Source organism: Myotis yumanensis, unplaced genomic scaffold (assembly GCF_028538775.1).
Source record: "Myotis yumanensis isolate MYYU_CA2020_CCGP unplaced genomic scaffold, mMyoYum1.0.hap1 SCAF_3, whole genome shotgun sequence".
NCBI classification, from domain to species: Eukaryota; Metazoa; Chordata; class Mammalia; order Chiroptera; family Vespertilionidae; genus Myotis; species Myotis yumanensis.
Genome location: NW_027223754.1, coordinates 136,189,467 through 136,257,007, shown reverse-complemented (window position 1 = coordinate 136,257,007; position 67,541 = coordinate 136,189,467). Strand labels below are relative to the sequence as shown.

General features: G+C 40.6%; 1 pseudogene; it reads right to left on the bottom strand.

Annotated features, from left to right (window-relative positions):
- Positions 1 to 39,064: 39,064 nt before the first annotated feature.
- Positions 39,065 to 61,675, bottom strand: LOC139006338 (ribosomal L1 domain-containing protein 1-like; annotated as a pseudogene).
- Positions 61,676 to 67,541: the final 5,866 nt, after the last annotated feature.

Sequence of the window (67,541 nt, the reverse complement as noted above, 5' to 3'; positions counted from 1 at the left end):
TGCCTTGCCTGGGCTCACGCACATTGCTGGGTGGTCCAAGCCCAATAACAAAACAAAGTAGGGGGTAGACCACCCAGCCATTTAGACCCACCCAGGAAACTCTAAATAGCAATTCTTATTCCAAAACTTTCCATGAGGTTGGCCACATATACTATATCACAGCTAGGCTTCTTCTGTCCCATCCTATTCCCCCCTGCTATCTTTTGAAGATATTAAACCCCTAACATACACCTTGCACCCCAAACTCTGTCTTGGCATCTACTTCTGAAGAACCTCACTTGTAAAAGATCTTACATCAGTTTAATATGCCTACTGTACACTCTTCTGCTGAGGTATCTGATACAATTTTCCCAGTTCTATTTTCCCACACCATGGTTATCAGTGCAATGTGTCATTCTGCTACCAGGCAACCAGGTGGTAGGTGACTCACAAGTTCACTCTAATTTCACATCCCCAAACCTAGAGGGTGTTTTTTTTACCGCCTACCTTGGAACTAACCCTAGAAGGGGAGGCATGAGTGTCCTTCTCAGTGGCCCATTATTCTCCTATATTATTCCTTCTCCAGCTCTTCTCTCACCTCTGAACTGCAACTATAAAAACTGATTTAGCAAGTTTCTCCCACACATGTAGTCTGATCATGGCTTCTAAGTTTAAAAGTAAAATGTCATACCGTTTTTCTCTGTTCAAGGGACAACTTACCCCCACTCGCTCACCCCCACTAATTATCCCCAACCATCTGGAAACTGCTAGATGTCATTTACACACCACCACCACCCCCTCTCAACAAAGAAAGCTCATATGCAGGCAAAATGCAAAGAAAGGCCAAGATGATAGATTTAAGTGATCAAACAAAACCATTTTGCTGGCATTCAAGCCACTGAATCAGTAACTGTGGACCCCAGTATTGTCCTTAATCCCACCTTCCTGAAGTTGATAATTTTGCACTCTGAAAACTATCCCAGGATCCTTGCAATGTTTTGTGTGTGTTTTTTATAAGTTGGTATAACTTGGGGTCCATTTTATGCAACCAAAATAGTACACTTTACAAAAATACATTGGAACAATACCTATTGATGATCTTTTATCTATAAAAAGACTCACAATTTTCCAAGGGCTGTCCCTATTCCAACACACACACACACACACACACACACACACACACACACACACACACTTCTAGACCACGGAATTATCCTATCTCTGAATAATAAGTTAATCTACTTAACATACTCACATACTCCCAACTCACAAAGCCATTTCAGCCTTTTTATCCTGGGACATTTGTGTCATATTATTTGTGTATACAATTTGAACAAGATGTGCTCTATTGTCCTAGTGTTGAATGTCATATCTACTTCCTTAAGGAAGTCCAAACATTCCTGAAATAGGTAATTAATGGTAAGTGATAGAGTAATTAATGATGAGTGATAAAGTAATTCATTTATCAATGAGAACATCCAACAATTAAAAAAACCTCTGGTTCTTATTGGTTTTATTTCCCAATCCTTGACATCAGCCAATCCTTTTAACAGACCTTCTAAAAAAGAATCCCTCATTTCACAACATAATATAGTCTCCAGAGTCTGCAACTCAAATTTCACTTTAAAAACTTTCTCAGCTGCTTATGATTGAAACTGATGGACCTAAATTATTATACTACAACAGAAGCCAAGAAGAACCCCACATTTTGGCTCTTCTTCCTGTGTGTGAAATTCTTAAAGGAGCTCAGTTCAGCAGAACACAACGATGTACTCTATGTGGATAATGAAACCACAAGAACCACATTTAAAGTGGGATGTCTTTACTAGAAGCGTGGGGATACGTCACAATGTAATACATGCAACCAACTGCCACAGCTTAAAATAACTCTGTATAATTATCTGCTACCAGGTGACAAAGATAGTAATTGCTGTTCTGTGTGTATCTTGAGATCATAAACAAGCCTACAAATCTAACCTAAAACCTTGTCCTAGATATCTAAACCACAGGTGTTCAGCCCGCCGGTTCCCGGTCTTGCTCATTGAGGGTGGGGCCAGCCGCGTCTGGGTCTCAAGTGATTTTGAGGCCTGCACAGGTGTGCAGGGACTTGACTCTGGGTCCCGAGGCATGACCCAGAGTCTGACAAGAGGGAGGAGGGAGCCTGATACTCACACCCAGGACCCACACAGCACGGCACCCGCACCCAGGACCCACACAGCAGGGTGGCAGGAGCCCCATCCTTCACAGAATCGGCTATTGGTCAGCTTGCTGTCAGCACCCTGACAGCCAGGAATCCATTCACCCGCTCCATAGACCCTGACAGCAGGGAGGCGGGGATATGTCTAAAGGCCAACTATTGGCACAAAGTACCTCTGAAGCCAAAAGAAGCCATTGTTGGCGACACAATGTATCATTTTGTTATTGTTTATTTATTAATAAATTTACACATTATTTTAATATACATTTTACTACATCCTTTCATCTCTGACACTTCTATTATAGAGAAAGGGCAAACAGCAATAATAAAATATTTCCTCTACTTAATTCCCTTTTAATGTGCATGAATTTCATGCACCTGACCACTATTCCAATATAATACATAAGGAAAATGTGAGCATAAAAAATAACAAAAGATAAAATGGTGAAAATAAATAAAAATTAATAATAATTACCATAAATATAATTTTTAAGTACTGTACCTAAAATATATGAACCCCAAATAATTACAAGTGAAAAATAGAAAAAAGTCATCAAATACTGAGAGCAAATATTAATCAAAAGAAAGCTGGCAGAAGACAAAATAGACTTTGTGGATTACATATATATGGAGAAATATATATATATATATATATATATATATATGGCATAAAGAGTGATTCAACAATAAAACAAAATATTCACCAGGAAGATGTTAGGGGTATAAACTAATATGTACATAATAACATAACATTTAATTATTCTAATTGTCACAACAAACTTATAAACTAGCTACTGTTATTATGTACATTTTACAAATGAAAAAACTTGGACACTAGCTTGCCCAGAATCACACATGTAGTACATGATAGAGCTGAGACATACCTATTCATACCACAGTCACTTAAAATTCAAAAGATCATAAAAATATAAATTGAATTATAGAGTTGAAAGCAACTCCTGCAATTTATGACAAAAGCAGCAAACTCTCTGTTCCTATATTAAAGGAAAAATAAAAAATGAATATGTGCTTCTGGGGTATCAAGCTGCAAGCTGACCTGAGAGAATTAGTGAAGTCCTTCCTATCAGCTCTTACAGCAATTATCTCCACTTCTCGGACATTTTAATGTTGTCTCTTACAATTAATCTCCTTAAATACATTACAAGGATTTTTGAGTTCAGAAGTCATGGAATAGAATTAGTTGTTGCGTCCAGAAAACCTTATAGAGTATATTACACATGAAATTTATATAAATCTTTTATCCAGTATCTGACAATAGTAGGTAGTCAATAGATATTGGCTCCCTGAACATCAGAATGGGGTGGTAGGAATGAGTTTTAGAGTCAGTTTGGTTTGAATAACACCTATTCGGCTTCTAAGCTATGTAACATAGGTCAATTTTCTTGATTTCTTTGATATATGGTTATCTCATCAGTTAACAGTCATACAGTAATATCCACCTTATTGTTGTATGCATTGGCAGTAGTGTATAATAGACAATGAAACGTAGTAGGTGCTCAATAAATATGTTTTCCCTCCATTAGAGTATTGATCTTTACATGATCTTGATCCCTGAGTTTAATATTTTTCAGAGTTCTCCAGAAAAACAGAACCAATGGAGACTGAGAAGTGCCACAATCTGCCATATGGAAGCTGGAAACCCAGGAAAGCCAGCAGTGTGGTTCAAAGGCCTGAGAGCCTGCCAGTCGGAAGGCCTGAAAACCAGGAGCACCAAGGGTGGGAGAAGATTGATGTTCCAGTTCAAGCAGTCATGCAGAGAAAGATTGAATTAAACTTCCTCTGCCTTTTTATTTGATGCTGGCCCTCAATGGATTGGTTGAGGCCCATCCACATTGGGAAAGGCGATCCGTTTTACTCAGTTCACCAATTCAAATGCTAATCTCTTCCAGAAACACCCACGCAGAAATAATGTTTGTCCAGCTATCTGTGTATTCCACGGCCCAGTCCTGCTCTCACATAAAATTAACCATCACAAGTTTATTACAGACATCAGATCCAGAGTCAATAAAGTATTGGTCTTGAATCTTTCTGAGCACAAAGTGTCAAACACAGGTCACATCCATAGCGCAGTCTCAGGCATTAATAGTGAAGCTGCCCAGACAGACAGAAATAAACAGCTCAGACAGAAACAGGTGCTCTAAAAATATTAGATGAATGAGACACTAGAGAATAACTCTAAAATGTGTAGAATAATGCAACCAGAGGAAAAGTATGCACCAGAAAATGCTCACTGGCATGCTACAGTCAGGAGTAAGGAGCTGTCTGCATGTACATACACTTTAATTGGGTACATTAGCAGATGGTGGGTGGCAAAGTTGGATAGCACAAATTACAAATTCTACAAATAGCAACCTGCTCAACAAAAAGGAAAAAGAAATGTGCATCTTTTCAACCTGGATTCCTCCAGGTTAGACCTTCCACAACAAAACCACAGATTCTATTCTGAAAGATGAAACTGTCCTTGTAATGAAAGAGTAGGGTCCTCGGGCACTGGTCCTTCTGACTTCTGTAGCTTTAGTCAGATCCAAAGCCTAAACTGAAATCCAGGAAAGATTATCAACTGCCATGAAAAAATAGAACTTAATCTATTTTATGAAATTTCTTAGCACTTGTGTTTGTGTCTGATACATCTTTACCTCCAGCACCTGGGATCTCAGGACTATTATTTCAATGAAACTCATGTTTCAACAAAGGACAGAAATCTGAGTCTGTCACACCAGCTGATCTGTCAACCTGTATAAACATTTCTCTTTGATTAATCATTCTATTTTTCTCTAATTGATCATTCTATTTTTCTCTGATTAATCACAGATTCCAATCATCCCTCTATAAATATATTTCCACCAAAGTATAAGAGAAAATATTTACTTATCGAACTCAATGATACTTGAAAAGCTCTTTCCTGGCACCCAATAAGTCATTTTGTTGTTCACAACTTGCAGAGGTTGCTATGCAACCATAGTGGGAGAAAGGGGGTTTTCAAGCCAGAGAATATGGGCACATGAATTAGGATGTTCGAATAAAATTTGTTGAATGTGTATGTGTAGGCAAATACTATATAACTTATCAGACGGTAATAAGCTGAAAGTATAAAGCAGTTTTCTGCAAGGAAAAAAGAAGCAGATTTTCCAGTTAGAAGCTGACATAATTCTTACAGTTAATTAGGCCTATCATTTAATTTGATCACTCAAATTGCAGCAGAGGCATAAGGTGCAAAGAAAAGAACAGTGGGTGGACAGTTAGCAACTAAATTGGGTAGGCAGCAAACACCAGTATAGCAATCTTTTTTCTTTTTCCATTGTGCGTAGGAAGAACATAGAATATATAAAACTAGAGCTTTATACTAAACCAAGTGTGACAGTCATTGTAACAAGATGGAATACATGATATTCAAAACTTCACAGTTTTATGCAAGCAAAAATTAAAGATACACTAGAAATATATGTGAACAGAGCCTATGTGATCTGTAAAGGCAAAAGTAAAACAGAGGTGTTCAAATGGAAGAAATGTTTTCTCTCCTACAGAAATAGTCTCAACTTCAGATGGTCTTTCTCCCTAAAAACTCCCAAAGCTTTATGTACTAAAAAGATGTTTTTAAGTCTTTCTCACTTAGGAAAAAAGTAGCATAAACACGATTGTTTTTCTAAATTCTGTTTGGGCAGTTACCTTTATCAATGCCTACTCCTGTAGTTGAACAAGTTGTGTTTATTACTCACTGAAGTAAAGGGAAAGATGCATGGGGAATTGTGGGCCATCTCTGTAGAACAAGCATGTCAAACTTGCGGCCTATGGGCTGCATGTGTCGTTTATTTGGCCTGTATTAGCCTTTGAGTTTGACATGCTTGCTGTAGAGGGTGTTAGAAAGTATATTAGAGGATTTTGGCTTTGGTTTGGTGCTTTTGAGGAGAAACTAAGAAAGCAGGGGTTCACTCTAGATGCTGTTAGAAAGCAGGGACAATTCTGGGTTGGGTCTCTCAACAAACCTTATCTATATAGATCAGCGATTTTCAACCAGTGTGCCAAGGCAAATGGGTGTGCTGCAGGAGGTACACTGGTGTGCCCCAAGAATTTTTAAAACATGCAATACCTGACTATTTAGTCATGGGCACTGACCTCTTTTTCCTTATATTATCAAATATAAAAATTACAATAGCCAACGCAACAATAGCATCTGGTGTGAATAAGTCAAAATTATACCTTTTTTTGTCAGATCTGCAAAAAATATATTTTTTTGGTGTGCTGCAGAATTTAAGTAATTAGTTTATGTGTGCCATGAGATGAAAAAGGTTGAAAATCTCTGATAGTAGATAGCTGACAAGAGTAATGCTGAAGCTGTAATTGATAATGAAGTAGCAGTTGTTTATGTCAGCCAGAAGAGGGCCCTTATTATTTTTGTAGCAGGCACAGTGACCTTGTTTTTCTGCAGAGGGAAGGCTGGGGAGGGTGGGTGGGTGGGAAGAGATCAAGCAAAAAACTTGTATGCCTATATGCATTATCCATGGACACAGACAATAGTGTGGTAAAGGCTGAGGGCAGGGGTGAGGGGTGGGCTAGAAGAAGTCAATGGGGGGGGGGGGGGAGGAAAAATAATACTTTCAACAATAAAGACTTTAAATAAATAAATAAATAGATAGATAGATAAATAAATCCAAGTGGGGGAAAAATAAAAAAAGCTATGAAGGCCCAGGCCAGGTAGTTCAGTTAATTAGAGCATTATCTCCTTCACTAAGATTGTGGGTTCAATCTGGTCAGAGCACATACACAAATCAACCAATGAATACATAAGTAGAACAACAAATTGATGTCTCTGTCTCTCTGTCTCTCTCTCTCTCTCTCCCCCTCTCTCTCTCCATCTATCTCTATATTTCTCTTCCTTCCTCTATCTAAAATCAATAAATAAAAAATTTAAAAATAAATTAAGCCCTGACCTGTTTGGCTCAGTGGATAGAGTGTTGGCCTGCAGACTGAAGTGTCCCTGGTTCGATTCCGGTCAAGGGCATGTACCTTGGTTGCGGGCCCATCCCCATTTGGGGGTGTGCAGGAGGCAGCTGATCAATGTTTCTCTCTCATCAATGTTTCTAACTATCTCCCTTCTCTCTCTAAAAAATCAATAAAATATATTAAAAATAATAAATTAATACAAAAGCTATGAAGTATGGGCTCTGGTTAAGATGGTGGGCTTAGATAAATGAGATAAATACAGTACTCACATCCCCCCATAACCACATCAAAATTACAACTAAACTACACACAACCATCATTAGAACTCTCTGAACTCTAGCTGAACAAAAGTCTACAACTAAGGATATATATATACTAGAGGCCTGGTGCACAAAAATTTGTGCACTCGAGGGGGGGGGATCCCCCCCAGCCCAGCCTGTGCCCTCTCGCAGTCTGGGACCCCTCAGGAGATAACGACCTGCTGGCTTAGGCCTGCTTCTGGGTGGCAGAGGGCAGGCCCAATCCCTAGGTGCAGCCCCTGGTCAGGCTCAGAGCAGGGCCGATTGGGGAGTTGGGGGGCCGCCCCGTCATGAACAGAGCAGGGTGGATCAGGAGGTTGCGATGCCACCCTCAGTCACGCTCAGGGTAGGGCCGATTGGGGGGTTGGGGCACCGCCCCCTGTCACACTCAAGGCAGGGTCAATGGGGAGGTTGCGGCGCCACCCCCTGTCATGCACAGAGCAGGGCCGATCAGGGGGTTGGGGCACTGCCCCCTGTCAGTCACAGAGCAGGGCCGATCAGGGGGTTGAGGAGCTCCCCCCTGTCACTCACAGAGTAGGGCCGATAGGGGAGTTGGGGCACCGCCCCCTGTCACACACAGAGCAGAGCGGATCAGGGGGTTGGGGCGCTGCCACTGTCACACTCGGGGCAGGGCTGATGGAGAGGTTATGGCTCTACCCTGTCACACACAGAGCAGGGCCCATGGGGGGAGGGGGGGTGGTTGGGGCGCTGCACCCTGTCACACACAGAGCAGGGCCGATCATGGGGTTGGTGCACTGCACCCTGTCAAACACAGAGCCGCAGGGCAATCAGGGGATTGGGGAGCTCCACCAATCAGGCACAGAGCAGGGCAGATAGGGAGGTTGTGGCCCTGCCCCCTATCACACACAGAGCTGCAGGGTGATCAGGGGATTGGGGAGCTCCCCCCTGTCACACACAGAGCCGCAGGGCGATCAGAGGGTTTGGGCGCTGCCCCCTGTCACACTGATCCTGGTGCCTGGAGCCTCGCTGCTCCGCTGATCCTGGTGCTGGGAGGCATATTACCCTTTTACTATATAGGATAGAGGCCTGGTGCATGGGTGGGGGCCAGCTGTTTTGCCCTGAAGGATGTCCTGGATCAGGGTGGGCGTCCCCACTGGGGTGCCTGGCCAGCCTGGATGAGGGGCTGAGGGCTGTTTTCCGGTTGGCAAGTGACTGAAGCTTCCAACCGCTCCTTGTTTTCTTTTTTTATTTTTTTATTCTGGGCCAGCTTTAGCTCTGAGGCCTCGCTGCTGAAAACATCGATACAAAGTTTTGGTCGGCCTGGCTTTCAGTCCAGCTGGTTTCTGGAATTTTGTTTATCTTCTTGTTTGCAACATAGTACATAGTTGCTTAGAGTTGCAACTGAGAGGCCGGCAGCGGCAGGCAGTGAACGTTGGAGTCCGCAGCAAGCAAACCTCCCTGCTCGCTTCAGTGCCTGGCTGCCGGCCGCCATCTTGGCTGACAGTTAATTTGCATATACTCACTGATTAGCCAATGAAAAGGGTAGCGGTCGTACGCTAATTACCATGTTTCTCTTTTATTTGTGTAGATATGCCACATCAAGACTGGTGGATGAAAATTGGGAGAAAAATCTTGGCTGCAAACCACCTTTCCTGAGGAACAAGGGATCCAAGCCCCGTACCAGATCCCCCAGTTCAGGTTTCCAGTGTCAGGAAGAAATGTTCCCAGAACTTCTGACTATAAAAATCAGTGGGGATTGAGGCTTAGTAAGACAGAGGCTGCTGGAGTCCCAGACAGTCCCTCTTAAAGGGCCAGTGCATGGACTTACTCAGACTCACTCCCTTTGAGTTCCTGCAGTGGAACAGCAGCTCAAAGACACCAGGGACATATAAGGAGGAAGTGAATTGTATGGCATCAGGACAAGAGCTGGAGGGGTAGCTTTCTCACAGACAATAGTGCTAGCAAAGGCTATGTTTCTTTTCTAAGGCCTATCTTCACAGAGTCAGCAAGTTGGCAACATATCTGAGACTTCATGGCTATCACTGTTCACCCTGTCCTGGTGATACCCTGAGAACGCACCCCACTCTGTTTTCTGTCCCACCCAAGCTGTTTTCAATAGTTTTTTCATACAAACTGCCTATCTTGATTCATGCTTCAACTTTTCTAAAATCTCACAAACAAGCAGCACCTGGCCTGAGCATGCCCTATACCTCTCACTAAGTGGCCCCAGACCAAACACTAACATGGACAGCCTGAGTTCACAGCTTGAGTTCTCCTGGGCACCTCCGAGCCCAGTAAGTGTAGCAGTCATCTACAGATCACTCTGTAGCTTATATCAGGTGGCTTCAGGCAGAACACAGGCAGTTGCTGACCTTGGGCTGCACCTCCTGGGAGGGTCCAGAGCCAGCACACCCAGTGGAAAGCTTCATACCATGTCAAAGCATCACTCAACCACCTTCACAAGCAACAGGCACCAGAACTTAAGTAAATCCTGCTCCATGCAGTAAGACCCTGCACAGATGATCCTCCATGGTGGTCTCAGCCAGTCCTTGCAGCCCATTGGCCTGGGGGTAAATCCCTCCCATTTACATGCCAATAGCAGTCAAGCTCAACTACAACAGGACAGTGCACACAGCCCACACAGTGGACACACCTGGAATGTCCAACTTGGGTGACCAGGGAGGCTGTAGACTGGTCCCTACAGGACACCCACTACATTAGGCTACTCTACCAAGCCTGGAGATATAAAAGGTCTTCCTAATACATAGAAGCTCCCAAAATGAGGAGACAAAAACATGTCCCAAATGAAAGAACAGAACAAAACTCCAGAAAATAAAATATGGAGACAAGCGATCTACTAAATGCAGAATTCAAAACACTAGTTATAAGAATCTAAAATGATAAAAGCACAATATGCTAATTAGACTGGACAGCGAAACGACCTTCCAGACATCCTTCCAGATGACCTCTGGATGAAGCCATGGCTTCGAGGGCCGAGGCAAGCCACCACAACTGTGAGTGCTGAGCCCCTTGCATGAATTTCATGCATTGGGCCTCTAGTGTTCAATAAATTTAAGGGAAGAATAGATGAACTTAGTGAGAACTTCAATAGCATTAAAAAGGAGATGGAGCCCTGGCCAGTATAGCTCAGTTGGTTGGAGCATCATCCTGTACATGGGAAGTTGGTGGGTTTGATTCCCAGTCAGGACACATACCCAGGTTGTGAGTTCAATCCTCAGTCGGGTCATGTATGGGAGGCAACCAATCGATGTTTCTCTCTTACATCAATGTCTTACTCTTTTCCTCCCTTTCTCCCTCCCTCTCTGTAAAAATCAATGGAAAAAATATCCCCAGGTGATGATTTTTTAAAAAATGGTGATAAGTACAGATCTATCAATAATTTAATCTAAAAAATAAATGAACAAGCAGAGCAGAAATGAACTCATAGATACAGAGAACATTTTGATGGTTTCCAGATGGTAGGAGACTTAGGTAGATGGGTAAAAAGGGTAAATAAATTAAGAAGTACAAATTGGTAGTTATGGAATAGTCAAGGTAATGTAAAGTATAGCAGAGGGACTATAGTCAATAACTATGTATGGTGTCAGATGGGTACAAGATCACAGCATAAGTTATATAGTGTCTAATCACTGGGGTGTCCGCCTGAAACTAATATAATATTTATGTCAGTTATAATTGAAAAATTAAAAAATAATTAAAAAAAACTATGAAGTAGCCTTAATTTTTCTCACTCAGTCATGGTCAAAGAGTAGATTTGTCTGATGTTGATACTTAATGAGACTATTTATGTCCCAGGACAGAACCACTAGCTGTAAGTACCAGGCCAGCTTCAAATAACTCTGAAGCCTAGAGCTGCATCAAACCAGTTTCCCATTGTCAAGAGTTTATTTCTGTTTCTTTCTCACCTCTGAATGTTTTAGGAATAGCAAATCTTTCACTTAATTGTGAAGTTAGACTGTACACACAGACTAGGTGTGGGGTATTTGGTACCATTTTGGATTTACTACAGGAGCCAAAAGGTTTACTGACCCATACTTCATGATCTTCTCTCATTCACACTGTCATGAACCTGTTTTCCCTGGAAATTAACGCAGTCTTACCTCACCTCAGTAGCCAGTCTGCCCATAAATATATGTGACAAACACACCCCCACAGGTTATATTACTACAATAGTTGACATTTATGTAGTCCTTCTGATTTGCAGAAGAGCTTTACATCATCTTGTCAGGTATCGCTCACAAAAAGGAGACTGGATGACCTAAAGAGATCAAACGGCTTTCTGAAAGGCATGGAGTAGTGGAGCCAAAACATGAAGTCTTGGCCAGCCAGTGTTGCTCAGTGGTTGAGGGTCTACCTGTGAATCAGGAAGTCATGATTCAATTCTTGGTCAGGGCACATGCCTGGGTTATGTGCTTGATCCCCACCCCAGTAGGGGGTGTGCAAGAGGCAGCCAATTGATGATTTTCTCTCATTGATGCTCCTATCTTTTTTTCTCCCTCTTCCTTCCTCTCTGAAATCAATAAAAATACATTTTTTTAAAAACCATGAAATCTTCTTCTGAATGGAGAATTCGTTCTTAATGTGTTCAGCCTTAAATTTATATACACTAGCATTAAATGGCATTAAATGGCATGGTGGCTGAGAGAGCGCCTCTGAGACCAGGCTACCTCCATTTGCTCACTACTCAGCCACTTACTACCTTTGTGACTTTGAGAAAGTTATTTTACTCTTTGTACTTCAGTTTTCACATCTTTAAAATTGATTTTTTATATGTTTTATTGATTTTAGAGAAAGGAAAAGGGGGGGAGAGAGAGAGAAACATGAATTAGCTGCCTCCTGCACACCCCCTACTGGGGATCAAGCCTGCAACCCAGGCATGTGCCCTGACGAGGAAGCAAACTTGCAACCTCCTGGTGCACAGGATGATGCCCAACTGAGCCACCCTGGCCAGAGCTAAAATGGAATTTTTCATTGTATTTAGCTCATAGGTTTGTTTCATAGATTAAACAAGCCAGAACATGAAAAGAGTTTAGAATAGTGCAAATTCATCATTAGCATTTATTAAATGTTAGCTACTATTATGAGCTGATTTGCTCTAATCTCCATTTCTACAGAATCCAACAGTTCTGGAGATAGGGCCATTAATGAATTAATTAATTTAAAATGAGGCTACTAGGTTGGGCCCTAATTTAATCTGAATGGGTTCTTATAAGACGAGGGCATTTGGACACACAGAGAAACATCAGAGATGCATATGCCCCAAAAAAAGCCATGTGAGGAGATGGCCATCTGCAAGGTAAGGAAAAAGGCCTCAGAAGAAAACAAACCTGCTAACAACTTGATCTTGGACTTTTAGCCTCTAAAACTTGAGAAAATAAATTTCTTGTTTAAGCTGCCCAGTCTGTGGTATTTCATTATGGCAGTTCCAGCAAACTAATGCAGATACATTTGTAAATGGTAGCCATTACTAGCAGCAGAACAACCCAACAAATTTCAGTTGACATTTCTTGAAATATATACATAAAGGTATTAAGATATTAAAAGAGAATGCAAAATAAATTTTTCCATTTTTAAAAAATATTTGACTTCTCAGATTTAACTGTTGATATTGTTAAAGCTTCTCATACAGATGTCTTTCTTTCTATCCTCACTAATACCACCTTATCTATCACTGTATATAAAAGTAAACATTTATTACTTCATGCATTCTAACTAGTTTGTGATAAATTTTACCTAGAGAGAATACAGGGAGATCAGTCGAAGAGGAACAAAAAGATGATAAAGCCATAAGTAAGTCTGTAACTAAGCTGGAAATGAGAGCCAGATGATGGTCAGTCATCATGAAAAAATTCCTTATGCTAATGCTTTCATTTTTGGAAATGGACAAAACACAGTAAAGAGATTCTTACTAATGTCAAAAGAGTTTGTGCTAGAGTAGAGCCTTCAGGTACACACTGCCATATACCTTAAAACACTGCCAGCCTTGACCAGGACCCTTATGTCTACTCTGGACATAGATCTTGTCCACATAGATCATTAGGAATTCTCAACCTGTCTAACAACAAAAGTGTTCTTCCAATAATGGGATACCTGAAAACAGTCACTTTCAATGAAGTCTCTCAACCATGCAACCATAAATTACCTAAAACAAGGCCAGCTTCCCCACAGGCCTGCGAATCTCTCTCCATCCCTTACTTGTCTTTGCTATTCTTCTATGCCCCTACTTTCCCCAAGCTCTTGACTGTATTTATATTTCCACTGTACATTCTGGCACCTCCTCCATTATTATTTAGAAAACAGAAACAAAAATGAACTTGGAGTCAGAGAAACTATGTTTGAGAACTGTTTCCTCTAGCTAAAAGCTGTGTGAAATCCCTTATATCTTTCAGCTTATTCCTCTGTAAAGCAAAAAAGCATTGGCTAGGAAATAAATTAAAAAGAGAAGTATACTGCATGAAAAAAATATAAAATAATAAATATTGTATAGAAAACATATAAAATATATTGTATACAAAAATGATATATGGTACAAAATATCCTATCTAATAAAAGAGAAACATGGTAATTAGCCATACCTCCGCTACCCTTCCCATTGGATAATCAGGGAGATATGCAAATTAACTGCCAACGAAGATGGCGGCCGGCAGCCATGCAGCTGATGTGAACAGGGAGGCTTGCTTGCTCCAGTGACGGAAGAAGCCAAGCTTCCCTGCCTGCTTTGCCGGCCTCTGAGCTGCAACTCTAAGAAACATTGTAACAAATATAGAAGCTAAACAAAACCCCAAAAACCTGCTTTAGTCAGCCAGTCTTCAGCCAGCAGGACCGCAACATTGTTTCAAATACAGAAGGTAAACAAAGGCTAGAAACCTGCTTTCAGCAGCCGAGGCCTCAGAGCTGGAGTCAAGCCTCAGAGCTAAAGCTGGCCCAGAATAAAAAAAAAAGAAAAAAAGGACAGGTTGGGAGCTTCAGTCACCCTCCAGCCTGAAAACGGCCCTCATCCCCTCACCCAGGCTGGCCAGGCACCCCAGTGGGGACCCAACCCTGATCCAGGACACCCTTCAGGGAAAACCAGCCAGCCCCCACCCGTGCACCAGGCCTCTATCCTATATAGTAAAAGGGTAATATGCCTCCCAGCCCCGGGATCAGCGGAGCCGCGAGGCCTCCCGGCACCGGGAACAGCATGACATGGGGCAGCTCCCCAACCCCCTGATCCGCCCTGCTCTGTGTGTGACAGGGGGGAGCTCCTCAACCCCCTGATGGGCCCTGCTCTGTGCATGAGAGGGGGCAGCGCCCCAACCCCCTGATTGGCCCTGCTCTGTGCGTGACAGGGGGTGACGCCGCAACCTCCCTATCGACCCTGCCTTGGGTGTGACAGGGGGCGGCACCCCAACCCCCCAATCGGCCCAACCCTGAGCATGACTAGGGGTGGCATCTCAACCTCCTGATCCTCCCTGCTCTGTGCATGATAGGGGGCAGTGCCCCAACTCCCCAATCGGCCCTGCTCTGAGCCTGACCAGGGGCTGCACCTAGGGATTGGGCCTGCCCTCTGCCACCTGGGAGCAGGCCTAAGCCAGCAGGTCGTTATCTCCCGAGGGGTCCCGGACTGCGAGAGGGCACAGGCAGGGCTGAGGAGACCCCCCCGCCCCCCCGAGTGCACAAATTTTTGTGTACTAGGCCTCTAGTCCTATCTAATAAAAGAGAAACATGGTAACTAGCCGTACCTCCGCTACCCTTCCCATTGGCTAATCAGGGCGATATGCAAATTAACTGCGAGCCAAGATGGCAGCCGGCAGCCAGGCAGCTTAAAGCTAACAGGAGGCTTGCTTGCTTCAGTGACGGAGGACTCCAATGTTCCCCGCCTACTGCTGCAGGCCTCTGAGCTTGCAGTTTGAAACATTGTAACAAATATAGAAGCTAAACAAAACCCCAGTAACCTGTTTTCAGTCAGCCGGGATCTCAGAGCTGGAGTCACAACAAAGTTTCAAATACAGAAGGTAAACAAAAGCCAGAAACCAGCTTTCAGCAGCCGAGCCTCAGAGAGAAAGCCGGCTCTCAGCTCCAGTGACAGCCATAGAAGGTAAATAAATGCCAGAATAACAAAAAAAGAAAAAAAGGAGAGGTTTGGAGCTTCAGTCACCCGCCAACCTGAAAACAGCCCTCAGCCCCTCACCCAGACTAGCCAGGCACCTCAGTGGGGACCCCCACCCTGAAGCAACAAGATGGCGGCTAATTTGCATACTGAAGGCAGGCGGCAGCAGGCAAGGGTGTCTGTGGTCTGGGACCCGGATCTGTGACCCTGCCAGGCGGGGGGCAGTGCTTGAGGCTGTCTGAGGTCTGGGACCTGGATCCATGTCCTCTCGAGTGGGGTGGCAGTGCTTGAGGCTGTCCGCGGTCCCAGGACCTGGATCTGTGACCCTGCCAGGCGGGGGGCAGTGCTTGAGGCTGTCTGAGGTCTGGGACCTGGATCCATGTCCTCTCGAGTGGGGTGGCAGTGCTTGAGGCTGTCCGCGGTCCCAGGACCTGGATCTGTGACCCTGCCGGGCGGGGGGCACTGCGGGAGACTGTCTCCAGTCCAGGACTCAGATCTGTGACTCTGCCAGGCGGGGGGCACCGCGGGAGGCTGTTTGCAGTCCAGGACCCGGATCTGTGACCCTGCCAGGTGGGGGGCAGTGCTTGAGGCTGTCCGTGGTCCCGGGACCCGGATCCATGACCTGGTGGGCAGGGGGGCAGCACGGGAGGCTGTCTACAGTTCGGGACCCGAATCTGTGACCCTGCCGGGTGGGGGTCAGTGCTTGAGGCTGTCCACGGGACCAAAACACGGATCTGTGACCCTGCCAGGAGGGTGGCAGCACTTGAGGCTGTGCACGGTCCCAGGACTCGGATCCGTGACCCTTCATGGTGGGGAGGCAGCCATCAGCGCCCACGAGTGACTGCGCAAGATCCGCCTTCTGGCCCAGAAGGTGCAGGATCACAGGGACAGCCGCTGTGGCGGGCCAGACTGACGTCCTCCTGACCGCACCACGGGGGTTTGCAGATCTACAAAGCCAGAGGCTTCTGGTGTACACATACCCCCCTGGCGTGCGAACATCCCCCAGCACACTGTCACCCTCCCATGCCTGCAACAGTTGCAAACCAAGGCATGCACAAGTTCCCCCCGCCTCTCCACTGCACTTCCATCAACCTGGCATGCCTAACACCCCCACAGGATGTGCACACATCCCCTCTTATGCGCTCACGTCCTTTGGAGAGTGTCTGGGTGTTCTGGGTGCTGAGAGTGGGCGCCTGTGAGATGAGTGAGAGGGCGGAGTGGTGATGTCCTGTTCCCACTGAGGCCAGTGCAGCTACGAGATCACCTCTGGGGAGTTAATGCAGGTGCTGAGGCAGGAGCAGGTGCAGACAGACACACCTGGTGGGCACGGGCGGCCCTCTCTGAGGTGCCTTCGGTCAGCATTCAAGATCAAGAGCCCAGAGGCAGAGAGGAATTCCGTCCTCTCAGTGAAACAGTGGGATAGTCGGGGCGACTGTAGAGGAGGAATGTGTACTTTGGGTGCCAGCACCCATGAGTGAAGGCTGCCCTGACTGAGCCTTGCTTGCTTGGGGCCTAGCGCACTCCTGCTGGGCAACGGGTGACAGGACGTGCTTTTCCGAATTAATGAGAGAAAACATTGATTCTCCTGCTGCCCACGAAGGTGGAAAGTGAAGTGGGGAGACATGTGGGGAATGAGCAAGGTTCCCTTTCTGGGGGTTCCAAATCTGCTGTTGGTTTCTTTCACCACTGACTAGAGATATACAGGGTGTTCCCCCAAAATGTATACACACTTTGAATACCTACTAATTCCAATGGTTTTAAGCATAAGAAAGAAGCAACAATGGAGCTGTTATCTGTTAAAAGTATGGGCACAAACAGGTAGTTGGACATTCCCTGAGGGGTCTCAGATTGGAGAGGGTGAAGGCCAGACTGAGAGGCGCCTTCTCCCCCCCTACCCCAGTGCACGAATTTCGTGCACCGGGCTACTAGTATATATATAAAGAGCCAGGGGCCATCGCAACCAAACAGATGATCGAACGGACGACCAAACAGGCTGAGTGGGGCGACAAGGCCGGCAGGGAGGTTAGTGAGGGATGACCAAATGCCTGAACAAGCAGGCTGCATGGGGCAACCAGGCCGGCAGGGGGGGGCAGTGAGGGGTGACCAGTCTGGCAGAGAGGGGCAGTGAGGGGCGACCAGTCTGGCAGAGGGGGGCAGTGAGGGGCGACCAAACAACTGAATAGCAGGCTGTTTGGGGCGACCAGGCCGGCAGGGGGGGGGGGCAGTGATGGGCGACCAGGCCAGCAGGGGGCGCAGTTGGCAGCAACCAGGCCAGCAGTGGGGGCAGTTGGGGGTGACCAGGACAGGAGGGGCTGTTGAGGGTGACCAGGCCAGCAGAGGGGTGCAGTGAGGGGCGACCAGGCCAGAAGGGGGGGGAGCAGTTGGAGGCAACCAGGTTGGCAGGGGGGTGCAGTTAAGGACAACCAGGCTGGCAGAGGGGGGCAGTTGGGGGCGACCAGGCCAGCAGGCAGAGGCGATTAGGGGTGATCAGGCTGACAGGGGGGCCAGTAGGCACGATCAGGCAGGCAGGCAGGTGAGCAGTTAGGAGCCAGTGGTCCCGGATTGTGAGAGGGATGTCTGACTGCTGGTTTAGAATCGGGCCTAAACCGGCAGTTGGACATCCCCCGAGGGTTCCCGGATTGGAGAGGGTGCAGGCCGGGCTGAGGGGACTCCCCCCCATACACAAATTTTGTGCACTGGGCCTCTAGTATATTTAGAAAAAAATAAATTACGCTCATTGCATTTAAAAAACTTATTAATTTGCCCTAACTGGTTTGACTCAGTGGACAGAGCGTCGGCCTGCAGACTGAAAGGTCCCAGGTTCTATTCCAGTCAAGGGCATGTACCTGGGTTGCAGGCACATCCCCAGTAGGAGGTGTGCAGGAGGCAGCTGATCGATGTTTCTCTCTCATCAATGTTTCTAACTATCTATCCCTCTCTCTTCCTCTCTGTAAAAAATCAATAAAATATATTTTTTGAAAAAACATTAATTTTATATTTTCATCAGAATGTATGTAAATCATCAGAGGTACAAAAATTTAAAAGGAGAGAAAAACAGGTGAACTATGGAATACTTTGTATTATTTCAATCAAAAAAGTAAGGGTAATAAGGATAAGGGTAGCCAAAAACACACAAGGAAACCAATCAAGTTGAGTTAAATCTCTCTAACAAAATTGCAATGTATATATGCCTCTTCTGGTTGTCTTGGCAAGACACCAACCCTCTCCTATTTATGTTAATAACATTATAATAAGAAAAATCACAAGTAAATAGAGCAAGCATTAATAAGAGTTAGAGCCACATATGGTCTAAATGATAAAATAACTGGGGAGGAGTATGAGAAAGATTGTATCACCAGAGCTGATGTCATTAAGGGAAAAATATGGCCTAGGTAGAAATTAATTAATTTGAACCTGTGAATTTGAGAAAGCATCAGGGAAAATTCCTACTCTCACTTAATCTAGTCAAATCAGTTTTATGTATTATTTAGGCAAGGTTGCTATAAGAACTGGGTGGCTTACTAAAGACCAAGATGTATTGTCATCTGATAGTCTAAAGTAAGCAGTCCAGGTCAAAAGACTGTGTTGTTCCATGCAGTCATTAAAAAACCCAGGCTCCTTTGTTCATGTCCTTCCATCACTCCTTAGTGCTTTGAATTGATCATATGATTAAAGTTGGGTCACTACCCCATTAAGAGTGCATCTGGCTAACAGGCAGAAGAAAGTATGGTGGTGCATTCCCAAGACTAGGTCCATACGTGGTACACATCACTTCCATTCACATATTTTCAGAGAAAATCTAGTCCCCTAACTTGGAAATAGAACTAGCTGGGAGGTGGAGAATGGAGTCTGCCTCGATATCAAGGCAACAGAATCATGCTAAAATAACTAAAAAGAAAGATAAATGGAAATTAAAGATGTATATCTATGTACAGTACATTGAATTTTTTAAAGTTCTGTCAGTGCCTCTTTTCTTACTGAATAAAAGTAGGTATAATATAAAAATGTCTACCAATAGGCAATTCATACAAAAATTATCAGAATTCCCTAAAAACAGTATAGAACATATGTAATTTTCTAGGGGAAAATGTGTAATAAATGATTAGCACATATTGCTTGGTATATTTAGTTGAAACAAATTTTTCAATTAGTTTATCTTCTCTAATCATATAAAAATGTAATTTAAAAATTTGTTTTACACAATTCCAAATTACTTTAAATTATGTGCTTATTTTACATATTGCAATAGCAGTAATTCAAAAGAAAACTTTTAATAAATTCAACTCAAGATTATATAATTTTTGTGGTTACCTAGGTAATAGTTGCCATAGTTCTGGAATACATAATCAGTTTAACATTATATTCATAATTGGTGCTACACTAAAGCTTCAGAGCACTATTTTAAATACAGTCATAAATAAATGTGTTCATCTTTGCATTGTTTAGCTATCAACACCAAATATGCCTATTTACTCCTTTTATTTATAATATATTCAAGGTCAAGAATTTTTTTAAATTTCATAATTCTGTATATGTATGTATATTGGTCTTAAAGATGTTAAAAGCTATACAATTTAATTTCTATACAAAAGAAGTATCAAGTATGGTCTCAGATGGGTATTAGATTTTTTGGGATGATCTCTTCATAAAGTATGTAAACATATAATAACTATGTTGCACACCTGAAACTAATATAATATTGTATGTCAACTGTAATTGAAAAATAATTTTAAAAATAAATTTCATGTACATTTCTATACTATGAACATATACAAAACCTAAAAACTTAAAAAAAAGTATTTTTAATACGATATTCACTTCTACTCATTAGGTCAACTGTCATAATTATTTAACCAAGTACTCTCTCTAGGAAAACAAACAACAAAATAATTGATGTTAATTTACATGTATAATTCCTAGATCTTTAATTATTGAGATGTAATTCATTCTGAAGTATTTAAAAGTTTTGATTGGTGTCATACAGGGCCTAAATGATTGCCTCTTCTAAGTTGTTTGGTAATTTTAAATCAAGAAGTAGCATTGCACAACAGAATAAGCAAGAACCTAATGGCAGACTCCCAATCAAATTCCATGTCTGAAACTAGCTATGTGATTTTAAGAAAATTACCTGTATCTCAGAGCCTCAGTTTTCTCATCTATAAAGAACATCCACAGGATCATTTTCAATACTAAATGAGATAATGTATGTGGAAACCATATCTATATATATAAAAGCCTAAGCAACCAGCCAACCATTCAACCTGCTGACTGGTAGCTATGATGCGCATTGGCCACCAGGGGGCAGACACTCAATGCAGGAGCGGAAACCACAGGCATGGAAACATGGAACAGACTGATGAATCTCAGAGGGAAGGGAGCAAGGGGGAGGGCAGGAAGAGATTAACCAAAGATTTATATGCAATCCAGATCTTATAAATGCACCCTCTCGCAATCCAGGATTCCTCAGGGGATGTCAGAGAGCCCGTTTAAGGGATCCCACCAATGCACGAATCCATGCACAGGTCCTCTAGTAATAATAATAGTATGTATGAGCCCACAATTATTATAACTACCAATTAATTTTTTCTCTACTTGTTTAATTATCAATGCAGAAATGTAAATGGAATGCTGCTCCAAACAAAAGAGTTTATACTATAATTTATAATGATATATTTAGCTCTTTATATCCAAGGTGAAAACTTTTGTATTAACAAAATTTATCCAACTCTTTTTATCCAAGCACAGTATTTATAAAGAGTTTAGCACTACCTATATTCTAAAACTGTTACAGTACAACTTAACTGGCTTCACTAGCTCACCTCAAGTATATTTCAGATCTCTCATCTGAAAGAGAAATAAATGTAGTCCAAAGAACACAATGTACAGTGCCTTTTAAAAAAATTCCTTGTAGGAATAAAATGTACACACACACACACACACACACACACGCACGCACACACATGCACACACACACAATTTTGCATTGCTTCTCTTTTTTCAAACTCCAATTTCCTTTTCCTGATTTCAAACAAGGCTTTCCTCCTTGCTACTGCTATGATAATGCTCTTTTCAAGTTCATCGTTATCATTTCCAAAAGTCAACACCCAGTTCTCATCTTATTTGACCTCTCAGTAACATTTGACATAGTTGATTATTGCCCCTCCTTTTTTTTTTTAATAGCTGGCTTTCCAGGATATCATATCCTGGTGTTCTTATGAGTTGGACTGTTCCTTCTCTGTTTCTTTTGCCACCTCTTCCTCTCTATCTCTCCTTTTGAATTGTGACTGCCTTGGGACTCGATCAGAAGTAGACTTCTCTATTTACACTCATCCAATTTTTTGCTATAAATTTCATTTATATTCTAATGACTCCTAAATTCAATCTCTACTCAACTGCTCCTCTGCTCTTTGTGATTCTCTTCTTAAACTATTTACCTGTCAATTAGAAATCTAATACACGCCTTAAATTTAGCATATCCAAAACAACTCTTTATCTCCCCACCAGGACCACAACCTGTTTATACCCATTCTTTCCTTCCATTCACATTTCCTCAGGCCACAGTCCAGAAGTCATCCTTGACTTCTCTCTTTACCTCATCTCCCACATTCAACCCATCAGAAAGCCAAGGTTTAAATATATACTTGAATTCTACCTCTTCGAACACCTACCACCACTAACACCCTAGTGCAAACCACAGTTCTCTAATGTGACTTATAAAAATGTAAATCAGGTCTTGGTATTCTCTTGCTCAAACGCTTCCATGATACTCAGAAAAATATCCTAATCATGGCCTCATGTTTCTACTTACATTCTCAGCCTATCTTCACAATCTCATCTCCTACCTTTTGTGCTAACTTTCTTCACTTCAGCCACACTGGGTCATTTACATGCTAGCATAGCACCAACTCACTTATTATTCCCTTTCCTGGAATATCCTTACCCAGATTCTCAAATGGATTGAGGCTGACTTCCATGTTTCTGCTTACTTAAGTTCTTATTCATGGCCTTCTCCATCAGCCTATTTTAAATAAACTTTCCACATTATTTATTCTTCTTATTTTTATCTAAAAAAAAAAATGTGGATGAAGAGATGCCCCTCTCAGACCTTCCTTCCGTTGCCTAGAAGTGAGGCGTGGGGCTAAGAGGCTCTAGCCTTAATTAATGCCTCCAGGACCTGCCTCAGCTGTAAGCACAGGTGATAACTCCTCCCTGATAACTCTTTCCATTGGCTGATAACCTCAGCCAATGGCTAAGCAATGTGTCAATACAAGAACCTCACCTATCCTAATGAGAATGTCTGCTCTGGACGGGTAGAGATATTGTCAGGTGCCGCATCACGGCCCAACATCCGATTCTCTCTTGTTCTTTTACAGGCATTAGTCCCCAATAAACTTTTTCACTCCTACATCCTTTCTATGTCTACTTTCTAGAGGACTGAAAGAAACAGGAAATTATATTACATATTTCTTTATTGTACTCCTCTCTCAATAGAATATAAGTGCATATAATCTTTTGATTTAGTGTTTCTGGTTTCTTTGGATAAATTCCCAGAATTGAAAATGCTGGGTGATAAGGCAGTTTCATTTTTAATTTTTTGAGGTAATCCATAGTGTTTTCCACAGTGCCTGCACCAATTTGCATTTCCACCAATAGTGCACAAGGGTTCCCTTTTCTCCACATCCTCACCAACACTTGTTTTTTTTATTTATTGACTAGAGGACCGATGCATGAAATTCATGCAAGAGTAAGCCTTCCTTCCCCTGACTGCTGGCACCGGCTTCCCTCTGGCACCCGGGACCCGGGCTTCCCTTGCAGCCCCGGCTTCATCCAGAAGGACATCTGGGCTAATTAGCATATTATGCTTTCATTATTATAGGTGACAGCTATTCTGACAGGTCTAAGGTGATATCTCATTGTGGTTATAATTTGCATTTCTCAGATGATTTGTGAGTTTGAATATCTTTTTATATGTATATTGGCCATCTGTATGTCCTCTTTGGAGAAATGTCTATTCAGGTCCTTTGCCCATTTTTAAGTTGGATTGTTCATTTAATTGGTGTTAAGTTTTATAAGTTCTTTTTAAATTTTGGATATTAATCACTTATCAGATGAATCAGCAAATATGTTCTCCAATTCAGTGCGTTTTCTTTTTCTTTTGCTGATGGTTTTCTTTGTTGTGCAAAAACTCTTTTGTTTGATGTAGTCCCATTTGTTTATTTTTCTTTTGTGTCCCTAGTCCAAGGAGATACATCAGAAAAAAATATTGTTACAATAAATGTCCATGAATAGGCCGATAATTACCAAAGAAATTGAAACAGCAATCAAAAATCTTCCAGCAAACAAAAGCCCTGGACTGGACGGCTTTACAGAGGAGTTCTCCCAAACATTCAAAGAAGAACTAAAACCTATCCTCCTCAGACTACCTACAAAAAATTCAAGAGGAAGGAGCACTTCCAAGCTCTTTCTAAAGCCAACATTACCCTAATTCCAAAATCAGATAAAAACACCACAGAGAAAGAGAACAACAGGCCAACATCCTTGATGAACATAGATGCTAAAATCCTTAACAAAATTCTAGCAAATTGGATCCAGCATTACATTAGAAAGATCAAACATCACAACCAAGTGGGACTTATACCAAAAATGCAAGGGTAGTACAATATCTGCAAATCAATAAATGTGAGACATCACATAAACAAATTGAGAGACAAAAATCACAATCAAATGAATCAATGCAGAAAAAGCATTTGACAAAATCCAACACCTTTCTTGATAAAAAAAAAAAAACTCTTAGCAAAGTGGGAATAGAGGTATCATACCTCAACATAATAAAAACCTTATATGACAAACTTACAGCCAACATCATACTCAATGGGAAAAAACTAAAACCTTTTCCCCTAAGAACAGGAACGAGACAGGGATGTCCATTTTCACCACTCCTATTTGACATAGTACTGGAAGTGCTAGCCATAGCAATCAGACAAGAAGAAGATATACAAGGCATCCAAATTGGAAAAGAAGAAGTAAAACTGTCATTATTTACAGATGATATGATGTTGTACATAGAACACCCCAAAAACTCCATCAAAAAACTATTAGACTTAATAAATGAATTGGGCAAGTTAGCAGGATACAAAATTAACACCCAGAAATCTATGACTTTTTATACACCAATAATGAACTCACAGAAAGAGAAACAAACAAACAAAAAAAAAACAAACCCATTTACCATAGCACCAAAAAAATTAAAATACCTAGGAATAAACTTAAGCAAGGAGGTAAAAAACCTATACTCAGAAAACTACAGGACGTTGAAAAAAGAGATAGAGGAAGACAAACAAATGGAAGAATATACTGTGTTCATAGATTGGTAGAATCAACATCATTAAAATATCCATACTACCCAAAGCAATTTATAGATTCAATGCAATCCCCATTAAAATACCAATGGCATATTTCAAAGACCTAAAACAAAATCCAATAATGAAAGGAATAAAAAAAGACCCTGAATAGCCACAGCAATCCTGAGAAAGAAGAACAAAGTTGGAGGGATCACAATACCAGATATGAAGCTATATTACCAAGCCACGGTTCTCAAAACTGCCTGGTACTAGCACAAGAACAGACATATAGACCAATGGAACAGAACAGAGAACCCAGAAATAGACCCAAGCTATTATGCTCAATTAATATTTGACAAAGGAGGCAAAACATACAATGGAGTCACGATAGTCCCTTCAATAAATGGTGCTGGGGAAATTGGTCAGATACATGCAAAAAAAATGAAACTAGATCACCAACTTATACCATATACAAAAATAAACTCAAAATAGATAAAGGACTTAAATGTAAGACAGGAAACCATAAAAATCTTAGAAGACTCCATAGGCAGCAAAATATCAGACATATGCCATAGCAATATCTTTACTGATAAGCTCCTAGGGCAATGGAAACTAAGGAGAAAATAAACAAATGTGACTACATCAAAATAAAAAGCTTCTGCACAGCAAAAGAAACCATCAACAAAACAACAAGAAAGCCCACTGCATGGGAGAACATATTTGCTAATGCTATCACAGATAAGGGTTTATTTCCCAAAATTTACAGGGAACTCATACAACTTAACAAAAGAAAGATAAACAATCCAATAAAAAAATGGGCAAAGGACCTAAATAGATACTTTTCAAAAGAGGACATACAGAAGGCTGAGAGACATATGAAAACATGCTCAAAGTCACTATCATCTGAGAGATGCAAATCAAAACGACAATGAGATACCATCTCAGACTTGTCAGAATGACTATCATCAACAAATCAACAAACGACAAGTGATGCCAAGGATGTGGAGAAAGAGGAACCCTCTTGCACTGCTGGTGGGAATGCAGACCTGTGCAGCCACTGTGGAGAACAGTATGGAGTTTCCTCAAAAAACTAAAAATGGAACTCCCATTAGACCCAGTGATCCCACTTCTAGGAATATATCCCAAGAAACTAGAAACACCAATCAGAAAGGATATATGCACCCCTATGTTCATAGCAGCACAATTCACCATAGATAAGATTTGGAAACAGCCTAAGTGCCCATCAGCAGATTAAAAAACTGTGGTACATCCAACAGTGGAATACTATGCTGCTATAAAAAAAGGAACTTTTACTATTTGCAACAGCATGGGTAGACTTTGAGAGCATTATGCTAAGCGAAATAAGCCAGTCAGAGAAAGATAAATATCACATAATCTCACTCATATTTGGGATATAATGATCAACATAAACTGATGAACAGAAATAGACCCAGAGACAAGGTAACACTGAATAGACTGTCAAACCTCAGAGAGAAGGCAGGGGAGGGGAGGGGGTTAGAGATCAACCAAAAGACTTGTATGCATGCATATTAGCAAAACCAATGGACATAGACACTGGGGTGGTGGGGGCTTGTCCTGGGGGGTGGAAGTGGATGGGGGGGGTCAGTTGGGGGGAAAGGAGACATATGTAATACTTTAAACAATAAAAAAATGTTTATACTAATACAGAAAAATAAAGTAATATGCAAAGAAGCATGAAGAAAAAAAAATAAATGTCCAAGATTTTACTTCCTATGTTTTCCTCTAGGATTTTTATGAGTTTGAGTCTAACATTTATTTAAGTCTTTACTCCATTTTTAGTTTATTCTTGTGTGTGGTATAAGAAGGTAGTCTAGTTCCATTTCTTTTGCATGTATCTGTTCAATTTTCCCAACACTATTTATTAAAGAGACTATCTTCAGCTCATTGTATGTTTTTGCCTCCTTTCCCAAATATTAATATATACACTGAGTGGCCAGATTATTATGACCACCTGACATTTGTAGGCAAATTAGCTATATTTTCGCGCTGAAGTTGCTGGAGGGCCAGACCATTATAAATAGGGAAGCAGGTTGTTTACCACGACAGTAGAAATGATTTTTTTCTGAAGATATGGGTAAACAACACAATTTAACAGCCTTTGAATGTGGGATATATATATATATATATATATATATATATATATATATATATAAAGCCTAAGCGACTGTCCAACCATTTGACCATCCAACCAGTAGCTATGATGCGCAATGACCACCAGGGGACAGATGCTCTGACCAATGATGCACACTGACCACCAGGGGACAGACACTCAATGCAGGAGCTGCCAAGCTACGGTGACTTGGCAGCTGCAGTTCTTGGGTGACGCACACGAAACCAGAGAGGAGGGAGCCCGATCTTGGGATGCATCACCCGAGAACTGCCCTCTCACAATCTGGGACCCCCTTGGGGGATGTTGGAGAGCCAGTTTTGGTCTGATCCCCGCAGGTCAGGCCAAGGGACCCCACTGGTGCACGGATTCGCCTCTAGTTGCAGGGACCCCACCGGTGCAGGCCTCTAGTTGACTATAAAGGCATGAATTTTTTCTGGGCTTTCTATTCTCTTCCATTGATTTATCTGTCTGTTTTTATGCCAGTACCATGCTGTTTAAATTACTATGGCCTAGTAGTATACTTTGATATTGAGAGGAGTTAGAAACAGAGTTAGGCAAACAGGGTAAGGGGTGAAGAAGAAGAAAGTACAGACATAACTGCAGAGTCAAGCAGGCCCAAGCAGGCCCAAGCAGGCCCAAGCAGGCCCAAGCAGGCCCAAGCAGGCCCAAGCTCCAAACTGCATGGATGTTTATCTTGCAGGCGCAGAATGTTACAGGATTCTAGGGCAGGAGGAATAAGGAAACTGAGACAGAACGTTAAAACAAAGCCAAATAGTGTGGACAATTTGCAGCCAGCTTGTAACTAACAAACCATTATCTTTCCCAGCCAAGAACACCAGAGCAAATAGTTAAAAAACCTCCCTACTGCCTAGCTGGTATGGCTCAGTGGTGGAGCATCCACCTATGAACCAGGAGGTCACAGTTCAATTCCCAGTCAGAGCACATGCCCAAGTTGTGGGCTCCATCCCCAGTGTGAGGTCTGCAGGAGGCAGTCGATCAATGATCTCTCATCATTGATGTTTCTATCTCTCCCTCTCCCTTCCTCTCTGAAATCAATAAAAATAAAATAATAATTAATAATAATAATAATAAACCTCCCTACTGAGAGAATGTAGAAAGGAAAGGGGAAAGAGAAAGCAAAAAAAAAAAAGGGGGGGGAGCATTTTACTTCCTAAGCAGAGAATCAAGCAGTCTCAAGGCTTCACGAGATAAAGTTTTCATGAATTCTGGAAAGACCACAACAAAGTAAAAAAGGGACCTTCATGCAGCTGGGGAGAGGTTAATGGGGGAAAAAGGAGACTCATGTAATATTTTCAACAATAAAGAATCTAAATTTTTTAAAAAGGGGGAGGGGAGAGAAGCCTTGAGAATTAATCTGTACCGAAATAATCAGCAGAGGAATTTTGAAGCCTGTAGGCAGGACGGTATATCACACCTCAGACCCCCACTCAACTTGCTCTTCAGATTAGCTGAGAGCCCGTCTGTGCTTCATAAGCCAGGTATATAGGTTTGGCTAGCTTTGCTTTTGCTTTTTTCAACAGAGATGCATGCTTTAATCGCTTTAATAAATTGGCTTTTCACAATACAGTCAGGGTCTCTCATATAACTTCATTTATATGCAAAGACAAGGATCTAGGTTGGACACAGCCTTCTCCCACTGGCTCAGAAGGCTGTTCTTTCTGGTAACACCTCTCTGGTATTAGTGAGAGGTGCCTATAACAATATCAGGTAGCATGATTCCTCCAACTTTTTGTTCTTTCTCAAGATCACTTTTTCTATTTACCCTGTCTTTTTTGGTGCCATATAAATTTGTGGAACATTTGTTTTAGTTCTGTGAAACACACTATTAGTATCTTGATAGGAATTGCATTGGATCTGTAGATTGCTTTGGGTAGTGTGGACATTTTAATGATGTTAATCCTTCCTTTCCATGAACACAGTATATGCTTCCACTTATTTGTATCTTCTTCAATTTCTTTTTTCAGTGTCTTATAATTTCCTTAGTACAGATCTTTACATCCTTGATTAAATATATTTCTAGTTATTTTATTCTTTTTGAAGCAATTATGAATGAGATTGTTTTGTTTTGCTTTAGTTTCCCTTTCAGATACTTTATTATTGGTGTATAAAAATGCAAATGATTTCTGGATATTTATTTTGTATACTACTACTTTACTGACTTCATTAATCAGTTCTAGTAGTTTTTTTTGGTGGAATCTTTAGGATTCTCTATATACAGTATCATGTCATCTGCTAATAATAACAGTTTTACTTCTTCCTTTCCAATTTGGATGCCTTTTATTTCTTCTTCTTGTCTGATTGCTGTGACTAGGACTTCCAGTATTTTGTTGAGTAAGAGTGGTGAAAGCTGACATCCCTGCCTTGTCTCCAAGTCACTGCAGCATAGCAGCTCCTGTGTTGAGTGTCTGCCCCCTGGTGGTCAACGTGTGTCATATGTAGCCGCTGATCAGATGGTCGGATGGTGGGATGGTCACTTAGCCTTTTATATATGTAGATGGGTGCTGGATTTTATCAAATGCTTTTTCTGCACCTATTGATATGATCATGTGGTTTTTATCCTTCATTTTGTTTATGTAGTGTGCCACATTTATTGTTTTGCTGATATTGTACCAATCTTGCATCCCAAAATAAATCCCACTTGATCATGGTGTATGATCTTTTTAATGTATTACAAAAATCTCAAAGCACCTAGAGATCCACCTCTGCCTGCAGGCTGTCAATTAGGCTCAGTCACTTAAAAAGCCTTGGCTATACTCCTCAGCAGGACTTAAGCTCCACAGGGTGGGGTGAGAGGGATTCCAATGGATAGGGCTATTGCTTTCCCCCAGGCTGATGCCACATGGAGAGGAATGCTCTATCTGAGAAAGATGGCTTCTGCAGTATGGTAGAATGTCTCAGCACAAGATTCTGGCAGCTGATCCTTCAGCTCTCTCCCCAGAGCCACTAACTCCAGACTCTCCCCACACAGCTCTAGTGCACTCTATCCTCATTTGTCTTCTATTTGTTTGTAGAAACTATTCATATGGATATCATACATTTCTCTTTTGTATATGCTATATACATACTCCCCATGTTTTAACTTCTATGTGGTGCTATTCTTTCTTTTATTTTATGTAGTCAAAACATTCAGTGCTTTCTTTATTTATTTTCTGTCATGCTAGAAAGGCCACTCCCATGCAATTATTTTTTAAAAGATACTAGATTTCCTAATGTGTTTAAGTTTTCACATTTAAATGCTTAACCTTTCTGAAATTATTTTAGTGTAATGCCAAGTAAGTAGCTAATTATTTCCTATTAATTTGCACAATACAAATTATTAACTTATCATAGCACACTTCTATTTTTAGATACATTTTTAAATTACAAATGTATCTAAAAATAGAATCTGATCACCTAAAATTATACAGGTTGATTTTAAGAATATTAAATCATGAAATATGGATAATTCTAGGTATTTTACTGTCACATTTAGGGGTACAATTTAAATAACAAATGAATTTTTACAATTTCTCAGTCTGAAATGCATTTATTATATCTGAAACTTTTGACACAAATACATTTTAGAGTCCTCCAGGTCTGGATTTTAAGACTGAAAAATCAAAAATATCACATTTTGCAGCCATCAATTTTTTGTAGTACTAATGTGATTATCACTTTCTTGTGATCCAGTTATGCTAATAAACTAAAAACCAAACTTAACATATGTGAACTACTGCCTTAATTAAAAAGCAAAAATATATGGAAAATAATATGCACAATAACTATTTTCCTCCTTTAATTCTTTAGGTTAACACCAATGTTACAAATATTTTGCTTGTGATAAAGCATTGTGACCTTAGCAAGTCACTTAATTCTCTAGGTCTCAAATTTTTTATCTCTACATTAAGGTAATAATGTGGCTTTCAAAGTGTTGTTGCAAGCATTTAATAAAATAATACATAAAAAGTGCTTAGCAAAATGCCATGCATAAAGCTAGCACCCGTTAAATCAGCGGTTCTCAACCTGTGGGTCGCGACCCCTTTGGGGGTCGAATGACCCTTTCACAGGGGTCGCCTAAGACCATCGGAAAACACATTTATAATTACATATTGTTTTTGTGATTAATCACTATGCTTTAATTATGTTCAATTGTAACAATGAAATTGGGGGCCACCACAACATGAGGAACTGTATTAAAGGGTCATGGCATTAGGAAGGTTGAGAACCACTGCGTTAAATGATGGGTATTTTCATTCTATTACTGTTGTCATCACCTCCTACATACTATGTGATCTTTTCATTGTTTTCATAGGTAAACTCACCCTAGTCAAGCTTTCTCCCCACTCCATTACTATTGTTTAAGTCAAAGTCACCAATAACTTCCATGAAACCAAATCCAATGTACCCCTTTCTCGTCTTGTCTTAACTATTCTGCTGTTCTTTTTCCACATTTACTTAACTCTTCAGTCCTTTTACCTATCTCATTCTTTCCTCTGTCCTCTCACCACACTATCATTTTTATGATCCTTTCTCCTTTTTTGAACCTCTAAGCACTGAAGTGCTTCAAGGCCCTCTTTCATCAACTTCTCAATATTCTCACAAATATTTCTATTTAATGGTATACAAACCATGGCTTTAAATACCAACTGAATACCAATGGTTTTGTTTTCTTCAATGTTGAAGTGTAATTACATTTTTTGAAGATTTTGTTGCCCAACTAAATATATAATCTGGTAACAATATTTTGACACATTCTAAAAAACTATTTCATACAATTTAAGAAAAGATAAAAACAAAACGTAACTGGTGTTCATTAAAAACATAACTTAATTAAAGTCATTTTCAGGAGAATTTTCACTCTGAGACAGAAGGAAAAAAAAACAAATAAAAAAACCTATGTTGTTTCGGGTAGAAATTGACACATTATGAGACTTATTTGAAAGCTAATTAAATGTTTTTATAGTTTGAAGTTTAAAATAAAGAGTTCATTGTATATTTCTAACTGCAGAGATTTCTACCACATGTGTGTGTTTTTAAAAAATTATTTTTTTCCCTATAGAGTAACTCTCTCCACAGTTGTAACTTGTGGGGTGAGTATAAATAATGCCACTCAAATATAGTGACATCATTTTTTAAAATAATCAGTGTGGATAAGTTTATCAGATGAGTTTATTCTTTGTTGGGAAGGTTTAAGGTAACATAAGGTCAAGTGCCTAGAGAAAAAGAAGGATGATGTTATTGGGGAAAAGACTGCAGAAAAGGAAACTGCAAAGATAAATGCTACCAACTTTACACTTTTGAAAACAGCCAGCCTGGATACCCACCACCAATCTGCTTCCAAAGGGTTCTTTAATTATTCTTGGGAGAAATGACAGGAAAGGTCAAGTTTAAGTAGAGTCTATCAGCAAAAGACAACAGTCCTCATTTCTCCCTGAAAACAACTCAGCAAGATGTAGTCTTGAAGTTATCCTGTATGGCCATATCACCATGGTAACCTCTAGCTCAGGCTAGATGATGTCTGCAGAGCAGTAAGAACATTGCTTTAAACAGGGAAGAATGCATGTAGGTCAAACACACACAGACACACATCCAATGCAAAAGAATAAAAGATTCATTCATAGGGTAGTGCCAACATGTTGTAGGCATGCAACATTTGGACAATAAAACCTTTTTGAATTTTTATTATAGGAGGCCTGCAAAAATTCAACCCAAGCTGCTGAAACTTGGAGCACCTCTTATATAAAGAACCATAAAATAAAATGTTAAAAAATAAGAGGACACTTTTCCTGGCTACATAATCCAGAAAATTAGTTTCCCCACCTAAAATTTCATTTATCCTGCTCTAAAGGAACAAAATATCATTTCAGAAGCCATACACATCTACTCCCAAGAATTATTGTGTCAGGCATGAATGAGACATGTTCGTTCGCACACAAGGAAAGCCGCACGGCATTCATTGTTAACAATAATACATGTATCTATGTGAAAAATAAGCACAGACAAAAGTAGCTAAGAATAATAATGTTTTAGGATATTTATTTTTTATATACTTTACATATATTCAGCTTCATTCTTCCATCAACCCTGTAGTATACAGGTGCTATTATTTTCCTTCTTTTATAGATGAACAACTAAAACACAAATAGGTTCAGTAATTTTTCCAAGGTCACACAACTAACAAATGACTGATCCAGAATTCAAGTTGTGACAGTTTGGCTCCAGAGTCTGTGTTTTTAACCACCATGAGAAGACTATATTACTAACACAGAATTCCTTTTCTTAAGGTACAAATGATAAAATTCCTCAAGTCTGCTGCTGTGTTAGTTATTGCTGCATAACAAATGGCTTAAAACAATAAGCATTTATTATTTCAAATCTGTAAGTCAGGAATTCAGGAGTAGCTGGATTGAATTGTTCTGGCTCAGGTTTTCCTGATAGGTTTTACTTAAAGTGTTGGCAAGGCACAGTCACCTGAAGGCTTGACTAGGGCTGAAAAATCTGTGCCCAAAGGGCTCATTTTCATGGCTGTTGGCAGGAGGCCTCAGTCCCTTATCCCTTGGACTTTTGCATCATACAAAATGTCAAAAGAATGAGTGAGAGCTTCTCCCAGAAGAGAGAGAAATTCAGTAAACAAAATGTCACATACCATCACTTCAGACATATTCTATGATCACACAGAATGCCTTACATTTACGAACTAGAGGCTCAGTGCACGAATTCGTGCACCAGTGGGGTTCCCCTGCCTGGCCTGTGGGATTGGACTGAAACTGGATCTCTGACATCCCCCAAGGGGTCCCAGATTGCTAAAGGGTGCAGGCCAGGCAGAGGGACCTCACCAGTGCACAATCAGGGCCATAGGAGGTTGGTCAGCCAGGGAGGATCCAGGGGAGGGCTCCAGGATGTGTCCGGCCCATCTCACTCGGTCCTGATGGGCTGGACCCAGCAGCAAGCTCACCTACTGGTTGGAGCACCTTCCCCTGGTGGTCAGTGCATGTCATAGCAAGAGGTTGAGAGGCCTTAGCATATCATTAGCACATTACGCTTTGATTGGTTGAACAGATGATCAGACGACCGAACACTTAGCATAGTAGGCTTTTATTATATAGGATGCCATACACAAAAGCATAAATATCAGGAGGAGCAGATAATAGAAAACCAACTGGGAGACTGGCAATCTAGCTGTAATTTGAATTTCTTTGATTGATGGAAAATAGTACTGGTACTAAGGCAAGGCAAGTGAGGCACCTAGGTGGCAAAACTTAAGGACATACTTGTTCTCAGGTATTGACTCTGCACTCCATGACCCAGAGAGTGAGTACCTCTTTACAGTTTGCTCCCTAGGTGTCTGACTTGCTTTACCCTAGTACCATCTTAATGCAGAGGATAAGCACTCTTCCATATTTTAATTTACTATTTTTCCTATTATATTACTAGTGGCCCGGTGCACGAAATTCGTGCAGAGGGGAGGGTATGTTCCTCAGCCTGGCCTGCACCATTTCCAATTTGGGACCTCTCGAAGGATGTCCTACTGCCAGTTTGCAGGGATTGGGCCTAAACCGGCAGTCGGACATCCGTCTCGCAATCCAGGACTGCTGACTCCTAACCACTCACTCACCTGCCTGCCTGTCTGCCTGATTGCCTCTAACCACTCTGCCTGCCAGTCTGCTTGCCCCCAAATTTCCCCCTGCCAGCCTGATCACCCCAAACTGCCCCCCCTGCTGGCCTGCTCGCCCCTACTTTCCCTCCCCACTGTCCTGCTCACTCCAAACTGCCCCCGCCCCCGCTGTCCTGATCACCTCCAACTGACCCCCACTGATGGCCTGCTTGTCCCCAACTGGCCCCCCTGCTGGTCTGCTTACCCCCAACAGCCCTGCCCCCCACCAGCCTGATCACCCACAACTGCCCTCCCCTCTTGGCCTCTAACCGCCTCTACCTTGGCCCCGCCACCATGGCTTTGTCCAGAAGAACATCTGGAAGGTCTCCCAGTCTAATTAGCATATTACCGTTTTATTAGTATAGATGAATTATTTTATAGAATGGGAATTTTATTACAGATGGTTTCTCATGGCATTTTTTCTAAAGAAGTAAAAATTACTTTAAAAAATGTTTCAGGAAGACTTTGAGAAATTTACAGTATCTGCTTTTCTTCCAAGAAAGTTGTCACTTTTATGCCAGAGTGAGAATTATTTGTATGCTTTGTATGTCAGCACTGGGCCACTGTGACTGGGGGGCAGTTAGCTTGACTTGAGAGTAATTATCTTGCTCACTGGCTGGGAGGGAGGGTGTGTGGCAGAGGAGATAAATACTCGGTTCTGGATTATTCATAGATTGCTGACTTTCTGGATTGCTTGTGCAAGCCCCTCCTTTTATTGATGTCCACCTACTGCTGACAGACATCTACCCTGGGAGAGAAATGAGATGAAACTCTCTTTTCATTGTAAAAAGCATTTGAATTCCTAAGGTGTGATAAGGCCTCCCAGCCATCCACAGTCAAGGTACACATTTTCATGGAGGATGTTCCCACTCTTGAATAAATCAAAACAATTTTTTTTTATTTAAACTTTCTTCTATAACTGTTTTCTTGTTACTTAAAAGCTAGTTTTTTATGAACCAGGGAGTCACAGTTTGATTCCAGGTCAGGCCACATGCCCGGATTGTGGGCTTGATCCCCAGTACGGGGCGTGTAGGAGGCAGCCAATCAATGATTCTCTCTCATCATTGATGTTTCTTTCTTTCTTTCTTTTTTTTTTAATATATTTTATTGTTTTTTTACAGAGAGGAAGGGAGAGGGATAGAGAATTAGAAACATCGATGAGAGAGAAACATCAATAAGCTGCCTCCTGCACGCCTCCTACTGGGGATGTGCCTGCAACCAAGGTACATGCCCCTGACCGGAATCGAACCTGGGACCCTTCAGTCCACAGGCCGATGCTCCATCCACTGAGCCAAACCAGCCAGGGCTCACCATTCATGTTTCTATCTCTCCCTCTCCCTTCCTCTCTGAATCAGTAAGAATATATTTGAGAGAGAGAGAGAGAGAGAGAGGAATGTATATGTTTGTAAATAACAAAACATGTATTTGATGCTCTTAGAAAGTCTTATTTTCTTTCATTAAAACTTGTGCAGTATAGGGAACTCCATAGATTCTCTTAATTTGAAGAAAGTTAGAGGGAAAGGGTACTAATTCAGAGTTCCTTGGGAAAATGTGTCATTTATATATTTTTTTATGTTTATTTTTTTAAATCAAAAACTGAAATATTGTCTATTCAGAAAATATATTTGGATCTAAATATCTTCTATAATTTAAAACCTACAATATCAATTTAAATATTTTAAAAATGGTTGGGATGTTTGTTTGTTTTTAAATAAGTTAGGTTACTGAAGTTCTACATGTTACTGGATCACCTGGGGTAATTTTCTGATTGGAAAGTTAAGAATTATAGTCAGAGGGGAGGACATGAGAATTTTTAAAGAACATATTCAATTTACTTTAGAGCCGAACCTCTCTTATCATGTGACTTGTTTTGTATGTTTGTTAAACTATATTATCACATAAGCATTGCTGCTATTGGGACAAACAGTGACAGTTGATTCGGGTCATTTGAATGTCCACTGTCTGTTTTAATTTGTATGTTCGTTTTGACTCTGTCATATGCTCAAACTTCAGTGGAAGTCATGAGAACCTATTATTTTTGCCTGCTCCCTCCTTTACGTTGGAAATATTCTCTTTTACTCAGAGGCACATTAACTTTGATGTAAGGGATTGTTTCCGTTGCCAACTGTTTTCTTCCTTGCCAAGTAAGACAGTTGTTGTGAACTCTTAGTGATGCCTTCCCCAGGATATTTGCAGATGTGGTTGGGAAAAGTCATTTCATCCCCAACCTTTGCATCTCAGGTGCTGAGGTGCTGGGGGTGCCATGGCGATCACGGGGAAGCAGGCCAGCCGGCACCCCTGGCCCGGGGGTCCGGGGGTGCCGGCTGGCCTGCGCCTGGGCTCTCTCTCCCTCCGATCCACAATGCAATCACCGATCACCAGCCGCCTTTGCCCGCCCCCACCTCTTGCCTGCCGCCTGGATTTCCGATCCCTTTCGCCTCCCAGGATTGCGCCTATGTATGCAAATTAACCACCATCTTTGTTTGCAGTTAACTGCCATCTTGGTTGGCAGTTAATTTGCATATCGCCCTGATTAGCCAATGGGAAGTGTGTCGGAGGTACGGTTAATTACCATGTTTGTCTATTATTAGATAGGATTGTTGATTTGCACCCTCAGGAGCTTCCCAGTGGAAACTGTCCTCCTTACACAGAAGGTAAGGAGAGACCGAGAAACTCCATATGGTAGGTGTCAGGTTTAATAACCAAGGGAACTTTATACCAGGCTTGTCTTGGGCAACCACAAGACGAGTAGAACACCACACCCACCTGCCAGGACCTTAAAAGTTTATATCAAGGCCTTAACTGGGTTCAGTTGAATATATCATCCATATGGTCGCAACTACACATTGCTCTCTCAAGACTATTCCTGAATATGATCCCCACTGTGGTAATAGTGGGCAATAAAGAGCCTCCAATTGCCAGCGTCCAGCTCATAAGTCAACAGGTGGTCCAGCTCATAAGTCAACAGGTGGTCATATCCTTTTGATTACCTTCTTCAACAATTACAAGTTCAAAGTCATCACGCATTTAACTAGTGGAGGTTTTATTTTATAATTTTATTTTAAATTTTTTAAATATTGAGCTAACATTCCTGTCATAATTTTTAGTGGTGCATTTTATCTCTTAACACAAGATGTTTCTAATAGTCATAGTTCTGTAAGCTGTCTTGGAGGACTAGACTGGAAAAGCTTTTTTAAAAACTTATTTTATTATTTTAAATCATTATTGTTGAAAGTATTACATATGCTTCTCTTTTTCCCCCATTGACCTTTCCTAGCCTGCCCTTGGCTCTCCCTCCCAGCCCCCCACTAAGGAGTTCCATGAGCATGGTCCATGAACACTCTAATATTGTGATATTTGAGTTATATTTGTGATAATTTTTCTGGAGTAGTACTGGTTCATGATCTTTAACACCGCCCCCCCACCCCCAAAAAAATAATTACAACTACTTCATTGTGAATTACAGCATCCTTTTCTTTTTCTTTTTTTTCTTTTTTCAGATTTTGGAGTGTTTACTCTCATTTGTCCTACAAAACTGTCACCACTTTTTTTTTTCTCACAAGCAAATATTACACTTCAATAAAAGCACTATTATTGAAGTGTAATATTTCTATTATATTAGCAAATACATGGAAAAGCAATTTTAAAAAATGCATTCAAACTGCTGGTTCCTGTACCCATGAACATATAGCGGAATTACTTGTGGAAGTTTTAAACATATTTAAGTCTAGGCCTCACTCTTGGAGAAGGTAGTGACAGAGGTCAAGACCCAAGTATTTTTCAAAAGCTCTCCAGGCTTGAGTCACTGAATTTAAATCGACTGAGGCCATTGTTTGAGGGTGTGGGGAGATTTTTTAGCAGATTTTTAGCCGTAGGGAAAAACTTGGCCTCTGGCTTTTTGGGCATCTTTCTTGGGTCTTTTTCCCCAGCAGAGAGTTTATCTCCTTTTCTACCTCTTCTTTGATTCTTGGCTTCTTCCCTTGGCCTCTACCCTGCTTCCCTGGGCCTATATCCTTCTCCCCTGGGCCTCCACCCTTCTCCCCTGGGTCTCCACCCTTCTTCCCTGGGCCTCAACCCTTCTTCCCTGGGCCTCAACCCTTCTTCCCTTGGCCTCTACCCTTATTCCCTGGGCCTCCACCCTTCTTCCCTGGGCCTCTACCCTTCTCCCCTGAGCCTCTACCAGTGATGGCGAACCTATGACACACGTGTCAGAGGTGACACGCGAACTCATTTTTTTGGTTGATTTTTCTTTGTTAAATGGCATTTAAATATATAAAATAAATATCAAAAATATAAATCTTTGTTTTACTATGGTTGCAAATATCAAAAAATTTCTATATGTGACCCGGCACCAGAGTTAAGTTAGGGTTTTTCAAAATGCTGACACGCCGAGCTCAAAAGGTTCGCCATCACTGGCCTCTACCCTTCTCCCCTGGGCCTCTACCCTTCTTCCCTGGGCCTCTACCCTTCTTCCCTGGGCCTCTACCCTTCTTCCCTTCGATCTTGGCCTCTGCTCCGAAGGTCTTTCTCTTCTTCCCATGAGATGTGTTGGGACAGGACTCTCTTTTGGAGACTTCTTTCTGTGGCATGTTTTGTACCCCCACGTTTTCTTTGCTGGGAGTTTTTTTCTACTGGGACCAGTAATGGAATTTCGTCTCCGGATTTGTCTTGTACTTTATTTGGGGCTTTTATTCTGTGGGTCTCTTTCTTTTCAGGCTTGCGGGGGCCTCTTTCTTCTGGGGTCCAGGATCCTTCTCTGGAGAAACACTAATTTTAGGAGCAGCCTTCTCTGTAGTTAGGATTGATGCAAACTTTCTAGCCTGTTTCATAATTCTTCTGTCTCTTTTCTTCTCCTTTTATTTTTCATTATGTTCCTTTTGTGTCTGTATTTTCTTTGCTTCTTTTTTCTTTTCACCAGGAGTGCACATTCTTTTGACTTCATCTGACTGCTGACAAATGAAGAAAAGATGGGAAGGGTAACCGATTTCTGGGTTTTCATGTACAAGAGTTCGCTTGGGCAAGCCTTCTCCAGACAGCAACATGTTCTCGATGTGCTGAGCGTGCATTCCAGTGTGACCGATGCATATAGTGCTGAAGTGATGCAAGAACCACGTTTAGAGAAGTTTAAAACAGTTCTGCATATCGATTTGTTGATATCTCTGGAGAGATTTTTGGCTTGAAGGTTTACAGGAGCTGGAACTTCCTTTCTCTTACAGAAATGTCTCCCGTGGTGCGAGGGTAAGAGCCACCTGATACTTGTATCAGTCAGTAAGGAAGAAATCAAAGCTCCCCACCAGGCAGAACTTGCCCTGATGGGTTTTATACTCCTTTTTAAAGTTTGGAGAGGGATCACCTGAGAAATGGATTTAATTCCATGCTTATTCAAAAGCTTCTTATAAAAACATTCTGTCTTTTTAGGAGTTACATTGGGTTCATCCTTCGTAAATAAACAGATATATGCTAAATCTGACCAGGTACCATGAGGCAAGGACAATCTGACCCTCAGTTCTTTTCTTGGAATTTTCCATAATGCCACCATTAAAAATAAAAGGTTTCCTTCTCATTCAAAAGCAGCCCATTAGCGTTTTTCCTGGACCTGTAATGTGCCAGCAGAGCTTCCACTGCCTCTCTTTTTTAAACGTTTTTAAAAACGTTTATTTCAGAAAATTTCATCATATGCAAATGTAGAGAGACTGTTACAGTAAACCCTCTGTTCCCAGTTTTGACAGTTATCAATCACCTAATCAATACTAAATAAAAAATGATTTTGTAGAGACTTGTTTCATCTCTTCAAACTGCACTAAATTATAAGATTAGGTGTCCAATTTGCAACCTAAGTTTTAAATTATATCACAACTCCAGGAGAGAATTTTACTAGGTTTCTGGTAAATCAGGAAGTAGCCTTGGAAGGATGCTTTCCATGGACCAGAGCTGACAACAGAGAAGAAATGAGTTGCCCAGGAGGCTAGACTGAATTAGAAAAATCCCAATTGTTATATATTTTAATTGGATATAAAATCAAATTAGAAGAGGTTGAAATTATCCTAAATTGATTAAAAATAGCATAGCCTCAAGAATACTCAATTAATGGTGAGTTGTTTCTCTCTTTTAATTGCTTTAGTTATTGTTTTAAAAGGTGATTTTGAAAAGTAATAAATCTGGAGAAAATAATAAAAATCCAAAATATATTTTGGTATCTGAGAACTGGGGAAAGGAGCTGTTGCCCGCTGTGTTCATTAAGTTTCAGAGAAGAAAGTTGAAATTAGCAAATCCTTAACAAGCCACTCTGGCAGGAAGCTAATTTTTGATTAAATAACATGATTATAGCATAAGGGAGTTTAATTCATAGGGAGATATTGGATGACATCCAAATATATTATTTATTTCTAAGAATCAAAGAACTTAAAATAGAATAAAATTATACTTTAAACAAAAAAATTAAAAATTGGTAGCAACTAGTGATCTCTGGTTGTTATTTAAGTATTAAACATCAGCATGGGTTTGGCAATGTATTTCACAGTAATGTATTTTTTAACTTTTGTTTCAAGTATGGCAAAATTTTCCATTGCTGATTTGAATGCACACATAACATGAGGTCCACACTCCAGAGACAGAAAGTTGATAGTAGTAATGGGAAAAAAAAAAAAGAACAAGTATTAAAAGATTTAGATGCTAGCTTCAACTTTTTTTCCACGTGCTTATATCTTTGGGCCTCAAAATCTTTTATGTAAAAATATTGAGCTAAATGAAGTAAAATAGATGACTAAGCTAAAATTAAAATAAGATTCTCTATATAAGCAGTATAAAAATATAATCATTAAATTTAAATGGTAGTTTAGTTTAAGCCTCTATTTTCAAAACGGAATGTACAGAAAAGTTCTATAGTGATAAAAGTATTACTTCTCTATCCTGAGCTGATATTCAGATGGGGTATGAGGGCGGGAAGGTATATGAGATATATGTTGCTGTATGATAATGTTATGCTATACTAGAGGCCTGATGTACGGATTTGTGCACATTGAAAGGAAATTAATTAGAAGGTGGCCAGCGGGGGGTGGGACTGGGCAAGATGGGCCAACATGCCCTGGAGCCAACCTCCCGTGGTTCCTCCCCGGCTGGCCGCACCTGGGGTGGTGCCGGGGCTTGAAGAGCATCTGTGGAGTGAGCAGGGTCCTTCGGGCAGGTGGGGTCCCTCAGCCTGGCCTGCGGGGATCTGGCTGAAACCAGAAGTCAGACATCCCCGAGGGATCCCGGAGTGTGAGAGGGCACTCTGCAAAGTTGCTGTTGCTCGGCAGCTCCTGTGTTGAGTGTCTGTCCCCTGGTGGTCATTGTGCATCATAACTACTGGTCAGCTGTCCATTTAGCCTTTTATATATATAGATGACATCACCCAAACAGGCTTTATTCCAAAGAATAAAATATATATACTCAACATAAGCCATTCTCACATATTTTACTAATTATTAAATCTGTACTAACACCTCTTATTAAACATTTTATTGTAAATCCAATTAATATTCTCCATGTGGGAATCATTACTTCATTATGAACCCAAATAATGAAATTTTGAGACACAATTGTGACTGTCCTGGATTATTTCATATATTTTGGGACAAGGCCTGCTTCATTACAGTTGCTGAGTAGGAAACAAAGCACTCTAGATCCATGGTTGGCAAACTGCGGCTCACGAGCCACATTCGGCTCTTTGGCCCCTTGAGTGTGGCTCTTCCACAAAATACCACGTGCGGCGCCCTGACCGGTTTGGCTCAATGGATGGAGTGAAAGGTCCCAGGTTCGATACCGGTCAAGAGCATGTACCTTGGTTGTGGGCATATCCCCAGTAGGAGGTATGCAAGAGGCAGCTGATTGATGTTTCTAACTATCTATCCCTCTCTGTAAAAAATCAATAAAAAAAAAAAAATACCACGTGCGGGCACGCACGTACAGTGAGATTGAAACTTCGTGGCCCATGCGCAGAAGTCGGTATTTTGTGGAAGAGCCAGTATTTTCTGGAAGAGCCACACTCAAGGGGCCAAAGAGCTACATGTGGCTCGCGAGTCGTGGTTTGCCGAGCTGCAGTTTGTCGACCACTGCTCTAGATCAATGGTTCTCAAAGTATGGTCTCTGGATCAGCAATCTGGGAATTTATTATATGTCAATATTCTTGGATCCTACCTCCATATCTAATAAATCAGAAATTCTGGGAGTGGAGCCATGTTATCTATGACAAGTTTACCAGGTCATTCTGAGGCACACTAAAGTTTAATAACCACTGCGCTAGATATTTTATGTAAGAATAAATTAAATACAGGTTAGGTTCTTACAGAATCATTGAGAAGGTACAGGAGCAAGCTCTGAAATGGGCCTCCAGAAATAAAGACCAGGACAGAAGTGAGCTACTAGGGAATTACCACCTCAGAGTCCTCTACTGGAAAACAGATTTTAAGAGCATATGCTGTGACTGCAGAGGGTGTCTGGATGCTGACAATAAGAAGCCACCATTACTACGGCTACATCTGTGCCTCTCAACACCAGAAGCTCGAGAATGGAGCCTGAGAAGCACCTCCCATCTCCACGACCTTGTTTCTCACAGAACAATATTTGAAGGGGACAGAAAGATTGTGTCTGTCTCCCAAATCTCCCACCAGTACACATGACTAATAAATCCTCCTGTCTAACCAGAAACAGAGCTACACGGGAATAACTTAGTGCTAGTATTGGCATCCAATGGGCAACATAGTTAAATCACTACCTGGACATTATCCATAGTGCCCTGAAGTTGGGACTAGAATTATCATTTCCTTTAATCACTATGTTGAAACATAATATAAGAAATCCAGAAAAAACAAAAGTTTTAAAGCAATTAAAGTATTGAAAAGAGATCACTATTAATTTGTCACATGTCGTTACCATTGTTTAAGAATTTATACACTTGTATATTCATTAGTTAAACTTAGCAAGTAAAACTATGCCCAGCTATGCCTTAGGAAAACACACCTAAGAAATTTATATAAAAACTAGAGGCCCGGTGCACAAAAATTTGTGCACTGGCGGGGGGGGGGGGGGGTGTCCCTCAGCCCCACTTGTGCCCTCTCACAGTCTGGGACCCCTCGGGAGATAACGACGTGCTGGCTAAGGCCCGCTCCAGGGTGGCAGAGAACAGGACCAATCCCTAGGTGCAGCCCCTGGTCGGGCTTAGAGCAGGGCCAATTAGGGGGTTGGGGCGCCGCCCCCTGTCACACTCAAGGCAGGGTCGATGGGGAGGTTGCTGCACCACCCCGTCACACACAGAGCATGGGCCGATTAGGGGGTTGGGGCGCTGCCCCCTGTCACGCACAGAGCAGGGCCCATCAGGGGGGTTGGGGCGCCGCCCCCTGTCACCCACAGAGCAGGGTCGATAAGGGGGTTGGGGCACTCCCCCCTGTCACACTCAGGGCAGGGCCAATGGGAGGTTGCACCTCCACCCCATCACACACAGAGCAGGGCCCACGGAGGGTTTGGGGCACCACACCCTGTCACACACAGAGCAGGGCTGATCAGGGGGTTGGGGTGCCTTCCCCTGTCACGAACAGAGCAGGGCTGATAGGGAGGTTGTGGCCCCGCCCCCTGTCACACACAGAGCCGCAGGGCGATCAGGGGGTTTGGGCTCTGCCCCCTGTCATGATGCTCCAGGGGCCAGGAGGCCTCACGGCTCCACTGATCCCAGTGCTGGGAGGCCTCGTGGCTCTGCTGATCCCGGTGTTGGGAGGCTCTGCTGATCCTGGTGCCAGGAGGCCTTGTGGCTCTGCTGATCCTGGGGCGTGAGGCCTCATGGCTCCACTGACCTCAGGTTCGGGAGGCCTCGAGGCTCCACTGATCCTGGTGCTGGGAGGCATATTACCCTTTTACTATATAGAATAGAGGCCTGGTGCACTCATGGGGGCCGGCTGGTTTGCCCTGAAGGGTGTCCTGGATCAGGGTGGGGGTCCCACTTGGGTGCCTGGCCAGTCTGGGTGAGGGGCTGAGGGCCGTTTTCAGGCTGGCGGGCAACTGAAGCTCCCAACCTGTCCTTGTTTTCTTTTTTCTTTTATTCTGGGATTTATTTACCTTCTATGGTTGTCACTGGAACTGAGAGCCAGCTTTCTCTCTGAGGCTCGGCTCCAGCTCTGAGACCTCGGCTGCTGAAAGCAGGTATCTGGTTTGTTTGGGTTCTATAATCGAAACACTGTTTCAACTCCAGCTCTGAGGCCAGGCTGGCTGAAAGCAGGTTTCTGGGTTTTTTTAGCTTCTATAATTGCAACAATGTTTCTTAAACTGCAAGCTCAGAGCCCAGCAGCAGCAGGCGGGGAACGTTGGCTTCGTCTGTCACTGAAGCAAGCAAGCATCCCGTTCACTTCAAGCTGCCTGGCTGCCGGCTGCCATCTTGGTTGGCAGTTAATTTGCATATCTTGCTGATTAGCCAATGGGAAGGGTAGCGAAGTTATGGTTAATTACCATGTTTCTCTATTATTATATAGGACTAGAGGCCTGATGCACGAATTCATGCATGGGTGGGGTCTGGCCAGCCCACCCTTGATTGGGGCCAATTGGGGCCGGGCCAGCCAGGGGCGAGGGCCGTGGGAGGTTGGCCTGCTGGTGCCGCCCCCAATCAGGGTGGGGGTGGGCTGATCGGGGGCAGGGCTGGCTGGGAAGAGGGCTGTGGGCAGTTGGCCAGCTGGCCCTGCTCCTGATCGGGGTGGGGGGGCAATTGGGGCCGCAGTGCGCATCAAAGCAACCAATCATTCTGGTCATTCCAGTCGTCCAGTGTTCCAGTCACTTGGCTTTTATATATATAGACTAGGGGCCTGGTGCACAAAAATTTGTGCACTGGGGAGGGGGTTCCCTCAGCCCAGCTTGCCCCCTATCACATACTGGGAGCCCTAGGGGATGTCCTACTACGTGCTCCCTGTTCCCCTTGGGGAGCGGGCCTAAGCCACAGTCTGGCCTCCCTTTGTGGGAGTCGACTGGGCTGATCAGGGGAAGGCACCAGCCCCATCACCGCACTGTTGCAGCCACTGCCAGTCACCACAGCCACCAAGGTGTTTTCATCAAAACGGACTCCAGTCCCTTTACCATGAAAAAATGACAACTTTCTTTAGGCATTTTCAAGATGTGTCTTTCATAGGATATGACATTTCTTTCTTTCTTTATCCTCACCTGGGGATATGTTTCCATTGATTTTTAGAGAATGTGGAAGAGAAAGGGAAAGACAGAGAGAAACATCAAAGTGAGAGGAACACTTTGATTGGTTGCCTCATGCATGAGCCCTGACCTGGGCCAGAGCCAGGGAGGAACCTGCAATCTAGGTACATGCCCTTGGTCAGAATTGAACCCAGAATCTGCGTTGGGCAGGCCGAGGCATTATCAACTGAGCCAAACCGGCTAGGACAGGATATGACATTTCTTAACCCTCCAGCAGCAGACCTTCCTTTTTTTCTACAGGAGTGTGATAAAAAAAAACCCTAGATCACTTTTTGGACTCTTATTACCCAAGTTACTAAGAATATTACTAGTGGCATACAGGGAGCTTAACCAATCAGCAGTCAGAAAAGGTGTTTCCTCTGTAGTTCACACCAATTGCTGGTTTGGCCCCTGCCCAGGCCTAACGCCTCTGGCGAGTCGTTAGCCCTGGGCCAGGGCACCCCCAGCTCCCAGCCGCCGTGGCCATCAAGGATCGCTGGCTAGCTGTGCCCCGGTTCCAGCCACCACCACCATCAAGGATCACTGGCTGGCTCCTCCCCGGCCCAAGCCTAAAGCCTCTGGCCGGGGCGTTAGGCCTGGGCCGGGGTACCCCCAGCTCCCTGCCACCACAGCCATCAACAATCGCTGGCTGGCTCTTCCCTGGCCCAAGCCTAAAGCCTCAGGCCGAGGTTTTAGGCCTGGGCCGGGGCACCCCCAGATCCCCGCCGCCGCCACCACCGCCGCTGCCACCATTGACGATTGCTGGCTGGCTCCTCCCCGGCCCAAGCCTAAAGCCTCTGGCCAAGGCTTTAGGCCTGGACCGGGGGCCCCCAGTTCCTGCCGCAGCTGATTGCTGGCTGGCTCCGCCCTGGTTGCCCGCCTCCGCCGCCATCAACAATCGTTGGCTGGCTCCTTCCCGGCCTAAGCCTAAAGCCTCTGGCCGAGGCATTAGGCCTGGACCAGGGACCCCCAGCTCCCGCCACAGCCAATCGCTGGCTGGCTCCTTCCCGACCTAAGCCTAAAGCCTCTTGGCCAAGGCTTTAGGCCTGGGCCAGGGCACCCCCAGCTCCCTGCCGCCGCCGACATCAAGGATCGCTGGCTGGCTCCACCCCGGTTCCCCCGCCATCGCCGCCATCAACCATCGCTGGCTCAACGATCGCTGGCTGGATCCTCCCTTACCCAGGCCTAAAGCCTCAGTCCATGGCTTGGAGCCGACATATGCAAATTAGCCGCCATCTTGGCTGGCGATTAATTTGCATATCTTGCTGATTAGCCAATGGGAAGGGTAGCGGTCATACAGCTAATTACCATGTTTCTCTTTTATTAGATAGGATGACTGATGGATGGATAGATAGATAGCAATAACTTAAATATGTACTAGTATACTATAGTGCTTTACTCCTTATACACTATAATTGAGGCACAAGAGAGTATAATATGTTCATTTACTTTTTAAAAAATCTTTATTGTTGAAAGTATTACAGATGCCCCTCCTTTTCCCCCATTGATCCCTTGTAGCCCACACCTGTATATATACTGAGTTTCAAAATTATAAAATGCTATAGTTCATAGCTGAATAATAAGTAAAAAAATGCATGCATATCTTCTAACTCCTAGGCCAATGATTATTCCAACACACTTTAATGCTCTATGTGTTTTCTGAGAATTTTTAAAACAGCAACACAGAATGATAGAAGAAAATGGGTACTGAGCCAAGGACAGGAAAAGGTGCGAGTGTAGGGCAAACAGGAATAAAGCAGTGGCCTGGAGAGGAGTTTTAAATGACAGATCAAATTCACATGAAAATATTGCAAACAGAATACAATTCCAGGTATATTCATGTATTAGTCAAGACAGGCTTGGCTATGTGCTGAGATAACAAACAACCATAACATCTCAGTAATTTAAAACAAAAAAGGTTTATTTCTTGTTCCATTGAGGGATGCTGAGGCATATCTTCTTTAGGAACTCAAGCTGATGAGTAGCCATTAAATGTAACATTGCTCATCATCAAAGCAGATGAACAGCACACTCTAGAGAGCCTCTTACTGCTATTTAAATGACACACGTCACAACTGCTCACACATCATTGACCAGAATAAGTCACATGGTCTCCCCCAACTACAATGGAGCTAGGAAGTGCAATCCTATCACATGCTTCCAAGGTGGAAAGAAATAGTTGGTGAACAGCATTAATAATTACCACAATTTTTTTCAAAGCCAAATTTATAAAGAACGCTTTATCAAGAACTTGCAATTGAAGGTCATAGACAGCCGGTTAGAGTAGGTGAAGCAATGTTGATATAAACTTGGTACTTGAATAACCGTTTTTCCATCATAGTCATAGAGAAGCAGAAGAAGCCAGTCTACAAAGAAAGAAAAAGTGACACAGATACTCAAAACAAAACAGAGAAAAGTGACAGATTATAACTAGGTGTCCTGGTGGTTTTCTTAATCTTGACTCCAGTCATTTGGGAGCCCTAGTTGCCCTTGTGTTTCATTAGATAACTCAATGTCTATGATTACATTTCCTAGTTTTTGTAAATTCATTCCAGTTGGTTTATGTTGTTTGCAATCAACAGAATTTTAATTAAGGCAATGATACTAAATATTTCTTTACTATTTCTCTATCAAGTAAAATAAATATAGAGTCTAATGCAATATAGTACTGAAATAGTTCCTCACATTACTGGGCCTTATTTTATATCCCCTACACAAAACATTCTATACATAAAATTATTTTGAATTTGGAATTACTATTACAATATTAAAGAAAGGAATATGATGGTATTAGATAATTTTGGATATTTTTCTCAATGTTAAAAAATTGAATTCTATTCATGTAAGTGAATATCAATGAAAATAAATTGTCAATTTTAAAGTGTTCTGTTATTACAGAAACAAACAAACACACTATAACAGGTTTTTTAAAAAACTGAGAAATTACCAAAATGATCAAGCAACCCTATGTAATATTTAAAATATTAAAACAGAATTTACATCAACCAGAGAACAAAATATTAGAATATATAATGGTATTGAGAGAAATAGAAGACAGAAAGCATTTAAAAGTGTTCAAATCAAACAAACAAAAATGTTCAGATTCAGAAAGAAATGTAAATTATGTCTACCAGAGAAAGTAGAATATAAAACAAAAAGTTTCTAAAGTCCTTAAAATGATTCTCCCAGGAACATGTCATATCAATTATTCATGTCCTTGAGCACAACTACAATGCTTCCCCACATTCTCAAGTTGCAAAGTAATCATTATGGTAGAAAACCCTTTTTTTATTATTAACTTTATGTGCAAGAAAATAATTTGGTTCATATTGTGAAAAAATGAGACAATTGTGAATAGAGGCTGTCAGATAGACCAAACTGTCAGTTTGGTTTAAACATTTCTGAAAAGATAAAGTAATTAGCCAAGACTTGCCAAAAATATGCCAACTACTTCAGTTATGCTTGAATAAACATGAAACAATATTTGGATATACTGATTAATGATAAGATTTTATTATATATTTATAATATCCCATTTAAAACTGTTTCTTTCAGTAGGTGAGCCAATAATGTTTTTTAATATCAAAAGAATACTAAAATCTGTTTCCTAGAAAGTGTAACAAATAAGAATATGATATTAATTACACAAAGGTTAAGCATAATGATCTGAGGTAAAGCATATTGCCTACCATAAATTTTTGATTTAATAATTATATCTTCCTGCATAATCCTCTAATTTTCAGTAGCAAAACACTTGCCCATACACAGTATTTTAAAATAATTTTCTTATCTATTTGAATAGGATATAAAAATTGTGATTTTCTTATCATTCATATGTCTAATCTCAAGTAGGGTCAAAAATACTGACCAGCACAGATAGTGACAGAGACCCATGTGACTGGTTCTCTGCCATGTAGTGGCATTAATTTATTTTTTAAAATATCTGAGTGTCTACTGGGTGCCAGATGTTGTTTTAAGTGCCTGGGGTTCAGCTGGGTAATTTTAGTAAATGCTATTAGTTTATTAGAAAAATATTTTAAAACAAACAAAAATATAGGATATAAGTGCTATGAAGAAATTTAACTCTGGTAAAATGACAGACATAGAAAGCACCAATATCTCTATTGGGACTCAAATTGGGTATTCCAACAACCTCTTTTAACCTCTCCTCATAACCTCAACATTAAAATATACAGTTACCTATAAACACATTTAGCATGTATACACAGTAATAACTGTTTTTTCACACAAGGCCACAGCTTAAATATATATTTATTAACTTTAGCCTCTTTTTTTCCTCAAAAGGGAGCACTAGCAATGTTTTTCTATCCATTTTACAAAATAGAGAAAATGAACCTCAGGGACCTTAAATGGCTAGCCCAGGTCTAGTTGACACTGCTGGGAATTGAACCTAGGTCCACTGAAGAGAATGTTATTGAAATTCTTTGATGAGTCAGACATGTGATAAATATTATAAAAACAAATACAGTTCACTGTTTTTAATCCCTGGGTAGAAGCAATCATGCTTCTTCTAAAATTAACCTAGTAAAGCACCCTAACCCTTAGAAAACACATGAGCCTGGAAGTAAGAGGCTTAGTCTCTGTCTTGCTTCCTCTGGTAAAATGCCTGTCTCGCTTCCAGAAGCTATGTATGAGAGACTGCATGCCAACAACTCAGTCTATCTAACTTAAAATGTAGCTTTCCCTGTTATAATTTACAAACCTTATCTGAGGTGAGTGAAAAGAACACAGAATGAGCGCAAAAGAGAACATTCGCAGAAACGTCCTTGTTTTCCCCAGGCATGGCTGACTGACACTGGGAGGCTGAGGTGTGGCTTCCGGGGCCCCGTGGTCACCCACAGGGATGGGAAGAGGAAGTGGCTCTTTTTCCCCAGTTTAAATGTCATTTGATACAAGTAGCTTCTCTGGATCATTGATGTGTTAAAGGCTTTTGGAGAAATGGACTTTTTGAGAGGCAACCCAATAGATTCCCCCTAGAGCTACATAGGTAGATTTTCAAGGTAACGGAAAGGATTGTTAAATTCCTAGAGGTATCTTCTTTTGAATTAGATTCAAATGGAAGAGTTCATGTTGGTGCTAAAAGGCCTAATCCTGGCTAATGTCCACAGCAGGACAGAACAATTAAGCAAATTTACAAAATTGCTTTCATCTATGCCTTCGATGATATAGATAAGTTTTGCAAATCAAGTTCTTCCTTGCTTCAATGAATTCATGTTTATTAATAAATTCAAAAGTATCTTTTTAAAAGTTATTTTGACTTTATTGTACTTTATGTCTTAGGACAATCTCTTAAATACCACTGGTCAAAACACTATAAACTGCATAAAATAGGATTTAACCATGAGAATTAAAATATTAAAAGGGGAATAATTCACTAATCATTTATTTTAACTCTCTATCTTTACTTTCCTCCCAGAATTGTCTAATGGTTATGGCCCAATTGATTACCTTGGGAAATAAGCTTCTACATAGTTTTTCCACATAGGCCCTGGAGTGCTGGAGGAGATCATCGAAAGGATGTGACCACTAGTGGACTCTCCAGCTGGACCCAGGCATTCAAGTCTCCTTGCCCCTCCTTTGTTATTAAAATGTACCTTCTGCACACAGTTTCCACCGTAAAAACCACATTCAAGAATATAGCCTGTAGAGAACAGTGTGTTGTTGAGACCGTCTGGATGGTATTTGTTTCTGAACCCAGTTAAGGCTTCTATGTAAACTTTTTAGATTCTGGCAGGTGGGTGTGGAGATCACCTCATCTTGTGCCCACCCAAGAAAAGGCTGCTACGTGAGTTCCTTGCTTATTAAACCTGCCACCTACCAATACGGAGTTGCCTGCCTCTTTCTCTCCTAGCACTCCGTATGGGGGCCAGTTTCAGGTTTCACCTGGGAAATTCCTGAGGTCCCAAACCCTAGCCAACACCAGTCAATCAAGATGTGAGTAAAGGAGGACAAGACCCCAGAATCTCAATGACAGTTAATTTCGCAACAATTCCCTCCCAGGCTCCCATCCAAACCTGCCACAGTCTGGTCCCTGGTGTAGAGTCTTGCTCTGAGGAAGTGGCCAGGTATGCGCAATGAAGCTGATATACCGCACCCAAGGGGTATTGGTTCTTCAGAAAGCCCAAGCACAAGACCCCTGTGAAAAAGATCTGCTCCTAAACTCAGGGCTGATATCCTCCCAAATCTAACTCACTGGTTACAGTGCTTGGCACAGGAGGAGCACTCGTTGAATACCTGTTTAATTTAATTACTTGATGATAAGAAAAAATGGCAGGATCCCCAAAAGTGAGCATAAGAGTGTCAAATTTTAAAAGCTAGCAAAACAGAGTCAAGAAAAGATGATGAGAACTTTCTATTTAATTTGCCTTCGATAAATCAAAATGTTCAATATGCAAAAACTGACAGACTCATAAGACTACAAGGGAGCTTAAGGGTACATTAGTTCCACTCTGTTATTCTCAGAAAGGGGGATTTCTAAACTTTCCAATGGAATGATTCTCTTATCTTTTCTAGAAAATCTCTAGGGACAAATGATTTCACATTCTCTTGAGCATATTGGCCCAACAATTTCATGAGGGTAAACCTAATGGTGTAGATCTAAAAGAGATGATTAATCACTGTGTCATTCTGAAACTTAAATTTTTCTTACTTTCCAATAAGTCATTTATAAAGGCTGTTTCTATTTAATCTGTATTCATTTTTCTCATAATATGATGATTGTAAATATAAAAATTAAAATATATTTTCTTCATAGAAATTTTTTAAAACTCTGGAAATTATGAAAAGAAAAAGCACCTGTATTCCTACCAACCAGAATCCCAGCATTAACATTGAATACTTTGAATTCACAAATTTAAGTAAAATTAAGTTATTTACTCTGTGTGTTGCATTATCCTTTCTTAATTGGACATTACATCATGAAAATTTCTCAAGACTTTAAACAATAACCAAACTAAAATTCTTAATAGCACTGTTACAATGTAACCTATTACAGTGTATTGAATGGAAACCCCTCTCCCCAAAGATATGTTTTTGAACCTGTGAATGAGACCCTATTTGGGGAAAAGGTTTTTTTGCCGACTAAACGAGGGATTTTGAGATGAGATTATCCTGGATCAAGACGGGCCCTAAGTCCAATGACAAGTATGTTTATGCGAGAATAGATGGAAAGGAGACACAGAGAGGTAATATGAAGATGGAGGAATAGTGACGCAACAAGGACTGCCAGGGGTCACTACAGTTAGGAAGCATGGAATGGATTCTGCCTCGGCGTCTCCAGAAGGAACCAATTTTGCCAACACCTTGGTTTCAGACTTCTGGCCTCCAGAACTATGAGAAAATAAATAATTTCTACTGTTTTAAACTACTCACTTAGGGGTAATTTGTTTTAACAACCCTGGGTAATTAATACGCATGTAAAAAGACTCTGATTTATTTAACAATCCCCAGACAAAAGAATTTTCCCATTTTTAAATTTTGTTTTCATAAATAATGCTAGAATAAACATCCTTGACATTCACTTATTCATTCAACAAAAATGACACACCTACTATGTGCCAGATATTCTTCCATTTAACTGAAGGAACAAGGGATCAGGAAACAAGACAAAGATTTCAGTCCTTATTGAGCTTTCAATGAACAATATACATGATGAACACATAAGTAATGGAGTATTTTGAAAGGTGTCATGTGCTAAGGAGTAAAAAAAAAGGGGGCAATATAAGGGATTTTAGGTTGAAATGGTGGGATTTGCAATTTAAATAAGTCAGTTAGGAAAGGCCTTATTGAGTAGTTGACACTTGATTGAAGATGGATGTAATAAGGGAGTGACTTATGTATTTAACCCGAAAAAGGCCTTCCAAGCAAAAGGGAAAAGTCAATGTAAAGTGCCAATTTCTGAATACGTCTTTAGGATAAATTTCTTGAGATAGAATTACCAAGTCAAAATGGATGGACATTTTTAAACCCACTGATAAATATCTACCTGAAAGGTTGCATCTTATTAGCCACTACTAGAAATACATATCAGTAATGAATTCCCTAAATTTTTACACTGTATATTATTGTTTTTAATTGCCAAGTTGAAAGGCAAAAACAAAACAAAGAAAAAAAACCTTCATTGTTCAAATTTTCATTTTCTGGTGCCAATGTATTTTTTCATGTATCTAGTAATCATTTGTATTTTTCTCTCTTAAGAAATGTCTATACTTTGAAATGTATGCTTTTAAAAATATATTAAATTGAGAATGTTTATTCTGCAATCTGAAACCTATACTATATAATACAAATGTCTTCCCCCTTTTGGAGCTTGCCTTTTACATTTGATTGTGTTTATTTTAACATGCGTGAATATTATTAAGTTCATGTAGTGAAATATCTGTCTTTTTCTATAAAATTCACTTTCAGGTAATGATCTATTTTCAATTGAGTATATTTTATAAGAATACTTACAACTTTTCATGAAAGATGACTAGAAACTCAAAAATAATTAAATTTACATTTCTTGCAAAATTCAAAGCTCAAAAGCTTATCTTAGGCAAAATATTTTGACAATGAAAGCATGGAAAATTCAGCAATGATGGTTAAAATATATTACTCTGGATATTTATTCCAAAATTTAATTCTGGCTGTACTACAAAGTGCTTATGTTTGAGAAATACTAGTTTTAAAATAAAACTTAGAATTATTCTTATACATTGTACTTTATAATATTTAATTTTATTTAGAATTTATTGTCTTGTGTAAAATACACAAAAATGTGTGTATATGTGTGTGTGCACGTGTGTGTGTCTCTGTGTGTGTATTCAGAGGATAATATATACTGACAACAAACAGAACAAAATGTGGAACAAAAATGAAATGGATATATCAAACTCAGAGTAACTGAATTACCTTGATAGAGCATTAAATTTAACACAAGCTTCCTGGCTTAAAAAAATATTTGATACAACAAAATCAGGTCTACCCTCTGCTATCACATAACAAGTGGCCCACAGGGCTTTTGTAACCTTTGTTTGATTGAATTACTGCTTCTGAGAGGTTCAGTGAAGCATTTTCCACCTCATAGCAGTCTCCATCATTCTGATATTTGTAAATATCAAACAGCAGCAGGCTGCAGAGAAAAACTTTCACTGCAATAACACAGCTTTTTTTAAAGTGTCCAATATAAATTAGCCCATTTATAAGTTTCTACTAAATTGTCAGCCACTTTTTAGTTTTTTATAATTTCTTACACTTAAAAAAATAGGTACTTCAAAAAAACATTTAAAAGTCTTATTCATTCAGAATTTTCATCTGTTTATAAGAGCATACTGGCATTAGAAAACTGTATTCATGTAATCAAAAAGATGTGACAAAATAAAAAACATTTATTAAGTATTCTACAGTTATTTTTTCTGAATTTTTCCCAAATTTGATTTTCAAAAATAAGTCAGAATTACATTTACTATACTCTACACATTCTTTCAATTTTGTTATCTGCATCCTATACATAAATTTATGCCAAAAAATTTCCTCATTAAAAAAGAAATTTAGGTTCTTTAAATCATGTGACTTATGGAGGACCTAGAAATATCTAGGTGATTTTTATTATATACCTATTGATCAATAAATATACTTGAAGGAATAACTTTTTTGAATTCTTAAATTTATTCCATAAATGGGTAAAAGTACATTTTAAAATGATTTTTAATTCCTCACTAGTAAAACAGTGCCTTGTACCCCCTCTGCTGGCTTTAAAGAGTAGTTTAACTTTTAAAAGATTCATATAACTGTATTTGTATTATAATTTAATATAGAAAACAGAAACTCTTAGAAATGCTTTAATCTTACATAATTGATTCACCCTAATAATAATTTAATAAAATAAGCATGTTTATCTTCATTTGGAATTTAAAATTATATTTCTATGTTATAAGAAGTGAATATTGAAAAAATATTAACATAAAATCACAGAATGTTAATCAAAACAGTTTTGCGGTAAACATAAGAAAAGACAAAAAGATCAATGTAGAGAGTAGAACATCCAAAAGGTTGTATTAGGAATTTAATAAATGACAAATGTGACAATTTACTCAAGTGTGGAATAAGGAGTTTGACAACAATGCATACTGATATAATTAGTCATGTTCTGGAAGAAAATAAAGATACACCTCGACCTCATACTCTAAAAATACGTTATTCTATTGGTTTAGCACTATTTATTTAAAAGATAATGCTTTCACCATTGAATTATCTTGTCACCTATACAAAAAAATATTGATCATTTTCTGGTTTATTTCTGAAGTCTACACTTTCCATTCATCTTTGTGTCTATTCTTATGCTGTTTGCAGCATCAGTAAAGGGGAACCTAACTTTATGGGCTATTGGTGATCTTTCCTCAGTCTAATATTTTTGGTTGTTCTAATAAATTGACTATTTTCATTTTTATCATCGACTTGTAATTTCTTCTTTCTTTTTATGTTTTTTTAAATATATTTTTATTGATTTCAGAGAGAGAGAGAAAACATTAATGATGAGAGAGAATCATTGATCGGCTGCCTTCTGCATACCCCCTACTGGGGATCAACCCTGCAACCTGGGCATGTGCCCTTGACCAGAATCAAACCTGTAAGCCCTCAGTCCACAGGCCAACATTCTATTCACTGAGCCAAACCGGCTAGGGCTCTCTTATGTTTTCTTAAAGGCTTTACTACTATACACTACATGCAAAAAATAAAAATAAAAAAGAGCCAGTCTCAGAGATTCATTGAAAGGACTACACCAGGTAATCTTTTTAGAAATCCTAGAGGCCTGGTGCATGGATTCGTGCACCGGTGGGGTCGCTTGGCCTGGCCTGCAGGAATCGGGCCAAAACCAGCTCTCCAACATCCCCTGAGGGGTCCCGGATTGCCAGAGGGCGGTTCTCAGGTGACACACCCCAGAATTGGGCTCCCTCCTCTCTGGTTCTGGGTACGTCACCCAAGAACCGCAGCTGCCAAATCACCACAGCTCAGCAGCTCCTGTATTGAGCGTCTGCCCCCTGGTGGTCAGTGAGCATCATAGCTAACCGGTCGGACGGTTGGCCAGTCACTTAGGCTTTTATATATAGAGATACCCATGGTTACAGGTTTTAGAGTTTAAGCAGACATTGTGAAGACAATTTTAGACAGTCCAGAGGACTGAATTATGACTTCCAGGAATGATTTTATCCAGAAGCAGAAGATTTAAAGAAATTAGATCCAAAATAAAAGAAATTACTTACATAGAATAAAATAAACTACTAGTAATGAGGCATATTCAATTGTGGTCATTTCTTTTGGTGTACTGTTACTATTATTTCTAGAAATCTGCTTTCTGGTGGATTTATGAGGAATTTTTTTTCCTTTATTAGCCATCTACCTCTAACCAAGCAACAATAAGGGGGTAATAGAGAGATTCAGTTTGTGAGGCAGTGTAGTCATTGAAATTATTTTATACAGAAAAGGTTTGTTCTTCTTTTTCTAGTCTTATATTTAGGTAATTGGTGGTGGACATGGGAAGAACATCAACATTCTCAGTTTCATCCAGGCTTCTCAAATGTTCTTTTCTCATGATATAAAACTCTACCCCTTCCCATCAATACTTTCCTATCATTGTAAGAGACCTACAGGGTTTGATAAATTAGTTGAGTTAGAACTCTGGAACCTTCACAACTGGTCCTTGGACATGGATGTCACCCATATCTTCCTTCTGGCCACAGGAAATGAGGGACTTCTTTAAGACTTCTCTTTAATCTTCCTGATCATCCATGCCAGATATTTTTAGTTTCCAATTGCCCATTTTCTACATTTATACTCTCTAGGGCAGTGGTTCTCGACCTTCCTAATGCCGTGACCCTTTAATACAGTTCCTCATGTTGTGTTGACACCCAATTTCAAATTGAACATAATTAGAGCATAGTGATTAATCACAAAACAATATGTAATTATATATGTGTTTTCCGATGGTCTTAGGAAAGGGTCGTTCAACCCCCAAAGGGTCGTTCAACCCCCAAAGGGGTCGCGACCCACAGGTTGAGAACCACTGCTCTAGGGCCATTAGATGGAGCCAGATAACACCACAAATCTTATCATCTGTGTTTTTGTCATAGCAAAAATTTTATAATCTGTGTTTTTGTCATTTTTACAACCACTTGATATCCCAATGCCATAACCTGTCCATGTACTTTATCCCATGCCATTATCAGTAATCATTTGAGTCATCAGAATGACACATCATGGATTACCCATGACCCATTTCTCCCCAGGACACCTTAAATATGTGAGCAATTCATTTCCTAAATTTGAAGTTCTGCTTCCTGGGCCTCTTTTTGGTACCAATTATTGCACCAGTCAAGGTCCTGGCAAGAAACAGATGAAGCAAACTGGAGAAGGGGATCATAAAGAAACTATTTACACAGGTGCAGGTAAGGTGTAGGAAAACCATAAGGGATCATGTAGGATCCTGGATACTATAACATTTCCAAGTTTTTACTTCCACTCCCCTAGAACTTTATTTCACTATGTCAAACAAAATACAAATTTGGGAATCATTCAATATTTTTTTTCTATTACATTCTACTTTCAATTATTTAAATACCAGTCCTTCTAAATATCCATCTAAAATATCTACTTTTTCTACAACATTGCCCCATCCAGTGTGTCATCATAGTCAATTCTTATTGAATCATAAGATTTTTAGTGTAATGTAGATTTCATATACAAGAGTAGTAAGAGAGGACACTGGAGAAATATGGAATTAGTAGGTCATGGAGGACTATTTCATAAAGAGAAGTTCATTCTCCTTTAACTGATAGCAAAAAATAAAATAAATTGGGATAACAGAGCTCTTTATATTTCCATATTATTTGTTATTGCAATTGAATGCTCAACTTGAGAAAATATATTAATACAACATCAGCACAAAAGATGTGAATTTTAATATGTAGCACATCCAATTACAGCACTATAAAGAATTTAGAGAAAAGCAGCTATAAATATCCAGCTGCAGAGTTTAAGCTGTCTCATGCTGTGACTTTAGAAAAAAGGCAAAGTATATGTTCTTGTTTCATCTTGCATTTTATTAAAGCTCAAGCTATATTATGACCTGGGAATTACAAACTTTAATACAATTCAGGGGACATATAGACATAGTTCTTTATTTTTATCAGTATTACTAAGGAAATGTTACATGGCATAAAATGGATAAGGCCAACATATCTAAAGGTCTCCCTATCTCAGCTATGGTACCATTTACTAACTATGAAGTATAGAATGAAACATAGCTATGATTCCCCCCCCACCTATTGTGTATTGCCTATGTATTTCATATTAAATTAATATAATATAATATAATAATATAATATAATAATATAAAAGTTTAGATTAACTATAAAATGTGAGGGTAAAGCATACCCATTGGTTTCCTATCTGTATTGTAGTAACATGTTAATATAAAGTGTTGATTGTTGTGTTACTTGCAAATTAAATGTAGGCCAAATTCATGGATTCTGTTTGTCATTTTAAGATATCATTTTATAATAATTTATTTTTAAGAATAAAATATAATAATCACCTTTTATGAGACCTCTATGAGAAAAAGTAATATCTAAATAAATTATGCATATGATTCCCCATTCCTCAATTTATTTATCCAATTTTTCTTCATTGAATAGCATCTCTCTAGCTCATTTACTTTAACCCAAAAATGGAAGACATATTCTTTGAAGGAGAATCTGTACTACAGGATAAAACAGAGAACTCTTTCAAGATATTAAATATATCTCACCACGTTAAACATCTTTTAATTGCTAGAAAAAAACAGATCTTGGAATTTTGAGCCTTAATAAAGCATTATAGAATAGAGCATTCATGAAACAAAATGAGGCTAGATAGAAATATCACATTTCCTTTCTTTTCTAAACTCCATAAGGCATTGTTCAGGCCAGACAGCCTTTGGTTCAAAGAGGACATATCTATTAGAAAGAAAGATCAAATAAGATGTATTCCAAGAAAAGAATTAATTAAAAGATAGGACAATAGTTGCACTTTTCTGTTATTCTAAAATTAATCAACACATTGTTAATAGTCCCTACTGTGCATATGAAAAAAATAATCAGACAAGAAATATGCATAGTCCAGGTCACCAGTCTCCCTATAACCTCTGTCCATCAAATACATTTTTAGTTCTTCAATTTGGGTTTCCATTTTTTTTGTTTGTTTCTTTTTTTGAAGGCACAGGGCAGTTAAAATTCCAAAATGTCATTTCAAGACCTCATGTTAATTGCTTTAAAAAATTATTTTCTGAAAACGTTTTTCTTTTCTGGAAGATCTAGAAAAAAATGGAACCATTCTAGAGAACTGAAAGGTTCTCTAAATAGACTACAATATCTCAGGATATTATTGAAAAGCAATGTGGTAATTATTATGCTTCATGTTTTTTGGAACCTAAAGCCAATTCCATGAAATGATATTTTTTCTATCTCTCATTTGCATGAACTACCATTTCAAATTAACTAGGAAAATAAAATATCTTTTCCTTTAAAAATAGTGGGAATTATTATAGTCTTATGATACTATAATAGAAACTTTCACCTTTCAATAAACCTATGTATGATTTGGCTAGGAAAATAATCATATTTTTTCACTCTCCGAACTAGAAAATATACAATACTATTTTTCTACATTTTCTTTCTATGGAAACTGTGATATTTGAGAGGTTTTTCTAAGCCAAAAAGAAATACGTTGCTACATCCTCCTGAAATACATTTATGGTGATAGCTAATAGGCTAAAGCAGTGGTTCTCAACCTTGGCTGCTCATTAGAATCACCTGGGAATCTTTTTAAAATCCTGATTTCTGGGCCTCATCCTCCGGAAATTCTGTTTCTTTGTTACTAATATTGTGGCCCCATCCCATAACAAAGAAACAGAATTTCTGGAGGATGAGGCCCAGAAATCAGGATTTTAAAAAGATTCCCAGGTGATTCTAATGTGCAGCCAAGGTTGAGAACCAATGGGATAAAGCTTCCCAAATATTTACTTTAACATAAAATGTGATGTGAATTTCTGTATAGATATTTTACATAAAACAGAAATTTGTAAAGAAAATTTAATTGAAAATGTTTAAAGATTTGTATACACAAGTTTTATTATATTGTGTTTTTTTTTCTTTTAGGATAGTTATAATCTAAAAGTCAGTAATTTTCTGTTAATTAAAACATTATGGCTCAACATTATAATAAAATATTATTCAATTATAAGTTATTAAAACATTGGCTTATCAGACTAATGATGCTTGCAATATAGTAGGTGGAATATAAAACACTATACTGGGAAGATGAATACCAGTGCATTGATAGTTCATAATTCTACATAACTTTTCTTTCTTAAAATTCTACATTTACGGTAGTGCTCTGTCCCCAGATCTCTCTTTTGCTTCAACGGTGTTTGGATGAAAAAGACCCGGGATGCCCCTTCTTCCAGCTTCTAACCACCCTCCAACCCCTTTTCCAGTCACCACCTTCGGAACCACCTTAGCCATCCATCCTCAGCCTCTGAGACCAGCCAACATCGTTTTTTGACCTCAATTCCTTATTGTTGAACATCCATGAGCCCCCAAATTTGTCAGAACTATTCCACCAAGGTGGAGGCTGCCATCAATGGCCTGGCCAACCTGAATCTGCCAGCCTCCTACACTTACCTCTCTCTGGGCTTCTATTTCAACCAAGACGATGTGGCAGTGCAGGATGTGGGCCACTTCTTCCTGGAGCTGGCGGTGAAGAGGTGAGAGGGCACTGGGCATCTCTTAAAGATACAAAGGCAGCACCGTGGCCGCATTCTCTTCCAGGATGTGCTGAAGCCTTGCCAAGATGAGTGGGATAAAACTCAGGATGCCATGGAAGCCACCATGGCCTTGGAGAGGAACCTGAACCAGGATCCACCTGCCCTGGGTTCTACCTGCGGAGACCCTCAGGCTCTGTGACTTCCGGGAGAACCACTTCCTGGATGAGGAGGTGAAACTCATCAAGAAGATGGGCAACACCTGACTAACTTCCACAGGGTGGCTGGCCCCCAGGCCAGGCTGGGCGAGTATCTCTTCAAAAGGATCACCCTCAGGCATGACTAGGAGCCTCTGTGGCCCAGAGGCCTTTGAGGGGCACCTATGCATTCCCCTGATGTTGGCTTTTGCCTGAGCTTCTCCCCAAAACCACTAGCCATCCTTTTAACCAACCTGGAACCCTCTCTCATGCATTGGACCAAATGAAAATAATAAAATTTTTGCAGTAAAAAAAAAAAAAATCTGCATTTTCATCTGACTCTAATACTAGTATCTAGGGAAAATATAATACTCATATACATATACACTTTTAAATGTACTGTTACTCAGCCTATCCTTTAGCAGAATTAATACTGTATAGAAATGTATTGTCCACCAGGTAGCTGAGAGAACTATTTTGTGTATTCATTTGATACTAGAAAATAAGAAAAAAGAAGTTTAACAATTCTTTAGTTAGCATTTCTTTGAAAACATATTATATGTTAGTTTTATAACTTTCAAGTATCTTTTTTGCTCATTTTCATAATTATAAAATGATGTACTGGCTTACAAAAAGTTTCATCAAATAAGTAAAGAATATAATTTCTATTTGGGAAATAAGGTATTTGAATCAACTGGGGTACTAACTTTAAAAATTTTTATAAAAAAAAACAAATTTTGAGTTTAATTTGTGTGAATACTATTCTATGTATGAAATGTATGAATCCTGTCTTGCAAATAAATTCATTTACCAAATATAGGTAAGGGATTATATTACAAGGAATGATAATTTTCTCAAGTGTGAATGGCAGCAGTAATAGTATTTATCAAAGGATTGTTAGGAGATTAATAAAGTAATGTATGTAAAGGTCTAGTACAGTATTGGACAATATTAACATTACTATATTCATTATAATCATCAACATATTATTATTCAACCATTCATAGGGTTGAGTATAATCATAGAGTTCATTGGGGATTAAATAATACTAATAAATCTTAGCACAGTGTCACATTATTATAATAATAATAAAAGTAGTAATTAATTTCTAACATATGTTCAGCATCATATTAATATCTACTGGTTTCTCTAACATGTGTCTCTTTAATGACCTCAAATTAATGGTTTGCTAGTAATTGACCTCAAAATAACATTTCTACTTCAGGTGGAAATATCTGGTAATTACGAGAGGAAAAAAAATGTATTTAATTTTTAGCAAAGTAGTTTCAAAAGTCCAACATATCTGTGCACTTAGCTTATATGGATATAAAAGTACATTTTAAAATCTATATTTGAAAATGAACTTTAAGTGAAATTATATTTTTACTTTTCAAGTGGTATTAACATTAGCCTATTAAATTTGAATGATGATAAAATTTAATTCATATCATATCATGATTAAAATAATATATTTTTAAGTAACAAAAGTGTTAAAAGTTTTCAGGGAAAAATAAAGAAGAATAGGTAATTTAAATATTGATAGGTTTTAATTGTAAGACATCTAGCACTCTTGTCATTTGAGAAATTTTTTCTAGTCCCTTAACATTTATAATTGTCATTATTAATTGAAATTAATAATTCCCTGTTTAAAATGACACTCATATCTCCACGTACCCATCTAACATTCCATATTTGTTATTTTGTAGTCAGTAAAAAAAAAGGAAGAAGAAATGGGAAAAACTTTTAAAAACGTATTAAATGTTTACATGGAAATTAATCACATTTATACTACATATAAGCTGTGTGACTGTGCAAAATGACTTACCATCTCTGCTCCAGTATTCCTATCAGTAAAATGAGCCTGTGACATTATTATAGTCAGTGACAAATATAATCCTGTATAATTTTACTTTGGCAGTGTAAAAATATTATTAAATATTACTGATACAGAACATAAAGTTATTAATATCTAAAATATTACAAGCAAATAATTCCAGACAGGCAATTGCAAGTGCTTCCTATTAAAAACACATATGCTGTTTTATGCCTTTATTATTTTTTAGTTTTAATTTTTTTTTTTTACAGCATGAATTTTGTCAACGACTCAACTAAATTGATTCAAGATTAATTTACTGTGAAACTTTGGTTAACTGGCCATATTTCATTGCAAATAAGATGATTAAATGTGTAACAACTGAAGGAAAAAATGAGATACATAATAGTAAAATAATGATAGGTAACACATATGAGTACTTACTATGTGCCATTTACCATTCTAAGTGTTTTGTATGAAAAAACTTATTTATCTACTTAAATTACCCTGTGATGTATATATTATTTCAGGCTTACGACCTTTTGCCTACAATTTGAAAGCAAATATTTCTGAAAACTTTGTGTGTGTTTTTCTCACACAAGCAGAAATCTGATCAGAATTGAGATGAAGGTATTTATATTATTAAATTATCCTTTAGTTTGAATAATTAATTTTGCTGCAGCAATTTTAATATTTTAATATGCTTCTTGAGACTCTGCTGTGACTGTTATATAAATACTAGAGGCCCAGTGCACAAAAATGTGTGCACTGGCGGGGGGGTTGTCCCTCAGCCCCACTTGTGCCCTCTCACAGTCTGGGACCCCTCGGGAGATAACGAGCTGCCGGCTTAGGCCTGCTCCCGGGTGGCAGAGGGCAGGCCCAATCCCTAGGTGCAGTCCCTGGTTGGGCTCAGAGCAGGGTCAATTGGGGAGTTGGGCGCAGCCCTCTGTCATGCACAGAGCAGGGCGGATTGGGAGGTTGCGATGCCACCCCCAGTCACGCTCAGGGTAGGGCCGATTGGGGGTTTGGGGCGCCGCCCCCTGTCACACTCAAGGCAGGGTCGATGGGGAGGTTGTGACGCCACCCCCTGTCATGCACAGAGCAGGGCTGATCAGGGGGTTGGGGAGCTCCCCCCTGTCATGCACAGGGCAGGGCTGATCAGGGGGTTGGGACGCTACCCCCTGTCACACACAGAGTAGGGCCGATAGGGGAGTTGGGGCACCGCCCCCTGTCACACACAGAGCAGGGCCAATCAGGGGGTTGGGGAGCTCCCCCCATCAGGCAGAGAGCAGGGCCAATCAGGGGGTTGGGGCACCTTCCCCTGTCAGGAACAGAGCAGGGCGGATAGGGAGGTTGTGGCCCCGCCCCCTGTCACACACAGAGCTGCAGGGCGATCAGGGGGTTTGGGCGCTGCCCCCTGTCACGCTGCTCCAGGGGCCAGGAGGCCTCACGGCTCCGCTGATCCCGGGTTTGGGAGGCCTTGAAGCTCCGCTGATCCCAGTGCTGGGAGGCATATTACCCCTTTACTATATAGGATAGAGGCCTGGTGCACGGGTGGGGGCCGGCTGGTTTGCCCTGAAGGGTGTCCTGGATCAGGGTGGGGGTCCCGCGTGGGTGCCTGGCCAGCCTGGATGAGGGGATGATGGCTGTTTGCAGCTGGTCACACCCCCTTCAGGGTGGGGGTCCCCACTGGGGTGTCTGGCCAGCCTGGGTGAGGGGCTGAGGGCCATTTTCAGGCTGGCAGGTGACTGAAGCTCCCAGCCTCTCTTTTTTTTCTTTTTTTTTTTTATTCTGGGATTTATTTACCTTCTATGGCTATCACTGGAACTGAGAGCCAGCTTTAGCTCTGAGGCTGGGCTCCAGCTCTGAGACCTTGGCTGCTGAAAGCAGGTATCTGGTTTGTTTGGCTTCTATAATTGAAACACTGTTGCAACTCCAGCTCAGCCGGCTGGCTGATAGCAGGTTTCTGGGGTTTGTTTAGCTTCTATAATTGCAACATTGTTTCTTAGAGTGCAAGCTCAGAGCTGTGCAGCGGCAGGGGGGAACCTTGGCTTCCTCCTTCACTGGAGCAAGCAAGACTCCTGTTCGCTTCAGCTGCCTGGCTGCCGGCTGCCATCTTGGTTGGCAGTTAATTTGCATAGTGCTCTGATTAGCCAATGGGAAGCATGTCGGAGGTACAGTTAATTACCATGTTTATCTATTATTAGATAGGACTAGTGGTCCGGTGCATGAAATTCATGCACGGGGTGGGGGGGGGGGTGTCCCTCAGCCCAGCCTACACCGTCTCCAAGCTGGGACCCCTCGGGGGACATCCCTCTCGCAATCCAGGACCGCTGGCTCCTAACCACTCACCTGCCTGCCTGCTCAATAGCCCCTAACTGGCTCTGCCTGCCTGCCTTCCTGCCTGATAGCCCCTAACCACTCTGCCTGCCAGCCTGCTTGCCCCAACTGCCCCCCTTGCCAGCCTGATCGCCCCCAACTGCACCTCCTGCCGGCCTGCTCACCCCCAACTGGCCCCCCTGCCAGCCTCATGGCCCCCAATTGCCCCCCTTGCCAGCCTGATCACCCCCAACTGCCTTCCCCTTCTGGCCTGATAGCCCCTAACTGCCTCTGCCTCGGCCTCACCACCATAGCTTTGTTCGGAAGAATGTCCATAAGGTCTCCCGGTCTAATTTGCATATTACCCTTTTATTAGTATAGATATAATTTTTGCACTAAATTACCTATTTAAAATTCAAAACATTCTGAATTTGAAATAGCCTTGGACCCAAAGGTTTTAGAAAATAAGTTGTAAACCTATATTACTATGCTCATTTTATTTTTTAAAAAATCTTTATTGTTGAAAGATTACATATGTCTCCTTTTTTCGCCCCATTGATCCCTTCTAGGCTGCCCCCACCTCCCATCCCAGGACTTCACTACCCTATTGTCTGTGTCCGTGGGTTATGCATACTTGTATATGCGTACAAGTTCTTTGGTTGATCCCTGCCCACCCACTTCCACCTTCCCTCTGAGATTCAACAGTCTGTTCCATGCTTCTATGTCTCTGAATATATTTTGTTCATCAGTTTGTTTTGCTCATTGTGGAATCTATTATGCTTATTTTACTAATAGGTACTGGGGCACAGAGTCAGAAAGTCATTTTGCAAAGTCACACAGCTTATAAGTAGTAGAAATGTGAGTAATTTCCATGCAAACATTTAATATGATTTTAAATGTTTTTCCCATTCCTTCTTTCTTTTCTGCTGACTCCAAATCTCAAACGTAGAATGTTATATGAATATCTAGAGATATGAGTGTCATTAAAAAAAAGAAAACTAGAAACGCTTACTGTTCCTAATACTGCTAGCTAAAAAATCATTTGTATTTTTAAAATATATATATATTTTTTTAATTGATTTCAGAGAGGAAGGGAGAGGGGAAAGATAGAATCATCAATGATGAGAGAGAATCATAGATTGGCTGCCTCCTGCACACCCCCCACTGGGGGTCTAGCCTGCAACCCAGAAATGTGCCCCTGACAAGAATCGAACCCAATTGAACCCAGGACCTTTCAGTCCACAGGCCGACGCTCTAACTACTGAGCCAAACCAGCTAGGGCTCATTTGTATTTTAGGAAGACCATATTGGTTGACCCAGATGAGTCAGTTGAGACTGGAACATTATTTATTTGAATGTATGTATGTCATGGTTACTCCAAAAGAGTGCCAAGTGCAGTGCCAGCATGTACTGTCAAAAAAGTGTAAATTACGATATAATAAGCAGTCTGAAATCTGGAATTACAGAGCAAGCAAAGTTTTCAAAGAGCTTAAATACATCTGTCTTGATTGAAATTTTACAGATGGAATTTCTAGAGTTATTCATATAGCAGCTTGGGG